This window comes from Anopheles gambiae, chromosome 2 (assembly GCF_943734735.2).
Source record: "Anopheles gambiae chromosome 2, idAnoGambNW_F1_1, whole genome shotgun sequence".
In the NCBI taxonomy this organism is placed as follows: Eukaryota; Metazoa; Arthropoda; class Insecta; order Diptera; family Culicidae; genus Anopheles; species Anopheles gambiae.
In genome coordinates, this window is record NC_064601.1 from 73,510,544 (window position 1) to 73,582,632 (window position 72,089).

The 72,089-nt window shown below is 42.5% G+C and overlaps 2 protein-coding genes and 1 long non-coding RNA gene across 4 annotated transcripts; 1 reads left to right on the forward strand and 2 right to left on the reverse strand.

The window, feature by feature from the left end:
• Nucleotides 1-34,370: 34,370 nt before the first annotated feature.
• On the forward strand, nucleotides 34,371-44,766 carry LOC133391670 (uncharacterized). 2 transcript variants are annotated; one of them, XM_061647293.1, is made up of 6 exons: nucleotides 34,371-38,615; nucleotides 38,719-38,772; nucleotides 43,690-43,848; nucleotides 43,927-44,019; nucleotides 44,092-44,455; nucleotides 44,547-44,766. In XM_061647293.1, the coding sequence occupies exons 3-6, from the start codon at nucleotides 43,704-43,706 to the stop codon at nucleotides 44,641-44,643; spliced, it is 699 nt and encodes a 232-aa protein (XP_061503277.1). In that variant the 5' UTR covers nucleotides 34,371-38,615; nucleotides 38,719-38,772; nucleotides 43,690-43,703; the 3' UTR covers nucleotides 44,644-44,766. The 2 variants fall into 2 exon arrangements, with proteins under 2 accessions (XP_061503277.1, XP_061503278.1); XM_061647294.1 differs by lacking the exon at nucleotides 34,371-38,615 and having other exon boundaries at nucleotides 38,634-38,772.
• A 10,312-nt stretch (nucleotides 44,767-55,078) lies between these two features.
• On the reverse strand, nucleotides 55,079-56,428 carry LOC133391664 (uncharacterized). The gene is made up of 2 exons (XR_009765140.1): nucleotides 55,981-56,428; nucleotides 55,079-55,904 (listed from the first exon to the last, which is right to left on the reverse strand). It is a non-coding gene; the product is annotated as an uncharacterized LOC133391664 (long non-coding RNA).
• A 7,074-nt stretch (nucleotides 56,429-63,502) lies between these two features.
• On the reverse strand, nucleotides 63,503-65,007 carry LOC133390972 (uncharacterized). The gene is made up of 3 exons (XM_061640482.1): nucleotides 64,533-65,007; nucleotides 63,676-64,370; nucleotides 63,503-63,592 (listed from the first exon to the last, which is right to left on the reverse strand). The coding sequence occupies exons 1-3, from the start codon at nucleotides 65,005-65,007 to the stop codon at nucleotides 63,503-63,505; spliced, it is 1,260 nt and encodes a 419-aa protein (XP_061496466.1).
• Between the last annotated feature and the right edge of the window lie 7,082 nt (nucleotides 65,008-72,089).

Genomic DNA, 72,089 nt, shown 5'->3' on the forward strand with positions numbered 1-72,089 from the left:
TGCTGACTTTTACGCAGCTTGGACTTATAAGTCCTGTAGCTGGTCAGCAGCTTCCTCCACTGGTAGCTCGCCTCTTCGACGGTGAGGTCCAAGAGTCCACCAATCTCGGTCCACGCATCCCTTCGCCGAATACCGTTTTTGTAGAACTCCGAACGCTTTTGCCATAAAGCAGGCCGTCGTTCCACCTCGGCAATTAGCCGAAGGCTTTTCTCAACATTCTGGAAGCAAATCAATAATAAAAAAACGATTAATCTCGACTCTATTCATTCACCATCCCCATGACCCCGTTATTACTTTGATGGCCCGGAAGATGCAGCAGTTTTCTTCCATTATCAGTCCTCTAACTCGGGAGAGCTGTAATATAAAATATTTAAATATACATAAACGTTCCTGTAAAAATAAGAAAGTTTTTTTTAATCGCAGCGGCAACAGCAATAGCTTCCATTGTAGCAGTTGGGGTAGAGGTTGCAGCAAAAATGGTGCAGGAAAGCAGGGCCAGCAGGAATAGTTGGTATTCCGAAATATAAGAAAGATTTCCTGTTGGAAGAAGACCAAAACCGCATAACCTACATTCCAGAATTCCAAACGATTATTAGTGTATGCGGACTAATAAGAAACATAACATCCCGTGGTACAGCCAGGTCAGTTCTCAAAGAGCTGCAATGTACAAATAAAACATTTCAGTTCAATGGTTTATTCCTGTAACAATAAAGACTAGCTAGGTACATTAAATTAGTACAATTTTTACAATTTACTATTTTTACAATTTAATTTTTTTACAATTTTTGCAATCTACAATTTTTACAATTTGACTTTTTAACAATCTACAATTTTTATAATTTTTTTTAACAAACTGCAAAGCAGCTGTCGTTTAAAAAAATTGCCGGTAGCTGGAGAAGCAGCAGCGGTGTTGTTTTTTTTCCAAGCCGGAAAATAATCGAAATTTAATAATAATTCAATTGTTGCCCATATTTCTAAATTTCTTTAGTATAACCGCATACACAAATCACAAACACTGAACATATATCATTTAAGGAAAAATAAAGCTACAAAAAAAAACCCAAGCATTGCTTCCACTACAAAAACACCGGTATAAAAAACAGAATGATTATATATTTACCAATTTTATATAGTTCCGGCGATTCGGCACGTTCGGCGATTCGTTCTCCATGGCTGTAATCAAAATTTAATTAGATTTTTGGCTCAAAAATCAACGCTCATCTCATATTTTTTCGTTTCAATACCTACCGCTATATGTAAACAAACGTATTAATCCAAGATTGCGCTAAGATTGCGCATGAATTTTCGAGATTTATATGTCCGAGATATATAAATATTTTTTGACAGATAAATATATCAAATCGGGCCGTTTGACAGATAAATATATGCGCAATCTGAGATTGCGCATCGTCTATTGCTACGGTTACACTCACAAAGCACTCCCGGCACATCCACCACTACACCCATACAGCTAGCTGCGCGGGATGAACCGGTACACCAAACACACAACACTAACGATCCAACGGCTAACACACAACGTAGTTTTGTAGCTGCAGCTAGACAAGCACCTTCGCAGGTATTGCTCCAGACTGCACTATTGAATGTTGTTGATGCACATGGCATTGTGCATCCTGTTCGTGCACTTTTGGACAGTGCGTCGCAGCCTAATTTAATGAGCAGCAGGCTCGCTCACAGGTTAGCATTGCGAAATGACACTGTAAATATAACCCTTAAGGGGGCAGGTCTCTCCACCAGAACGGTGAAAAAATCGGTGCGAGCTACGATCACCTCGAGAACAGAAGATTTCAAGTTAGGTGTTGAATTTTTGATTGTTGACAAGGTGATAGCTGATTTGCCGGCGCATGATATTTGTACTCGCAGCTGGAATATACCGACTGAAATCGTTTTAGCGGATCCACAATTTTACAAATCATCCCCAATCGACATCATTCTTGGCGCTCGTCATTACGCTTCATTCTTTGTGAACGTAAATCAACACAAACTTGCTCCAAAACTTCCGACAATGTTGAATAGCGTATTTGGTTGGGTTATGATTGGGCCCACCCCTCCTCAAGATCCTGCACCGCCGAGCGATTGCACCACTGCATCCACAATCATCTGCATGGCCTCTCTGGAGGATTCTATGGAACGCTTTTGGAAGCTAGAGGAGCTAAGTATGAAAGAAGCGTACTCTCCCGATGAGCGGCGATGCGAATACTTTTATAAAGAAACCACCCAAAGAGACGATTCGGGTCGGTACATTGTGCGTCTACCCAGACAGCCTAATTTTAACGAAAAGCTTGGCCTGTCTAAAGCAACTGTACTTCGGCGTTTTGAGTTGCTGGAAAGGAGGTTGGAACGGAATCCACAGCTCAAATCCGACTACCACAAGTTCATGAAAGAGTATTTGGAGCTTGGCCACATGTCTCAGATAAGAAATGATTCTGACGACGAAAATGCTTACTTCCTGCCGCATCATCCCGTTTTTAAGGCATCCAGTTCCACCACAAAAGTGAGGGTAGTATTCGACGGATCGGCAAAGACAAGCTCAGGCTATTCCTTAAACGATATACTTTGTGTTGGCCCTATTGTCCAAGATGACCTACTGGACATAATTCTGCGATTCCGTACATACAAGGTCGCCTTGGTCAGTGACATAGCAAAAATGGACCGGCAAGTTGCGCTACACCCAGATGATCGCCGATTAGTTCGTCTACTGTTTCGCTTCACGCCACACACACCTGTACACATATACGAACTGAACACAGTTACGTACGGACTTTCTCCGTCCTCGTTCCTTGCTACTAGGACACTACTTCAGCTAGCAGAAGATGAAGGTGCCAATTATCCTGTTGCTTCCAGGGCCCTACAGCACAATTTTTATGTAGATGATTTTATTGGTGGTGCCAACACCATGGAAGAGACTATTGCTCTGCGGCGAGAGTTGTCCGAGTTGCTTGCCAAGGGAGGATTTGAATTGCGCAAGTGGACGTCTAACTTGCTTGGTGTGCTTTCCGGTCTGAGTGCTGACCATATTGGCACGCAATCATCACTACATTTCGTACCCAATGAAACAATCAAGGCGCTTGGCATCTCGTGGAAGTCCGAAACCGATGAGCTATGCTTCGATTTGAATGTCGGCATCGATGACACCTCTTCAACTATGCGATCGATCTTATCCAACATTGCAAAAATGTACGACCCACTCGGACTGATTGCACCGATACTTGTTCGAGCAAAAATGTTGATGCAGGAGCTATGGTTGCTGAAATCCGGCTGGGACGAACCTGTACCGCAACAAATCTACAAAAAATGGAAAGCAATTCAAGGTGATTGGCAAGCTTTAGCTGAATATAAAACTAATCCCTATGTACTTTTACCACATTCAAAGGTAGAATTTCACACTTTCACCGATGCCTCCGAAGCTGCCTACGGAGCATGCACCTACGTACGCTGCGAGACCACGAAGGGAGAAGTGCAAATCAGCCTGCTAGCGTCGAAGTCTCGCGTTGCACCTTTGAAGCGCGTCACACTGCCGAGACTGGAACTTAGTGCAGCTGTCCTGGGAGCGCACCTTCACCATCGCGTCAAGAATGCAATGCAGATTGCTTCTGCCGAATCCATCTTCTGGTCCGATTCAACTGTAACCCTGAAATGGATTGCTTCACCACCCAACACTTGGAAGACGTTTGTAGCGAATCGAGTTGCGGAAGTGCAACATTTTTCGCATCCACGGCAATGGCGGCACGTTCCGGGTACCTGCAACCCTGCTGATCTGGTCTCCCGAGGCATGTCCGCAACACACTTCAAGCAAAGCACGCTTTGGAAATCCGGCCCAGACTGGCTAGCGCATCCTTCATCATCCTGGCCCAGCTCAAACCCGGAACCGGTAGACGATATGGACTTAGAAACACGTCAGGTGAGTGCTACTGTCGTATGTGCACAATCTCATCCATGGTTCGATATCTCATCCTCCTACACTAGAATGGTACGCATTATAGCCTACTGCATACGTTTTGTGTGCAACACGAAGCAGAAAGTACGAACGCAGCAACTAGTGTCGCATGCTAATGCACCAACAGCAATCACAGCCGAGTATGTGGAAGCAGCAAAAATAGCTCTATGTAAACTAGCACAGCAAGATGCCTTCTCTGTGGAAGTTAAGCAACTGATAAAAGGAGAAGCCTTGCCAAAGCAATCGGCCTTACGAAAATTGACTCCTTTCGTGGACAAGGAAGGCATAATTCGAGTGGGAGGTCGTTTAAACCTGTCCCAGCTACCATATCAAGCTAAGCATCCTGCGGTAATACCCAAACACCACACTTTTACTCGGCTATTAGCAGAGCACTTCCACGAGGAACGAAAACATGCCAGCGGAAGGCTGCTACTATCACAAATCAGGGAGCAGTATTGGCCCTTGGACGGACGTCGATTGGTGAAAGGCATCGTGCGGAACTGTTTCCGATGCATTCGTCAAGATCCTGTATTGGTGCAGCAGCCAATCGGGCAACTTCCGTCATCCCGCATCACACCTAGCCGGCCTTTTTCCATCACTGGGGTGGACTACGCCGGCCCGTTCTATTTGAAGCCTGCGCATCGCAAGGCCGCAGCCGCCAAGAGCTATTTTTGTGTATTCGTGTGCTTCTCCACGAAAGCGGTTCACCTGGAACTGGTAGGAGATTTGACAACCGCAGGATTTTTGGCAGCCCTAAGACGCTTCACGTCACGGCGTGGATTACCAGCGCACATCCATTCCGACAATGGAAAAAACTTTGAAAGAGCCGAACGTGAGCTAAGGGAACTTTTTGAGCTATTCGAGGATGAGCAACACCGCAACACTATTACTGCCGATTGTGCCGATAAGGGGATAAACTGGCATTTTTCCCCTCCAAAAGCTCCACACTTCGGCGGATTGTGGGAATCCGCAGTTAAGACCGCGAAGAAACACCTGTACCGACATCTAGGCAACACCCGTTTGTCGTATGAAGGATACTGTACCATACTTCATCAGATAGAAGCTGCAATGAATTCTCGGCCGTTATTACCATTATCCGACGATCCGAATGAGTTAGCCGCCCTCACGCCAGCACACTTCTTAATCGGAACATCGATGTATGCCGTTCCGGAACCGGACTACACACAGTTGAAATCATGCACATTAGACGATCTACAAAAATGGCAATTATTAGTGCAAAGGTTTTGGAAGCATTGGGCAACAGAATACCTTCAAGAGTTGCAAAAAAGTTACACGCGGTCTGGTAACAAAAACAACAACAACATACACGTAGGCCGTATGGTAATTTTGATGGACGAATCTTTACCAACAACGCGTTGGCCTCTAGCGCGTATTACAGAAATCCATCCCGGAGACGACAACATCGTACGCGTAGTAACACTAAAAACAGCTAAGGGAACATTTACGCGTCCAATTACGAAGGTTTGTATCTTACCTCTTAGCACCGATAATGAAGGCAATGCGTAGAATTGTTTATTGACATCCGTCAAGGTGGGGGAGGATGTTGGAGCAACTGCTGGAGTCGAGCAGTTCGGAGCGGATCGGAATAAATCCGTTCATTTTTTGAACTTGTTTACGCTGACATCACTAGCGGTTTAGATTTAATAAATAAAAGGCTTTTTCGTCCTCTTCTTCTCTGGCAAATCGTCGTTATAAGATTGGTAATTATTGGTAGCATAGAAAACAGAAAGAAACGCGCAAGACTTTATCCGAAATTCTCCTCCGAGTTAACAGCCGGTGTTTATTTTATTACCTAGTAACTAGGTTCGGTTCGAAAATTTGTTCAGTATTGAAAATTTGTTCAGTGTTCAGTGAATGTGTAAAAATGTGTTTCAAAAGGGCGGTCCTGTGGTACAGTCGTCAACTCGCTCTACTTAACAACATGCCCGTCATAGGCTCAAGCCACGTATGGACCGTCCTTCCGTAGTCGGACTGACTATCCGGCTGCGTGGTACTAATTATGTATCAAAAACCTGAATAGTCCAGCATGACCGCGCAGGACGTAACGTATAATAAAAGAAGAAGAAGTGTTTTAAAACAAAAATTAGTTTTGAAAAACCATTAAGCAAAACCATAATGCCCAGTCATCAAGTGCACGACCTTTAAACATGCCCGTCACGGGTTCTAGTACCGTATGTACCGAGCCTCCTATAGACAGGACAGGGCTAATTTTGTTGAACACACAAAGTTAAAAAGGCTTAGATAAGTGGCTAAAAGCAGTGGAGCAGGCTAAGAAAAGTGGCTCAGACTGGCAAAACGGATAAGATTTCTACAGGTTTACCATGACAAATGCCACAAGACCGGACGTGAATCGATTCTTGACTATCCGTACGAAACAAGAACTGACTATCCTGCTTCTGATACCATGAAGTCTCAAAAGCCTTTAACAAGCCATTGCGGTTGACACGGTCTAAATGTAAATTAATAATCGTGCGATCATGATCAAATACATTATTTGTTGCATTGGTCAATCGGACAAATGATTGGTCCGTTCCTTTTATTGCAGCTGTTGTAGAGTGGTGACGGCAAAAACACCAAATCAGCAATTCAAATGTCGGATCTCAAAGCAGACAACAAATGTTCGATATCAGTTGACTATAAGTTATCTCCCGAATCAGGATTTTCGGATGACGAAACGGTTCCGGAAGTGTCGCATGGCAAATCTGCGACATCAAGCACTGCCGGAACAAGCGCTGAAAGCGTCGCGGACAATGCTGCAGATTTCGAACACGGGGAAAATTATCCGAACGGCGAGGACAGCGACGATTTTTATCTCGGTGCTTCCGATGAGAATGACTCTTATGAGATCTTTGACAATCTAAGTTTGTTGGATTGTCTTAGATTCTTTGCAATTCAGAGTCAGCTTCCCCGTTCGGTGGTCAATATGTTACTGGTGATCCTACGGAACAAGGTAGATGCCACTTTTCCAAAAGATAGCCGGACTTTGGTGCGAATACCTCCCCGTGCTGCTGGTAGCATTTATAATATCGGGTTTTGTGTTCTTTGGTAATATTACTTATTTATTAACACATAAAAATATAATTTGTAACAAATAACATGACACGTTAAAAAGGTGGTCTATTCTGTGCGGACGGTCAACGATCTCTCTTCGTAGAACGATCAGTCGATCGTGTCCTGCACCGCACACACACCTCTACAACTCCGGATCACTCCGGATCACTCCGGATCAGTCCGGATCAGTCCGGATTAGGCATGTGTAAAATGAACAAGAATCGCACCGTTCGAACAGTTCGGTAAAGTGCACGAACGAACGAGGTTCTTAACAAAAAGAACGACCAGGACTTAAGTCAAAATTTTGGAAGAAACTGACTACACCGAACGCGTTCGAACGTTCCGTTCAGTGTTCGACGGCACACATAAATGTGGTAATAAAACGTGCAAAATCATTGCTTTCTCGCTCTTTCTCGCACCGTGCGAACGGGTCGTCAGAGATCAAAATGTACCCTGTTGGTGTTGAAATCGTACCCATACAACTCAATTCCTCGAACGCCGTCGAAATTGTCCAGCAGTGTTCGATGCGTGTGCTGTTGGTGTGGAAATCGTATCTATACTACTGAATTCATCGAACGCGTTCGAACTGGTGTTCGATCTGTGTTCTGTTGGTGTGTAAATCGTACCTACACAACTGAATTCATCGAACGCGTTCGAACTGGTGTTCGATCTGTGTTCTGTTGGTGTGTAAATCGTACCTACACAACTGAATTCATCGAACGCGTTCGAACTGGTTTTCGATCTGTGTTCTGTTGGTGTATAAATCGTACCTACACAACTGAATTCATCGAACGCGTTCGAACTGGTGTTCGATCTGTGTTCTGATGGTGTATAAATCGTACCTACACAACTGAATTCATCGAACGCGTTCGAACTGGTGTTCGATCTGTGTTCTGTTGGTGTGTAAATCGTACCTACACAACTGAATTCATCGAACGCGTTCGAACTGGTGTTCGATCTGTGTTCTGTTGGCATGGAAATTATACCTATACAATTCAATAGATCGAGCCCGTTCAAACGGATTAGTCATTGTTCGCGAATGAACTGAACTGAATTGATTGCGCTCATCATGTTGATCCATATTTAAGTAGTTTTTTTTTAATAGAATCCTTAAGTGTGTATAAGGCATGGGGTACAATATATGCAGGAGACATTTTTGCTCGTATTAGTTTTTTACATGCTAGTTTTTGGTCGGTTTTGCGATGGATTGTGTTGACCAGACAGCCGAGTGTTTAATGTTTTTAAATGATTGGTTTCAACCGCAGAATGAGTACTTCTTTGGCTACAGTATGCGTCTATGGTGGGTAAATGACAAAGATAACGAGCGTTCTTTGTGAATAAAAACCTCATGAAACAAAGAACGAAAGAATCGTCGTTCGCGTTCGGTTCTTTTTGGTGAGCGAACTAGTTCGTTCGCGTTCGGTGAAAAGAATCGTTTTGCCCATGCCTAGTCCGGATCACTCCGCATCACTCCGGATTAGTCCGGATCACTCCGGATCAGTCTGGATCAGTCCGGATCAGTCCGAATCAGTCTGGATCACTCCGGATCAGTCCGGATCAGTCCGGATCACTCCGGATCAGTCCGGATCAGTCCGGATCACTCCGGATCAATCCGGATCACTCCGGATCACTCCGGATCAGTCTGGATCAGTCTGGATCAGTCCGAATTAGTCCGGATCACTCTGGATCACTTCGGATCACTCTGGATCACTTCGGATCACTCTGGATCACTTCGGATCAGTCCGGATCAGTCCGAATGAGTCCGGATCAGTCCGAATGAGTCTGGATCAGTCCGAATGAGTCTGAATAAGTCCGAATGAAGTCTGGATGAGTCCGAATGAGTTTGGATTAGTCTGGATGAGTCTAGATGGGTCGGGATGAGTCTGGTCAAGGCCGGGCGAGCAGTTTATGTTGGCGATGCAATTACTAATGCCCAAAATGACTGGTCACTATCGTGAAGAAAGTTAGTGATGAATGTGTTCCGTTTCAAATAATGCATCCAAAATGTACGATGCGGTATAAAAATTTTCTTTCTCTTTTAAATATTTCTTTCTTGCAATAATAGTTACCTTTAGAATATTTACCGTCACATTAAAAATTCCTTATACTTCCCGTATGCTTCCCATTATATGAAGTCAACAGCAATAAGGCTTTTTCAATTTTGTTTGATGATTGTTGGTTTATATTTATAGAATTTAAAAAAAAACATACAATTGGAGTTCACAAAGACAAGTTGAATTATAATTTAATACATAACTTCTTATTAATTCGTGATTTGGTTTTATTACAATTTCAATCGCATGTTAACCTATTTCTCCTTTCCTTCTTTCATTTTGTAGTTGTATTGAACGAATACCATTTCCTTTACTTCCTGCTTCCAAGTCGACTTCTTTTTTGAGTCAACATCTGTTTTTGAAAAAACTCTCTCACAGGGAACAGAAGTTGCTGGAATGCTCAAATATTTTTATGCAAGTTTTGCTAATCCAGGGTATATTTCTAATCTACTCTTCCACCAATTGAGAGGATCTTCATTAATTTATAGATTTTTTCTTATAAATATCGATGTAGCTCTGCAGTAGCTGTTACAATAGGATTATTGGTAACACCTCTGGGTTATGGTTGAACATGCTGTTTAAATACACCCCATATATCATCGTCATGTATAATTTCTGTACATTCTTCTACAGTAGATGTGTCATTTTCGCATTGAGTTTTAAATGGAATTAATTTTTCATGTAAACAAGCATACGCCTCCTCGTATTCTATGGAATTTCCTAAGAACCCTTCTTTTTTAAATCTTGGATCAAGTAGTATTGCTAATGATGAAACGTCCTTATAGTTACGAGTGTTGAACCTATCTTCAATCCCTGTCATAATTTATGTTGCTAGCTGTTTGGCGTTTGTATGTTAATTAGATGATAGCGCTCTTAATTGAAAAATCAAAGATTTGACTAGCACACCCAATTTTGATAATGTAGCTGATTTTCCGCCATAATTTCTTTTGTTGTTGAATCCAAATATCAGAGCACTTAAGCAGTTTTTTCTACGATTTCCCAGTGATTTTGATAAAGTTTTGAACTTACCTTAAGTGTGGTTATGTATGATAAAATAGGTATTTTATTTTTATACAAGCGATCTAACATTTCATACGAAGAGTTTTATGACGTAGAGCAATCCTGTTTTAGTTTTTGTTGTGGTAATTTCAAATTTTGCTGCACTTCTGAAAGTTTTTGCGTTGCTTTGTTGCCTCTCTGAAAATGCATGACCACATTTGTTGCATCCAGCAACAAAGCTCTTCCTTTCGCGTAGTAAAAAGTTGAATCTTCAGTTTTCTTAATTCACTTCAACTGTATTAAAAAATTCACTGAACTTGCTTCTCGTGGCGCGATGGTAGAAAGAGGTCGATTTTCGTTTTCGTGTTTGTTTTAAAACTTCGCGCAAACCCGAGTGCGGTCATTCCACTTAACTTGCGCAGGTTCATCCGTTGCACGCGAAGCTCCTTCGGATGAACCATTCCTACTTTCTATATTTCGCCCGTGTTTATTTCGCCTGTGCTACCTGTCCCTCTCTCTCACTTCACCACAACGCAGGTGTCAAACTAGAACCGCTGTTGATAAACTACAACACTTTCAACTATTTCTATTGTTTTTATTATAGTATTGCTGATAGTTTTTTGCACTGCTAAATGTATGGAATATTCACCGTATGGAAGGTGTTCAATGCCATCTTTCTGATGCTATTACATTAGATGCATTGTCTGTTACTATAGTTGCTACTCAATCATGAATTTCTATTGTTTTGGTAACATATTCGATATATTTTGCTTTATTGCTCCCGGTGTGATCTTATTCGAATTCCGAGCAATCTATTAGGAATGCAGATGGTTTGAAGTTATCATTTATAAAATGAGCTGTTATTGCAAGAAAACTGGTTCCATTGATAATAGACCGTGGATCAGCAGTTAGAGTAATAGAACTATCTGATAATAGTTTGGCTTTCACATATTTCAAAGATTTGTTATACATATTTGGTAACGCGGAATTAGATAATGCTTTCCTGGATGGTAGATTAAAATTTGGATTCAATTCTTTTACAAATGCTTTGAAATTGTGATCCTCAACTGTAGAAAAAGGGTAACATTCTTTACATATTAATAATATGAACAGTTAATCTAAATTTTTAACTGTGGTTGGTTACAGAGTGACATTTATAACCGCGAGGCCATGTGGTTTCTTAGCGCTCATTTTCATTTTCATTTTCATTCGCTCATGAGTGCTTTTGAGAAACCTACGTTCTCAACGTTTGTCGAATCGGCACAAAATCGGTTTGAGAATATTTGAGAATATTTCAGAATATTTGAGAAAGTTGACGATATAGCAATCGGCTACCTGAAATATAAGCAATTGTGCTATTTGTTTTTCGATAATCACTTTGGAAAATATAGTCAATGTTTATAATTTAAAAAAATGCGATCAAAAACTTATTTTCTATTTAAAGCTTCAAACAAAGCTTCAGTGGCTTTATCAGTTTCTCAGAGTGAGAAAAATTGATAACGGCGACGAGCTCACGTCTGAGAACAAGTTTTAAGTGCTTGAGAAACTGAAATGAGTGCCTGAGAATGTTTTCTCAGCTTGAGAAAGCCCCGTGGCCCCGCGGTATATCATTCCTGCGATCTAATAGACTTTTTCCATATTTAAGGTTTCGAGCTGTTTGTGTTAAACCAAAGACTTATCTTATAAATCTTTCGAGTCGTTCAATTAGACAATTTTTATTAAAAAATATTTTTAAACAATTCATTTTTATAAATTACTAGCTGGCTCAGTAAACCTGGTTGTACCCAACATAGTATTAGTTGGTAATTAAGTATTATAAGTTGTAAATACAGGTGTCTGAGTAAAAATTGCTTTTTTATGTGTTCATATAATTGACGTTTATTAAACAAATAATATGGTACAACATACAATTTGTTTCATACAACATTACTGGACACTCGTTGTAATTTACGATTTTCCGCTGCACATTGCGATGTTTCACCGCCAAAAAAGGCCAAGGGGGGCGTCTCAACAACGCCACTGGACACCTTCTTCGTCTGATGATTTTTCAATGAAGCATCCAATGTATCGAAAGGCGTGGAGAAGGGTGAATTGTTATTCACCGTTAAAACTTAAGACGGTTTATCGCTGGCTTGTTGTTGTGATATTACCGTATTAAAAAATATTAACGGTGGCGGGTTTTCTTTGAAGCTACGTTGCATTTTGATTTTTCAAAAGTATCAGAAACACATAACGCGTTCGATTGAGCTTCTTGGACACAAATGCTGCTTGCATGTACCAATACTAATTCTATAATATTCACATAGTTGGTGCAGTAAAGCTATCAATACTAATGACTTCTCATCATCAACAACAAGGTTATTTTTATTTTAGTTTAGTTTAGTTTATTAATCGATGGACTATGAAGCCCTCTCGAGTCAAAATTTGTTTACAATACATTACATTAGATAACGAACAGAACATTTATATATTGTTATTGTTGAACGCATTCCGAACACTTAAAAGTGAAGTCAGTTCCGTTATCTTCATTCCAGGCTCATAAATATCGTTAGCTGAATTTAATAGACGGCACATACAAAGAACGGGGTTGCGAGAGCCAAATGTTGTTCGGGTTTCAGCGACTGCCAGCATTGGTCGGCGACGGAGTATTCTGGCAGGAACATAGAGGTGAATCCTTGAAAGCAGCTCGGGACAGTCGATGGTTCCGTTTAAGATTCCCGTGATAAATGCTAGTCTGGTGTGCTCAACACGTTCGGCGAGAGGCGGGATTCCAAGCAGCAGACACCTAGTTCTGTAGTCGAGACGACGCGACCAATCACGAAGGGCGAAGCGCGTTGCCTTCCGTTGAATGGACTCTAGCCGCGCAAGTGCCCGAGTAGATGCTGGCCACCAAACAATGCTAGCATATTCCAGCAGTGGTCTGATAAGTGCGCAGTACAGTGTCTTGAAACACATAGGATCACGAAGCTCGCGCGTCATGTTTATGACCAAGCCAAGCCACATTTGATTGTTGGTTTATATTTATGGAATTTTAATACATAAAATTGGAGTTCACAAAGTCAAGTTGAATTATAATTTAATACATTAATTCTTATTTATTCGTCATCTGGTTTTATTACAGTTTAAATCACATATTAACCTATTTCTTCTTTGCTTCTTTCATAATGTAGTTGAATTGAACGAATACTATCCTTTACTTTACTTTCCTGCCTCCAAGTCGACTTTTGTTTTGAGTCAACATCTGTCCTGTTTTCGAAGAAACTCTCTCGCGCAAGTTTTGATAATCCAAGGTATATTTCTAATCCACTCTTCCGCTAAGTAAATTTTTCAATTAAACATTTTCAAGCAAACAAACATACGCCACCTCGTATTCTATTAAATTTCCTAAGAACCCTTCTTTTTTAAACCTTGGATCCAGTAGTATTGCTAATGATGAAACGTCCTTATAGTTACGAGTGTTGAACCTATCTTCAATCCCTGTCATAATTTATGTTGCTAGCTGTTTGCCGTTTGTATGTGAATGAGACGCACTTTTAATTGAAAAATCAAAGATTTGACTAACACACCCAATTTTGATAATGTAGCTGATTTTCCGCCATAATTTCTTTTGTGGTTGAATCCAAATATCAGAGCACTTCAGCAGTTTTTTCTACGATTTCCCAGTGATTTTGATAAAGTTTTGAACTTATTTTAAATATGGTTATGTATGATAAAATAGGTATTTTATTTTTATAGAAGCGATCTAACATTTCATACGAAGAGCTTCCAAGAATACAAGAAAGAGTGTTGTTAGTAAACGAAATAAAAAGAATAATTAAATTACTTGCATATTTTTTCACTGCACTTCCTCCAGTCCACCTGAGTGATAATCAATGTTCAATGTTGTCTTTCTTCGCTTTTTTCTTTGTGTTCTTTGCAACATCATCGCTTTTGATAAGCCATTGAATGAAACTCGTATGACTTAACATCATGTCTGTTATGGGTTCAATCCCCAAATGGACCGTGTCGCCATACTTATTACTGACTATCCTGCTATGGGGGGATCAATAAGTCACTGAAAGCCAAGCCCACAAGTTGTGGGGCAGGCCTTGACCAACAACGGTTGTTGAGCCAAAGAAGAAGATTGAATGAAAATGATAAAAAAATATAAAAAATGGAAAGTTTACTAACATTGTGTGTACTAACATATCATTAACTATGTACAGGACAAATTGATGAAACACAATTACCATAAAGCGGTGCACTAATGCAGTGTATAAATCTAATACATATAAAGTATTCTTGGATTGATGAGTACGCGTGTTGCAATTTGCGAAGGTCCTCCATGTGTAGGTCCAACAAATAGTATGCCATCTCGTTCTTGAATGTATGTAGAGTTTAGTGCAGCGGTCGGCAAACTTTTGAGACAAAGGGCCAAATATGGTAAATGATGGAGAGCCGCGGGCCAGGAGAATTTAGATTTTCTATTAGTTCTCTAAAATTATTGCGCTATAATGTCCTAGATACATAATTGTTGGTTAAAAATACCAATTAATGGGATTGATGATATTGTTTCTTTACAGCAATTATATCTTCGAAGCGGGGTTCAATATTTGTACATCCTATTATTAAAATTGATTGCAAGTGGTCATCAGTTAATAAAGACCTGTAATGGGATTTGGTATAGCTCATTTTTGAAAATGTTTTTTCACATTTTTATGTGCTGCCAAAGATGAGATATAAGATTTAGCAAACGATATTAAATTACTGTACTGTTCTTGGGGTAACATTTTATAGAAATCAATAAGATTTATATCGTTAATTTTTGTTTCAAGACTTGTTTTGTAAATCAATAAATTCTAATTGGAGTTCTGCTGGAACGTCATTAATATCGGCATTGAAAGGATTTTGAAGGATACAAAGATGTTTTTTTGTCTGAATCAAGATCAGAAAAAAGTTGTTGCAACTGTTCGTTAAGCTCTGTTTATAAGGCAGATGCAAAAGTTTTTGGAAATAATGTGTTGGATGAATGCTGTTGTTTTTTTTCAACAGGTAAAATGATTAAAATTGTTGTTTTCTACTTGTGTTTTAAATAGAGAAAATTTTTTTCTGTAAGATTTTGCAATGGAATAAAGTTTACAAATCTGCATTGTTTCACCTTGAAAATTTAAATTAAATTCGTTGAGATATCCTACAATATCTGTTAGAAATACTAGTTTTCATTGCTATTCTTCATTAAGTAACAAGGGCTGTGAGTATTTTTTTTCTTCCAAAAATGATATAATTTCTGCTTTGAGTTCTATAAATCTCAGAAGAACTTTTCCGTTACTTAACCATCTAATAGATGTATGGTAAGGTATATCTGAGTAAGCTGCATCAATTTCCTGCAAATATGCCCGAAATTGACGGTGGTTTAAGCCACGAGAACGGGGACGGAGCCTGTACATTGAATAGCTATCACGAGCAGGTGACATGACAGATATGACACCGCACTCTGGCAGCTATCGTACAAGTCATCAAACTTGAAAAACGAAGAGAGTTTAACCTTCAAGTTGGCAACCGGATACCCGGTTTTTTTTTTAACATTAAACTGCAATAACTTTTGATTCATTGCGGCATGCTTGTTGCCATCTTACGTGTGTAAATTTGGGTGCCAACTCTACTGTTAAAAGGATCGCGACAATGTTTGTCTATTTTGCTAGAGATGTCTGACGGTGCTCCTACATGTAGCTATACGTTTGTTTGAGAGTCTGATGCCTTGCTAGATTGCTACCAGAGCGCGGTATAAGAATGTATGAAATTTCAATATGTGTCCACATGATCGCGCAAATGCGAGCTATATGTCTCATTTTGTACGGGATTCTACACATCGTGACATATGCGTCAAATTCCATTCAAAATGAGACATATTGCTCACATATGCGCGATCCTGTGGACATAGTTTTATACATACAGTCAGTCCAAAAAGTATTCGTTTAGATGAATATTTTACAGCAAAAGGCGAATTTTGTCCGCAACAGGCATGGGGCGGTAAAAGTAATGAAGAAGTTTGATAAAGAGACCATCAATACACACGTATTGCTAAAAAATAATCATTAAAATCGTGCAATAGCAACCAAAACACATAAAAAGCAAAAAAAAGCCCTTTGATTTTTTTTTATATAAAACAAAGAACAGTTTATTCACACTTATAACAAAAAATTCTTATTCGCTAGCTTAAATCTATAATAATTCTTGTTTAACATATTATGTTTTTCAATTGATTTTTGCCTATGCTATTGGTGAAATTCTCTTTGTAAATAAATATTAAATAATTGATAAATAATGACATAATTTTAGCTCTTTTTTCTTTTTTTATATTATTTATATCTGGTTTAATAAGTTCATGAAAATTTGGTTTTATATGCAACTCGTCCTTCACTATTTGTGTAAACAATATCCATATGTTTTTAATATTTTTACAATCTTTAAATTTATGCTCGAGATCTTCGATATTTCCACATTTCTCACAGTTCGGGTTTGTTTTCATTCCGAATTTAAATTTAATTTCTTCTGTCATAATTTTTTCATTTACCAAAAGATAATAGTAGCTTCGTTGTTTTGAATTCATTTTGTTATTATTAATATTACGCCATATCTTGTTCCAATGCAGTGATGGTGTTTTAGATTGAATATGTGGTAGAGGAAGCGAATCCATAACTTTTTTGTAAATTTCTTTTGCTGAAGGATTATTTTTATATCTATCATTTAAATAGGCTAGTTCAGTTCTTATTGGCACTAAACAAGGATAGAATGATGGAAGATCTTTAATGTTAGGTGGATTTTCTGTTTGATTCAAGAAGCTTTTTGTAAATGGCATGTGTTGTTTTTCAATTAGGTGTCGGTTGATCAATAATGTTTTAAGTTTGAGTTCTGGTATTAGCAAGTTAAGACCTCCCTTGGCTTTGTTTAGAGCAAGTTGTTGCATTTTTACTCTTGGCCCTCCATTTGACCATATGAATATTCCCAGATAGAATGTAAGCCTCCCAAGATGGTATTTGCTTATTGTCATAACTGATCCAATGTACCACAATTTCTATGTTAGGAAAGTATTGGCTAGTATAACCCGTTGCTGAATGTTGGGCTCCCTCATTCTGTGCTGTCTTACTAATTGAGCAAACTTATGTGTTGTCGCTTCCCAATTCAATTTCATCGTCAAACTCCTATGTCCATTGCCAGGGATTTGTTTGTGTTAAGCTTTGCTCCTGACTCAGTTTCGTATTCCTCGAATGCTTTTTTATGTTGAATATTTTATTAAGATCCGTTGTAATAATAGAAATGTCATCTGCATAACAGTTGACTAAATCATTCTGACTGTTGCATATGTTTTCTAATTTGCATAGAAGCGGGTGTATATATAAGGTAAATAAATGCATTGCCATGGGGTCTCCTTGCCTTACCGATCTTTTTATATGAAGTTTTTCTTGGAGGGTTCCATTTATGTACAATCTTGAAGTAGATACTGAGTAAATTTATTTGATGAGCGTTATAAAGTTTTCTTTAAATCCAATTGCCGTCAAGGTTTTATACAAATATGTATGGTCGACTCGATCAAATGCCTTTTCCATGTCAAAAGAGATGAGTTTTCCTGCTATTTCCTTTAATCGAAAGAAGTGCCTGAAAAATATTGTTTTTTCCGTTGCCACATTTCTGAGAAGATGTTAGGATATTGTGTGTGTCAAGGATATTTTTCATTCTGAATTTCAAAATTCGACTAAAAATCTTATAATCTGCGTTGAGCAGTGTTATAGGCCTCCAATTTTCGATTTCGAAGGTATTATTATCTTTTGGTATTAAAACAATTATTCCTTCAACAAATTCGGGTGGAATATCATTATCAAGAGCTTCATTGATTATAAGATTAAGTTCCTTATGAATAATATCAAAAAATGTTTCATAGAACTCATATGGTAAACCATCTAATCCTGGACTACGATTTGTAGTTGCTGTTCGAATGGTATGAAATATTTCTACAATTTCAATTTATTGAGCACACATGCCTCAGGTATTTTTCTGGGAATAATTGGAGTTGAATTTAAACAATTATCGTTGCCTGAAAAGAGTAGCTTGAATTGTTCCTGAATGGCGTCGAGTATCTCTTTTTCGTTTTCTAATGTTCGATTATTTAAACGGAGTTTTTGAATGAAATTACGATTTTTCCTTCGTTTAAATAGATGAAATGTAGACATTGGTTCTCCTGCAATGTAGTTATTGTTTTCTTTGATAAAGTTTTGTGTCAGTTTCCTTTGTAGTGTAAGCATTTCAGCTTTTAAACGATTTATAGTTATTTTTTCATCAGGATTATTTACAAGCTTCGAATATGATTCATTTAATCTAGATTGTAACCTATCATGCGTTTGATTATATTCTTTGTAATGCATTTTAGTTTTCCATAGGAAAAAACTTTTGATTTTTGGTTTTGCATATTTTATCCACCATGTTAACCAGTTTCCATAGTGTTTTTTTTGCCTGGTCCATCTTATCCAGTTTTCTTTGAATTCGTTTTGAATTTCTTGTGTTGTAATATATTTCCTATATGACCATAGCTTTTGCCTTGTTATTATTTGTTGATTATTATTTGGCAGTGCTAATCGTATGACATAAGCACGGTGATCGCTAAACGAAACGCTGTGAATGTCAACCGAGCGGAGATTTTCTTTTAGATTACGTGATACATAGATCCTATCTATACGTGAAGAAGAGTTTGAAGTAATGTAAGTAAATTCTCGTTCGTTTTTTAACAAATTCCAAGTATCTACTAAATTCAAATTATTAATTGCATTACGTAATGCTGGGCTATAATTCGAGGTTCCAAGTGCATCTTTTTTATCAATAATGCAGTTGAAATCTCCTACAATAATTATATTTTCAACGGGATGTCTTAGGTGATATGCTAACGACTGTTGAAAGAAACGTTCTCTTTGTATTCTGTTTTGGCTACCAGATGGTGCGTAGATTTTAATTAGTTTTGTTCTGCCAAAGCACAGGGATATTATTCTCCCGTCTAAACTTTTTTCTACATGGGTAAATGAAATGTCTTGCTTCAAAGCTATTGCAGTCCCTCTTTGTCGTTCATCTATGTTCGTTATTAATTCATAGCCTTGAATTATTTCCAATGACGAATCATTGACCTCTTGCATGCATATTATATCTAAATCTAGCTTTTTTACTGTGGCTATAAGAGCGTCTGCTTTGGTTGTGTTAGATATATTGCAGATATTGATACTTCCTATACGATAGGATTTTTTGAATTCTGTTATGTTTGAATGTGTAGTGGTGTTGGCCATTTCGAAATTATCTTTTACTTTGCGATGTGTCGAATCGTTTTTTTTCAGCTGTGTTAGTAATTATAATTCATCGAGATTGTCTCCTACCTTTTATAATTTTGTCTTCAGCCGATTTCGTATACCTCGTTCGCCATCGTTTCGATTCTACCGTTATAAAGTCAGTCAGTTTTTTATCAGCTTGTCTTTTCACCGAAGGCGATCGTGACCTGTACCCCTTATTGGTCTACAAATTAACCGCTGTCTCTGTGACGGTGCTGTTATCGATCGTCATTGCATCAGTTTGTTTTATTGGTATAAATTTCAGTCCCGATGTCCCCGGTTGAGGTTGTGGTGGTTGTTCCACTGGGATTGTATTCGTCGTAGTTGTTGTATTTAGTGTATTTTGTTTCTGTTGGTTCCCACTCGTCGTTACGTCTGCGTACGATTTTTGCCTATCCATTAGGTTTGTTTTTTGGCTGTTGAGCTTTCTGTTGCTCAAACAGGTCATTCCGTGGTGTACGGGATGATCGCATTTGCGACATGTGTGCTGCTGTCCTCTATGGGTAGCGAGAGTTGTTTCACCGTTGATATGGATATAAGATGGTATTTGTTTCTTTATTACCATCCTAACGTAGCGATATCCGTTCGGAATACCGGCACATGCGAAGGCGTCGCTCCACACACCTTCGGTAACGCAGATAACGTCTCCGTATATCTGCATGTGGTTTTTTATGTGTGTGTTTGTAACTTGCGCTGAAGCGTCGTGAATCTTCACGATCGTTGACCCATCGTCCATTGTAATTGGTATGGGATATTCCACACCTTTACATTGAATAGTGTGTTTGCCATCGTTCTTTTCTACGATGTCCAAGGCAATACTTTGCTCCTTGATGTCTACGTGACATGAAACGGATGACGTCCGGAGGTGAATTCTGTTCACCTGTATCATCGAAATTCCAAGTTTCCCGGTTATGAAGTCAATCACTTCATTAGTTGTTGGCTTGTTTGGGACATGAGAAAAGTCCAACTTAATGCTGGATTGTCCCGTTGCCGACATGGTGCCGGTCTGCCACACGCTAGTATTTTTAACGCACACTTGTCTTTAGTTTCTTTTTATTTTGCTGAGCACTCTGCATCTACGTCTGTACTGCTCGAGCTCTAGAACCGAACTCTGATGGGTGCGCAAAAAGTATTCGTCCATCTAGCTTTTTAAACATTTACGCTGGTACTACGTCAGGCGTGACTAAATTTATTATTATCAATCAGCTAGTTACTTCTATCTGAACTAATGCAATTGTTTAAATTGCACTTCAAGTGGTCAAAGAGTCACTACAGACGGGGAAGTTAAATGATTGGAGAATGATGGCAAAAATCGTATCTTAATCCTATGCATAACCTATCCTACCCATTTTTGAAGGTTACAAAATGTGTGGGAGGCCTCGTTCCTTCATTTGATCAGCGTTTGGTTATTTTCTGATACTAATTATATGACAAACTGCCATGTAAGCAGCCATCATTGACGGTAAATCTAACGAATGAAGCAGTTTTAATGTCCAAAAAATCAAATATTACCAAGGAATCAGTGCATTTTATGATGGCCAATAAGATCAGGAACAGATATGGGTCACATTTAGTTGATGGGTCATACTGCATTTCATTGAAGCTGGTCATGTTATGCCTTGAATGGGTGAGTTGTTACAAACATGTTTTGTTTGAATAATACCACACGCAGAAAGTGGCCAAAACTGGTCAAATCAAATCAAATAATTCAAAAAAAATATTTGAAATTAGGCTGAACTAACATATTAAATCAAGTATAACTCGTCAAGGTCATACGGCCGACGTCTAGTATAGCGAAAACAGTCTACTAAGATGCAGCAACAAAATCTCGTTTAACGGTAACACCATGGTGTCATTATACCAGGGCTGATTGAGGAAAGGGGAGCTATAAACATGATTCAAATTGATAGGACACGAGATGAGGAAATATATTATCGCAGTTTTTAAGTACTTTGGGTACCAGTTCTGAGAAATTGTACTAAAAAGTACCACATGTTTCAAGACCGGTCGTGCTGGAGAACATAAAGAGCATTGTCATTTGCCCGAAACACCATACAAGCTGAAACCAAACTGATGAAAATGATTTAATAGACTCTCAATATAATATAAGTTGCCAATTTTTCAATGGAACTTGGCCATGTGGCACGGAAATGCAATCTTTCTTCTAGAGAATAATTGGAACAAGCTTGTAGGATGTAGGGGTCAAAATACGCCTTTTTAAAGGTTCAAATGAGTTCTTGCGTTGTGCAAGTGGTCACCAATAGTTATAAATGCAATAAGAAACGAGATCAGGACATTTTTTTTAATTCCATAACCTTTGTTTTCATAAGCATATTACGCCAAAAGCCTGATAGACGAATACTTTTTGCGCACCCATCAAAGGACTTTTTTTTAGCTTTTATGTGTTTTGGTTGCTATTGCACGATTTTAATGGTTATTTTTTAGCAGTATATGTGTATTGATAGTCCCTTTATCAAACCTCATGATTATTTTTACCACCCCATGCCTATTGCGACCATAATTCGCCTTTTTCTGCAAAATATTCAGCTAGACGAATACTTTTTGGACTGACTGTAAAGAAGTTTTGTTTTTTTTTGTTTTGGACTTTTTGGTAAACGAAAAAACTTCCCATCTTTAGAAAACAGACAAATCCTTTCGCGGGCCGGATTGATGGCTGCCGCGGGCTGCATTTGACCAAAGGGGCGGACTTTGGAGACTGCTGGTTTAGTGTGTCTGACGTTAGTAAATTGTCTGTGCATTTTGTGTTTCGTGAATTTCAAATAATCACTTTAGAAATGGTAATAATCATAACTTCCCAATTATCTTACCTTTTTGTGAAGTGTTAGCCTTGCCTGTTTGCTAACGTCTTTTGCGGATGTGATACTCAAACAAGTTTTTCTAAGCTACATTATTAATCTTACTATTGTAAGGTCGATTAACACGGTTTAACGCAAAAGTCGATGTTGGGTACAGTGTTAGAAAAACTGAGACTTTGTTATGTTACATATCATGGTCTAAGGGCAATCATCCATTTTAATGATATGTACATTATATGAAATGAAATTGGTTACATCTATTTTTGCTCAAATTATGTCCGTCGATCGATACGTCTAGCTTAAAAGGTTCGTCTCGGGGTTCGATGTTTCTATAAATAAGAATATGAAGGATTTTTTTTGTAGCAATTGAAACATAACTTAAATCATAACATACTTTTTGAAAATATTTGGTCAGGTCTGGCGATAATACTCCGTACCGAAAGTCACCTGTGGTAAGTTCGTCGCGCACTTTGTTGCGGTAAGCTGATGCGTGGAATGCAGAGGAAGAGTGCAGAACGAAGTGTAGTATCGAAGCGAGAACGTACCGTAGGTTAGTTCAATGGCGATTGTGTCGTATGATTCGCTTGCTACGTTAGGATGGTCAAGTTACACTAATGCAACGGACAAGTAAAACAACGGAACTTTACTTTACGCAACGGGTCGGTTTCCAGGCGGCGCTAAAACACTGCGGGAGTATTAACCGATTAAGGTGCAAACTTGCACTTTTGTTGAAGATGGGGTGTTGCTGATCGGTGGTTACCAAATTGGGCAGAGCCTACGGTGGAATCTGCAAATGGGTGAGATACACCAGAACACGAGTGATCTACGTGTCTGTAAATTGTGAACTGAAGTCGCCATCAGTTTAAGCTTTATTTAGAACCAATTATTGTCTATGATGACATACTTTTTCATCCATACATTGTTATATATGTTTATATTTTAAACTAACCTTCTTTCTTCTGATCCTCTGTCGAGCTTCCTGTTATGTTTTTGTGGATAAAGACGATCGAACGTTATTGTTTATTGATGGGTGTTCTTTCTGTGTTACCCTGCGCAATTGGTTTTTCAATTGCGTTATGATTTGCGAAACGTTGCGATGCGCTTCCTCCTTGACGGTTTTATATTTCGTAAGTGTTTATGTTCTTATTGAGGCTGGTGGTTTTCTGCTGGAGTTGACCAAATAGGTGGTTATAAGTTTCGCAAGCTCTCGAAATGATGAATAGATATCACGACATTGATTGGATTGTTATGACTACTGTCATTTCTATATGTGGTGTTTAAGTTTGTTATGACCTACTATTAGCGGTAAATCTGCTACACATCTCCCCGATTTTATGTGCCAGCGATCCACATTGCCAGCAGCACGGGGAGGTGTTCGGCTATTTTTTGGAAGAGTGGCATCGACTTTCTTCCGTAGGATCATCAGTAACATATTGACCACCGAACGGGGGAGATGACTCTTACTTGCAAAGAATCTAAGACTATGCAACAAACTTGTCAAAGATCTCATAACAGTCATTCTCATCGGAATCGCCGTGATCAAAATCGTTGCTGTCCTCGCCGTTCGGATAATTTTCCCCGTGGTCAAAATTGCAGCATCGTCCGCGACGTTTTCAGTGGTTGCTTCGGCAGTGCTTGATGTCGCAGATTGGCCTTGCGGTACTTCCGGAACGGTTTCGTCATCTTAAAAGTCTTGATTTGGAAGATAATTTATTGTCAACAGTATAATTAAATAAAAGACATGTAAAACAACTACAACGTTTCTTTCGAACTTGTTATATGTTGGGTTTTGCTAATTAGAAAACAAAGTACTTGCTGCGTCGAGATGTTTTTTTGTTAAATTTATTTATCCGAATAATGGTACAAATATAGTTTCTACTGTGATGAACGCTGTATTATAGAATATTTGTTTTCTGCTTTAGGATCCGACATTTGAATTGCTGATTTGGTGTTTTTGCCGTCGCCACACTACAACAGCTATCTGCAATAATATGAACGGATCAAATTTTTGTCCGATTGACCAGTGCAACAAATAATGTATTTGATCATGATCGCTTGGTTTTTATTTTACATTTAGACCGTGTCAATCGTACCGGCTTGTGAAAGGCTTTAAGACTTTATGGTATGAGCAGTATGATAGTCAGTTCTTGTTTCGTACGGATAGTCAAGAATCGATTCACGTCCGGGCTTGTGGCATTTGTCATGGTGAACCGTAACCTGTAGAAACCTTATCCGTTTTGACAGTCTGAGCCATTTTTCTTAGCCTGCACCACTGCTCTTAGCCACTTATCTTAGCATTTTTAAACTTTTTTTGACCAACACAATTAGACCTGCCCTGCCTATAGGAGGCTCGGCTCATTCGGTACTAGAACCCCCATGACAGGCATGTTCATAGGTCGTGCACTTGATGACTAGGTGCAACATTAAATGTATAATTTTTTTTGAAACACTTCTTCTTTTCCTTGGTTTCACAACCTGCGCGGTCATGCTGGACTATTTAGGTTTTTGATAGATAATTAGTACCACGTAGCCGGATAGTTATTCCGGCTACGGAAGGACGGTCCATACGTGGCTTGAGCCCATGGCGGAAATGCTGTTAAGTCGAGCGAGTTGACGACTGTACCACAGGACCGCCCATTTGAAACACAGTTTTACACATTCACTGAACACTGAACACATTTTCAACGCTGAACCGAACGGAACCTACCCGCACGACAAAATCGAGCAGTTTTTTAGCTCGGATTTTCGATCGCTTTCCGCCAAAAGCGATCGAGAAAGCGAGCAGAAATGTCAGGGAAAACGCTTGGATTCCGATCGAAGAAATATTTCAATCCTAAAATTTCAGCGCTGAAACATTCGAAATATTTCATTTAGAAATTTGCAGCAATTTTGAATGTGAAATATTTCACAGCCATGGGCAGTGAAATATGTTTGCAGTTTGAGATTGAGAAGTTTTCGATCGCTTTGCGCAGCGGGATGGCTGGATTGTTATACGCGTTTCCGCGGGCGCGAAAACGCAAGTCGTATATTAGCGGCCTTAGATAACATAATTGCTCGTTGCATTACTACAAATGGTATGGAGTAGTGGCGGGGTAGTTCTAGCCAAACTCGCTGCACCCATTTTTCGGATTTGAATCCATTTACCATTCACTTACGCGTTTGAACCAGAACAGCTTCGTGTTGCTATGGCATCGACCCTTTAGATGCGCGTCGTTCCGCATATAACGTTTGTGATATTATCTTTGAGCAAGTTATGTTTTAGCAATACATTTATATTGATTTTTGTTATACGAACTATATAGTTCGATTGTCGTGGTAATGGTTTATTATTATATTCATCCCTGACAATTCAAAAACCTGGATAATTATATGATATGTGGTTTTCGTTTAACTTGTTTAATATATGTAACCTATAAATTGAGTCATCAGTAATGTTCTTGCGTACAGGAGTTATCAAAGTTTATTTTATGTTATAGCCTAAACTAGAGCATGTGCTCTTTCCACCACCTCACTGTATTTAAAACGAATAAATGATAAACTATAAATTAAAATTAGTAAATTATTAGTATATTAGACCTCTGTTAGTTCCGATCTACCTCTATTGGACTCGATTATTAAACCTTTTTTGATTTATTAATACCAGGATATTCATTTTGCATATAGAAGGCTCTGGCCGTACGAAACCTGATCCTTTATACGTTCATCATTTCAATTAAGCTCTCTATCAGCTATTCGGAAAAGCTTTTACTGCTATAATCATTTGCTCAACTGTTTCACATTAAGTAGGTGCTAAATTAATTCTAAGTTTCTTCTTCTTCTTCTTTCTTCTTCTTTGGCTTAACAACCGTTGTCGGTCAAGGCCTGCCTGTACCCACTTGCGGGCTTGGCTTTCAGTGACTAATTGAATCCCCCCCATAGCAGGATAGTCCATCGTACGTATGGCGGCACGGTCTATTTGGGGATTGAACCCATGACGGGCATGTTGTTTATGTCGTACGAGTTGACGACTGAACTACGAGACCGGCTTCTTCTTCTACTTGGCGTAAACGTCCTACGCGGAAATGCCGCGGGATCACCTCAATATTCTTATAGTTTATAATCTTATAAAAAATCTAATTTTAAAGTATTAAAAGCATTTAGTTAAAGTTAATATTAAACATTAACTAATAAACATTAATACTAAATTAAACATACATATACTTAAACCAAACATATATTATACATACGGTATACTGATGGTTCGCATCCTCCATCGTGTCCTCGACGAACGCCATGGCTTCATAGGCAAACCATCTTGGCACGTACACCTCCGATGCGCCTAATAGAAAAAGAAAATATAAATAATATAAATAATATATCTTTTAATCCTTAATTAATCATCAATTTACCTGCCCCACTATGCTTTGACTTTTTCACTTTACTCCTGTACGTCCTATAGGAGTTGAGGAGGTTTTTCCACACTGCTTTAGCTTCAGCAGTTGGAAGCCCTACCTCACTACCTATAGCCGTCCACCCATCATTTTGGACGTTTCGATTTTTATAGCTGTCCAACTTTTTATTCCATAAGGATGGACGCTTACTTACTGCCTCTATCACGGCACGGCTTTGCTCGATATCCTTAAAAAATATATAAATGTATACATATCACTTATACAAAAATAATAAACGTGTGGGTGTTGGACCGGATATGTAAATACAGTATAGTGAGATATCTAGCTACTTTTTTAAATAACTGTTTGTTTTGCGTAGTTCCGGACTGTTTTTTTGTGTTTTCCATTGCTTAAATTATATTAAAACCATTTAAAAATTTAATTTTCTGATTCTTTTTAACATGCACAAAAGTTGTATACATACCGCTCGCTTTTTGTTTTTCGTTTATTTACCATGTGCGATGAAAAGCGCGCGGTAAATTTATCTGTCAAAAGTTTACGCTCAAAGTTTACGCCAAGATTTCACCCTCTCGGACCTGAAATCTTTTTGACATGAAGTTTACGCCCAGTTTACGCGTAAACTTTTTGAGTTTACGCTTCGTGTGACGTCCGTATAACGGGGTTGGCAAATGCCTTAAAAATGCGTTTAGGTGAGCATAAACTTGTAGATTTGTTTTACTACATATAAAAAGTTCTACATGTTTTCACATATTTATGTATTTTGTTTGTAAAATCCTTTATACTTATATGGTGTGTTTTAATTGCATGTTTCTCTTCAATAACGACATGTGAAATCGCATCGCCTAATACCATACTGGAACAACTTTGGATCAAAACATTGCTGCCAGGTGTCTCTGTTTACATCGGCGTTGTTTACATTCCGCCTAGTCATGCGAATGACCCCGCAGTGATGAACGCTTTACATGATAGTGTACGTGAAATTTCAAGCCGCATTAAAGAGAGCGATTTATTATACGTCTTCGGAGACTCCAATAAACCTGATATCAGATGGGAGCTGACTAATACATCAGAAGCCACCGATTGCTCTCCATGTTATTCTGTCATGCATTATGCACCTTTATGCAATTCCGTGGCTAATACCGATTTCGTTGATGGGTTGCATAGTATCGGATTATTTCAGTTGAGTGGTATTGCAAATCAATCTGGGCGTCAATTGGATCTGATCTTCGCAAACCTTGCCGCAACCAATATTTTGTGCGACTCAATCACACCTCTGCATTCTGTGAATGGTACTTCGGCTCTAGAGAACTCCCTCCCTTACGTAACACACTGTAGAATTCCACTTCTCAGTGAGGACTTTCATCATCCTTCATTGGATATGATGATTTTTTATCCCGTACAACTATCCCACACCACCAACAGTCACACTAGCAGTACAGTCAATAGAAATTTCTTCAAAACGAATGTGGAACGTATGAATTCTCTTATTGTGTCGTTTGACCGCAATTTTGACTGCTTCAACTTTGCCACTATCGACGAAGCCACCGATTTCTTTAGCGTTTTTATGCGCTCAGCGATTAACTCCTGCGTTCCTGTTGCTCGATGAAAGTCTGGCCCCGATTGGTCTAATGCATCTTTAAGACGGTTGAAAAAAATAAAATCAAAAGCCTACGCGGATTACAGTAGAACGAGATCATCGCTGCATAGGAGAATTTTTGTCGATGCACTGAACAATTATCGTCGACATAATCGTGTGCTCTACCGCTCCTTCATTCGCCGTACTGAAAGGCAGCTGTTTTCTAAGCCGACACGGTTCTGGAGCTTCTGGAACAAACGGCGCTATATAAGTAGTATCCCTCCGTCAATTAGCTACAATGGCGAAACTAGTATCGATACATCCGATATCTGCAACACTTTCGCCAATCGTTTCGCTGATGCATTCACCCTTCCTGTTCACAATCATAACACACTAGCAGAGGCCACCCGCAATACTGCATCCGATGCTATCGATTTTATTATTCCCACAATTGACGAAGCATTAATTGCGCGCACACTCAACGATATAAAACCATCTACATCATCTGGACCTGACAATATTCTCGCATACATTTTGAAGCACTGCCGTCAATCACTTGCACCCATTCTTGCCAAAATATTTAATGATTCCCTTATGCGTGGCACGTATCCTGCGTCCTGGAAACACGCGCAAATGGTTCCTATCCATAAAAAAGGCAGTCGACTTCATGCTATTAATTATCGTGGCATTGTATCCCTATGCGCTTGTGCAAAGGTGTTTGAGCTCATTCTATACAATCCGCTACTAACAGCAGTTCAAAACTATATGAGCCCTAGTCAGCATGGATTTCTCCTAAGGAGATCTTCCACCACAAATCTTGCTGAATTTGTTGGCTACTGCTTCGACAACATGGATCGTGGTACTCAAGTTGATGCAGTATATATCGACTTCAGGGCTGCGTTCGATAGTATTTCTCATGATATTATACTTTCGAAGCTAAAAAAAACTCGGTTTCCTCGACTGGCACATCACCTGGCTGCGTTCATATTTAACTGGTCGTTCGTACTACATAAGCATAGGATATCATCGTTCTCACTCATTCACCAGCTCCTCCGGTGTGCCTCAAGGGAGTAATTTGGGACCGTTACTCTTCCTCATCTATATAAATGATCTATCTTTCGTTTTACCGCCAGGCCAACACCTAATGTACGCCGACGATGTAAAAATATTCGCTCCAGTTAGAAACGACAGTGACTGTGTACGCCTTCAAACGATCCTTGAGAATCTGGATAGCTGGTGCAGCAGAAACGCCCTCCAAGTGTGTGCTGATAAATGCCAGTGTATATCATTCAGCAGAGCCCGTCACCCCATTACGTTTACATACACTATGCTCAACACGGCTTTGGCTCGCACGACATGTATCCGTGATCTGGGGGTGCTACTCGATCAGAAGATGTCATTTCGCCCTCACATTGATAGCGTTGTTGCGAAGGGAAATCAGCTACTTGGTTTAATTACGCGGACCTGTAGCGAGTTTACCGATCCCATGTGCGTCAAGTCTATCTTCTGTCCCATCGTAAGGTCGTCCCTGGAGTCCTGCTGTCCGATCTGGTGCCCGCTCGGCGTTGGTGACATCAATTGCCTCGAAGCCATCCAACGGAGACTCACCAGGTACGCGGTTCGATTCCTTCCATGGCAATCCCACCACGATCGGCCTACCTACCATCAGCGGTGTCTGCTTCTCGGACTTGAACCACTCTGCTCTCGACGTAAAAACGCCCAATGCCTTTTCATATTTCGGCTCCTTAACGGAGAGATCGACTCCCCGGCATTACTAGCCAGCATCAATTTGTTCGCTCCCTGTCGGATTCTTAGATCCAATTTCCATCTCCGTGTACCGCGTACCCGCAACAACCATAGCCAGGGACACCCCATTATACGTATGTCCCTCGAGTTCAATGAAGTGTTAGTTCGATTTCAGTATGTCTACTTCTACGTTCAAGGAGAAATTGCGTCTACGTCACATTTAATGTTAGCTTATAACTAGAGGTCTATTTATATGTTTTAAATGATCATTGTTATACATATCTTAATTTAATTATAAGGTTGCCGATTAGACACAATGGTCCGTCGGTTGTTTACGAAATAAATAAATAAATAAATAAATAAAATTGTTTGGTATTGTGTATGTTGAACTGGAAGAGAAACGCAAAGTGGAAATACCGAGTGGACTGTTTTACCAAATGAAAAGACGTGTGTTCGCTTGTACGCTTAATGCAGGAATAATCTTTATTCAGAGTTCATTCGTCTGTGTGGTGTGCAAAGTGTGGCCCGATTGGTAATCATTCGGTGTTGCCTGATAGGCACTTGTCGCAACAATCCGAGAAGCTCAACAGTGTATGGGGTTATTCAAGCTGATTTCACTACTTTCGGGTGTACGAAATGAGTTGGCTTGTTACTCACTTGATGGTCACTCGTAGAATAATTTTATTTCTAACATAAAATATAATTCTAATCTAATATCTAATGGTAGCAGTGCAATCGTTTGCTATTGTTAGTGTTAGTGAGTGAGTGAGTGCTAAACGTTACGCGCGATGCGTTATGTATGTGTTTGCTATGCGTAACGCGTCTTAAGAAGCGATTACACGTTGTGTCACCACATGTGTTTTGTGGATATTATTTTAATGCATTAAATCATTTTTGTATGGTCTCAAAAGAAATATTAATGTAGCACCTAACACTACATTGGAACTAAACCTTTCTTTGGATGGAATACCACTGCATAAAAGTGGCAAGAGATACTTTTTGGCCGGTGTTGATGAGTGTGCATGGGATGCCCCACATCAAACCGATGACGGTAGCAATTTTTTGTGGTACCAGCAAACCACATTCAGCAGACGAATATTTTCGAAGATTATGATGTGCGTTGATGTTTGAAGGCATCGTTACCGGACGTAATCAAGCAATGCCGGAAATACGCGTGCGAGCTTTTATTGCAGATTCACCGGTTTTAAAGGTACTTAAAAAAAGTATTAGGGTAAATGTACCTATAGTGGTGGTAGTACCAATAGTAGTGCTATTGCTCTAAAATGCGGTTCATAGGGCAAATTAAAAGTACTTAAGTTATTTAAGTTAGTGTGAAATGTTCTTTAGCCTTTTACAAAGGGTTTAAAAGTTAAATGGGGCCATTCCGTTACTTAGTGACCGAAAAATCCATTATTTTGTGAAATGTGTCAACATTTTTCCAAAATCCTTAGGATTTCATAACGAAACTCATATTTCTGTTTACGTTCTAAATGATCACATACCCACGCAATTACTAGTTTTTCAACATGACTGTTATGGAATGTTATTGTTTTACTAAAATTATTGGCATTTTGACCATATTTATGCATTTTTAAGTGTTTTTTACCATAGTGCCATTATAGGTACACAAAACAGGCATGTTCCTATAGTGGTTATAGTTATAAAATCAATAAATACAGGTCATTTTAGATTTTTTCGAGGAAATTTTTGACATGTCGTACTGTTTTCACTAAAATAAGCAACAGAAATGAGTTTATGTAGGTAATTTACCAAAAACAGGCCAAAATTCGCTTATCTGCCTGAATGAAAAATTGACTTCAAATCAAGCACACTCTTCCGGGTGTAGGTTGATGACAGGTGTGATGCAGTACTTTAGTGAATAGTTTCATCAATCAAATTTATACATTTTTTTATGATCAAATTACGCAACACAATACGACGACTATACCCAAATAGCCAGAATTGCTTAAGCAGCTCATTTTGGCACGCTAAAGATCGCTGTTCTAATTCGCCTTTTGCAGTAGATAAACAGCATCAAAGTTCTATGTGGGTCTTTCAAACAGCGCCTAAGCAGCTTCCTTATGCAACGATGCCAGGGATTATTTTTCTTTGTGTTTTATTTTCAAGCAAGCGTCATCGATGAAATAAACAACAAGATTTGTTTCGTTTAAACACATATGTATATTTTTAAATCCTTTGTATTGATGAATTACACAAAATTTTACACAATTTACTGATAATTCACAATCACTTCACTCAATATTTATTCTTCAATTAACGAATCTAACTTGTGCAGCAGCAATGAGATTATTGCCGGCGTCCGTCTTTGACACTTTGACAAGAGCCGCCTTGTACCGATGTCATGCATTAAAAAGCTATAAAGTTCCACCAAGTTCAGTACTCTTTCTTAACAAGCCTTCAAGTTCCATCATGAACCCTACACATAGTGCTAATCAGCCGCAAAGTTCCAAAGAGTACCATGTGCCTGTTAAAAAGCTCCATAGTTCCGCAAAGTACCGTCTATCTCTTAATCAGCCACAAAGTACGACATCGGAACGATTTTTCGTTAAACAGCCCTAATTCAGCTATAAAGTACGAGCTGGCTATTTGGGTAGGAACCATACCACCATTATAGGTACAACGAAGCAATCACAAAAATATGTATTTTTTTCGTAAATGTGATGTGTTTCATGGTAAAAATGGTTGCGATTGCGAAGATAAAACATATTCCAATTGCTATGTGTTAAAATATTCAGAAATTGTCCTTCCTGACACTTTAAATCCATTAAAACACATCTGTACCTCTACAAATTGCACCACTATTAGTACATTTACCCTATATATACATATTCAATTGAAACTTAAAATAAATTATTCTAATACATTTATTCCGTTGTAGGTGTGACAGCACACGTAGGGAACACGGCTGCATGAAGTGTACTGTGGTTGGTTACCGGCACCCAGTTTCACGTGCAGTTTGTTTCCCGGGGGTGGGTGCTCCGCCTAGAACTAACGAAAATTTTCGAGGTCGTGCCTGTCCAGAACACCATAACAAAACATCACCTCTAGAAAAAACTTCTTAATTTCGACATGGTGTTAAATGTTGTTTTCGTCGACCGTTTGCACCTCAACGATTTAGGTGTTATGCGCAAATTTATACAGGCCTATGTGTTTGGATTGTTTGGAGCTGAGCAGTGGTCGGCCAATGATCTTAACGCTATTTCCCGAGAATTGCAAAACATTGCTTTGCCTTGAAATTCACCGTAAGTTTCGAAAATTAGACGATATAAAATATTGGAAAGACTCTGAAAATAGTTCATTTTTGCACTATATTAGTCTTGTTGTACTACAAGATCGAATAAGCCCTGAAGCATACAACCACTTCATGCTATTTTTCTGTGCAGTGACCATTTTGTCATCAAAATTTTACAAAAGATTGTGGCCTGTGGCAGGTTAAATGCTGAAGCATTTTGTGACTGACTTTGCTAAAATATATGGGGGAGGATACATCAGCAGCAACATACACAATTTGTTGCGTGTGGCTAGCGAAGCTCAGGATAAAGGGCCACTCAACACAATGACGGCATATCCCTTTGAAAATGCATTACAGCTTCTGAAGCTTCTAATTCGAAGTGGATGGAAAACCTGGAGCAGGTGATTAATCGGTTGTCAGAACTATAAATCTTCAATGCTCCAGAGGACAATGAGTCTTTTAATTATAACATCCAAGGAAAAGGCATTAACGTTACTCTTCACTGTAAAGATTTCATTTTAAAGATAGGTAATCGAAATGGTTGGTTTCTCTTCACTCACTACGAAATCATTGAGTATTGTTCAGCAGCAAACGTAGCTTCTTCTCCAGTGATACATGGAAAGAAGCTTACTTTTAAAGAAGAATACTTTACCATCTCATTTTCCAGTGCTCAACTTTTAATCAGTAAGGGTAACATAAGAAACGTAGAGTCCCAAATAACTGAGCATACCCCATCCAACATTTTATATAAACTTGTATCTGTTCCTTTGAAAGACCACGGTGATATGTTATTCGTTCCATTAGTTCATACTCTTGACAACGAAGAATAGATAGACGATAGGCGAAAGGGTTTACCAGTCGAATAAACATATGTCCATTTATTTATAAGCGTCTTTATGTGATGTGTTATCTCTTCAAGTGAACGATTGTTCTAAACACGTGGACAGTTGTCTATTGGAATTTTAAACCCAATAGGTGCAAATAAAAAAAAACACTGTTCTAATTATTTATATAATGTATGATACGCGCGAAAGTTTTAACAACAATGTATTCACACAGATATTTTTCTTTAAAAAAAACTTAAACAATATTGATTCATAACCTGCTTACAAAGATTACAACAGTTAAACAACATCACCATCTTGCAATTGCCAATTTTGCGAAAGCACTGGTTCTCTGGGACTCGGTTTTCGTTGCCCTAGCAACCCTATTCGCCGTTTTGCATTTTTTGTTTTTGATTGAAAACATTTTTGTACCAGAATATTATTAAGTTCGTCCAAGCGTTCAAAAATCTAACTATATGGATGTAATATCTCAATCCTATTTTCGCGCCGGAACGATAGCATCCTGTCCAACTACAATCGGCAAATAAGCTGCGCGAAAAAATAACATCAATTGCCCGATGCAATATGTAATTTGTTCTGGTGTTATTTACTATCGACAAAATAAAATTAAAAATATTTCCTTTGAAAACACCATCACATCCAAGCTGGTTATCGTTCGGTATCGGTAGGCATCTATTTCTGCCATGCTTTGCAAAGAACTGAATTGGAATATTTCATTTTGGCTCGTTCTGGGAAGAACAAAGATTTTTGATTGCACTGCGTGTTCCACATATTGATGCAAATGATCTATTTTTGCCAATGATGAGATTGAGCAACTATGCTTTGATTCCGTCTGCGTTGATACGGAACTTGTAGCCCTGGTCGTGCACATCTGATGTGTTTGTTTTGGCATGCTGTTCTGATTGTTTTCAACAGGAAAGGACGGTGCCAGGGAAAACGACATCTTTATCGGCCTCATATTCTGCCGTGACGTACCAGGCTGCCTTGTTTCAGCAGAGACCGGCGGAACAGCGTTAGGTCGAGGCACCTGTACCGACCTCATATTCTGCCGTGACGTATCACGCTGCCCAGTTTCAGCAGAGACCGGCGGAACAGCGGGGTGCCGAGGCACCTGTATCGGCCTTAGATTCTACCGTGATGTACTCGGTACATCTTCCAGCATATTTGATGACGGCCCGGAATTGAAGTGAGATACTTTCGTTAGCATCATTTTTGGTTCACCGACATCGTTTGTTCTAGGTATAGATACACTCCGATACGGCTTTGCAGCAGTGACTATATGCGCGAATTTTTTATCAAGACTATTTACTGGCAAAGGATAACACAATATTTTCTTTTCGCCCACAATCATCCGAATGGTGTTCTTTCTTTGACCGACTGGCAATTTAACTTTACTTTCTGGTTCTAAGCCAGAAGTAACGGTGATTTCGCTTTGCTAAAAGTAAAAACTCGTACGATTTCACAACATGGTTTCAAGCCCAAAATAGACCGTTTTGCCATACGTAGGACTGACTAACCTGCTATTACGTGTAATCCAAAATTCATTGAAAGTCAACCTCACAAGAGGTGCAGGCAGGCCTTGGCCGACAACGATTGTTGAGGCAAAAGAAGAAAAAGAAGACATATGCCAAAATAACAGACAATTTGGTTCGGTTGGCTTTCGTATATTAATATTCCCCATAAATACATAGATTAAGAGTAATCTATCTACTTACGCCTATTCTCACTTTCTTCTGAATCTTTATCCGGTTGCTATGGATCGCAATCCATGAGAATGGGTCGCAATCAACTACGTCTGAATCGTTTTCAGCTACGTTTGGATCGCTCTCAGCTGCCTATGAATTTACGGTAGCTCGCGCAAATTTCATTGCAGCGCAACGTTTATTCTGTGACCGCGCGATGCATTAAGCTTATGAAAAGAAAATCAAGTAATTAAGGCATTCATTTCAATTTATGGCCGATTTATGGATTACGATGAAACAGCACATTGTTCATCACCATGACACATCTTTGAATGTTTGAATTTTAAAGTTTTGCGTGGAGATTATTAAAAAAAAATCCTTTAATGTATCTCTATTGATGGTTCTGTTGTGTAGCTAATAATGAAGCATCCCGTTTCTTGTCATAGCAGATACAACTGAGAAATTACGCGAACGTAAAGCAGGCACCACTTGGACAGCTCTTAGACCTACCAACGATCGGCCATAATTAACTCTCATTGAAACTTGGAATCCAATTTGATCAATAAAAAAATGGTAACGTCTGCATATTCATTGCGTAGTTGAATGAAACTTTCAGCATATTCTTTTCTTCCGTCCTCAGCGGATGGCAAAACAGCCCGTGCAGCAACGTTATGCATTCTTTTGAATGTATAATGGAAACCTTCAATAGCCCGTGAAACAGTTGAAATTGAAACAGTCACGTTATGATTTTCATTTAGTTTAACGACAAGATGCTTCAATGTTATCTATCCAGTCTTCATCTATCCAACGACGCAAGCTTTCAACGTGCTCTATAATACCTGGGAAACATGAAGAAACAGATCAGGAAATAGAAATCGCTCAGACTGGCTTTGAAGTGGCAAAGAATTACGCGAAAACTCAATGAATTTCGATATAACACCCTAGTCCGCAAACTGGTCCAACATCCGGCACCTGTGTCCAACCGTTTTTGTTTTCTACACCGACGTGATGCAAAAATTCTACTCTAATAATTTTGTAGCGAAAATATTAGAGGAATTGTTAAATGTAAAGAAATTATCTCTCCTATTGTTTTTCTACAGCCAGCCGAAAAAAAGTCAATTGTTTCCATGTGTAGCGACCTTGCCCGCTACGATCCGTTTTCGATAAGGCTACGTGTAGCTGCGGCTAAAGGGGCGGCCGTGAGAATAATTATTGCGGATAGTTGCGAGAGGCGAACCGAAAACCGAGAGAGCGAGCGATCGGACGAAGCGGTACGATGATCGAGCGGTTTTGCGGCGCGATGGCGAAAAAAAGACGCGGCACTTTGGTAACGGTTATCAGGTGGTTTGGTGGTGGTTTTGGCTCGTGCAATAAAGTTTTAGTTGGTTTGGCGTTATATGAAATAAAAATAATTTATTTATTTTTAAGAAGAAAGTAGTTAGTCGTTTCACATGCAAAAGTTACGGGGATATTGATCTCGAGTTCGAACATACTGAACGGTCCGTTATTCCATAGTACTTTAATTAAAAGTTTAAAAAGTACGAGGGTTTAATATGGTATACGAAAAGATCTTCAGTAGTTTGTGTACGAATCGTTTCTTCCCATCTTTCAAAATCAGTCAAATCCTTTCGCGGGCCGGATTTAATGTTAATGTTACACCTCCTACTCCTACTCAATACGTCCCCGTCGTACAGAACGGTAACATGTCTCTCAATTATCCAAGCTTGGGTATACGGGGAAACCCAACCCCTTGGGCGGATGGGTTGCATGGCTAAATTGAAAGGGGGGTAGATGATTGATCTTCATGATTCTACCTTGGAGCGTCTGTTCTTCATGTTAGGAACGGCTTCCCCCCAGCGTATGTCTCTTCCCGAAGGGCTGCGCTGGCTTCTTCCTTCTTGGCTCGCAGCAGGACTCTAAAAAGTCAACAAGCGTAGGCCCTACGACGAGACTGGAGATTAGGGGAGAGGACTTGCAAGCCACCCTCGTAAAAAACACCAAAGCAACGAACAGTCAACACGAAGAAGTACCGTATCGGACCAATCGATTCAGACCCACGCATGAGAAAAAGATTTACGTTTGGAAGCTCGGGACATAGAACTTCAAAACCCTCTCATCGGATTTGAGGACCTGAATTGCGTTCGATGAGGACTGGGCCCGTGGTTTCGAAATAGTAGCACTTCAAGAGGTATGCTGAACAGGCGTGACGGTGTGCCAGTACCGTAGCAACTGCACGATCAGAGCGCTGGAGAGACGCGCGAGCTCGGTACTGCGTTCATGGTCCTGGGTGCGATGCAGCAGAGAGCGATCGGGTGGTGGCCTGTCAACGAACGGATGTGCAGGTTGAGAATTCGTGGCAGATTCTTCAACCTGAGCATTATAAATGATCCCCCAATATATATTTTGATCCCTCCAACTCTGAACACTATAACAAAATAGAATGTAAGTTATCTGCTTCATCAAATGAATGAGCTGTCAACGCACAAAAAGCTGTATTGTTTAAATTGGTCCAACCATCTGTCGTTAATGATATAGCCTGGCTTTACTAATCTGCTGGGATACTTGTTCGAATATTTATTCCAAATTTACAAAATTCGACCTCCTAGTGTAACAAACTTTAAGGTTGGAAGAACCCTCCCCCCTCCTTTATTCTTGTACTATAGCTCCAAAAAAATTAAATCATATTTTATGTAAAGAAAAGTTGTCCCATACAGTAATCAAATACAAAAAGATTCTGATAGTCGGATCCTCAGAACGGTGAAATTACGACCAATGATCAATTCTGACGAAATAACGGCAGACTGCACAACTCCATTTCCAACTTTTTTTTTGTCAACTCTTCCGTATGAAGTAGTAGTAAAGATCTACGAAGAAAACTCCAGGTATGCTAATGATTAATTTTTGAATCACTAGTATATTCGATTTGGTATGAATAAATCTTAATAGATTTTTGTATGCTTTGTGTTTTCATTTCTTCTTTTTAAGCGTTAAATGGAACAAGACAAGCCTTCTTGGCGGCAACATTTATTTACCAGCACTGTAAGTACATACAAATAATGCGATGAAAGCCGAGAAATCTGCCAAGTAACAAAACGAACCAATCATTTGAAACAACTAAAGATTAATATTTTAAAGATTATAACTAACTTTATTTATTAACTTTTATTTCCCGCTATATTAATTTAACCGCCACTTTAAACACACCCGAACTACACGCAAGCCGTCACCGAAGTCCCGCTTCTCTCCGCCATCGCTTCTGTCTCCATTCTCCGATCTCTCTCTCCAATCGATCTGTGCCGATCCCTCTCACTTCATTATCAGCACCCGAGTCGCATTTACACGTTACGCGAATCGTAGCGGCCAAGGTCGCTGCACATTTCAAATGTTGTGAATTTTATTTAAAAATTATGTAACGATGCGTAAACGTATGTTGTACACTATAAAATTACTAGTTAGTATGAAAAGTTTTATGTTTGTAGCAATTATTGTTAAAATAATCCATATTTTTTCTGTTTCCAGTTCATTCATTACATCTTGCTCGATGTACAACAACGCAAGACTATTAAATCTTTTTTCTCCCATAGAATTTCGCAAATAAGGTTTCACTCGTTTTAATGCTGAAAACGATCTTTCGCCAGATGTAGTTGAAACTGGAATTGTTAAAAATATTTGAAGTAACGTTTCCATGTTTGGGAAAGTGCACGACATGTTTTAGCCACTTCATACATAGCTTGTAAATTTACCTTGCAATCTTTTCCATCTGTATATATTTGACAAGGTTTTGCCAAGCCTTCATCATTGTCTTTAATAAAGATAAAAAAAGGTCAAACTCTTGCAAATTACTACTATTGATATCATTTTTATATACTTCTGATACTTTGTTTAGTGATTTTTTTTCTGTTTACCTCTGACAAATTCCAATCATAAAAACATTAAATGGTTCCAGAACTGCCTCGTACTTTTCAGCACTTTGTGAAATATCTGCTTTAACATTATCACATATCACATAGAAAGAATTTACTATAAAGTCTTCCCGAACTGAAATTCATATCTATTTTCTTGCGATTCGTCAAAAAACAATTTTCATTTACGCGAGCGCCTTTCTGTGGTAAAAAAATGAAGATATATCAGATATCTCTTTGGCACTGTCTTCGAATTTTGTAAAATCAACACGAAAATGAACTACAAATTTAATAAGTGTATTCAGTAATGTAACCCCTTTCAATAGTTTACATTCTACCGTCTGAAGGGATTTACTCACAGCATAGATTCTCTGTAGAAGTGTGTTCCAAATAACGCAGCGCTGTTTCATGTTTTGCTATTTATTTTAGAAGTGCTTTTGCTTTGTCTAATGTCGCATATTTTTCCTCTTTGTCAGAATAGATTTCTTACAAATCATCTTTGATATTTTTGAAACCCTCTTACAAGACATCTGCTCTTGCTGACCATTTGGTTATTGAATATCTTTTTAACAGTACGGGTGACTGATGCGGGTGTTTTTTTGAATTGTCGGTTAAAACTTTCCATCGATGGGTTGAAGAGGAGAAAAATGTAGATAACATTTTCAGAAAATTAAAATAGTGTACAGCTGCTGTACAATTTTCGGCTGCAAAATTATTGACTAAATTTAACAATGATAAGCACAAGAGATAAATAAGGCACTTGCAGTAGGTTGTTTAATGCGAGCTTGAAGTCCCGAATATGTACCGGCCATGTTCGAAGCATTATCAAATGATTGTCTTCTACAGTTCGAAATAGTCAACACTACATTATCTAACTTATCCAACATTTCTTGTTCTAGATAAGACGCATTATGTTTGTCAATCGGGATAAAATCTAAAAAACGTACCTTGACTTTACCACAAGATGCAACAAACCGTGTTATGAATGTTAGTTGTCTATGTGAGCTATGCTTGGTGTGAAATGTACTATTGTACTGTAATATTTTACTAACTTTACTTCTTCGACTATTTTCTCTTTTATAGTTTCACTCATTATGTCTAGAAACTCATCGCAAATATGATGCAATAAATAGTTGACTTTTCAACGACCTTGGTTACCATGTTTCTCAAAATGTTCTTTTAAAAAACTGTCATATTCATTCAATTACTCCGGACATGATTAATAATTTCTCTTCCGGTCACTTTGTTCACTTTCGTTGGGTCCTCTAAATGCTATCCCTAATCTACTTAATAATTTTATTGTACTAACTACACGCGTGAGTACTTTTCTCCAATACTCTTCCTCTTTTTTTATGTCTAATTCTAAGTCAGTATCGATTCTATTTAATAGATGGGATCTTTTATAAAGAGTACACATTGAACCTTTGTGCTTCTTAAATGTTTCATGTGTCGTCAAAAGGCTGGTAAAAGATTTCCAGTTATTTAACCTAGCGACAAATGTAGATGAAGAATTGCAGAAAAGTAAACACGGATAGCAATAAACACATTTTGAAGTCTCTGAGAACACAAGCCAAGTTCTCTCTTCAATACCACCGTCATTTTTTTCCTGTAGAAGTGATCTTTAGTGAGACTGCGATAAATGGGCTAAATGTATAAAGCGTTTTTGAACTTGCAATGTCGCCATAGTTTGAAGGTATCTTGTTAACAACCTCATTGATGAAATCATCCGAAAAGGGACGTTTCCGGAATGCAATATCGTTAATATTGGACTAATTTGTGGACGGACAATCATGTGTTTTCAATGGACTATTCTGTGTTTCATTGGTTTCGAAAAGATTTTGATTTTCTTCTAATGTTGAATATTGCTGGGATGTAGACGGAAAAACATCATTATTTTCGTCTGAATTCAACGAAGACTGCGGAAAGAGAAACTTGTTTAGAGCATTTTTTTGCGTGTTAATAAATTCTTCTTCTTTCTTTATTTTCTTGCGCTTTTCTGTGCCGCTTAGATAACGCTCTTGTTTTGCTTTTATTCCTATTAGGAACAGAACACTAATTTGTTTTGCAATGTTTGTTTTAAATACTTCCCGTTTCAAATTCACTTTAATAAAAAATGGTTGTAAAAAAAATGTAAACATAATTTGTTAAACGATGAAACTTAATTAAAATAATAATTTTAAACCCAAATTCGCTAGCACATACACGCCCCTAAACTAATTATCGCGTCTTACTTACCTTGAGGACAAATATATTAATAATATATGATTAAAATGAAAATGTACCACATGCCCTGAGCACCTGTTTAGCGAAAGTACGTGAGAACACTTTTCTTTTCAACACATGTAACAAACTTGTAACACATTTGAGTGACCAAAACACAATGAACCGTGCACAAAAAATCAAAGAACAAACCAAGTCAACATAAAATATTATCGAACACATGCGCCGAGCAGTGTGTTGATAGCGCCAAGACTTGGTGTGTTCGTAAATTAGACGTTTCTCTATCGAAGGACGATGCCGTCGAGCTCATTTTTCATTCGTAGCTATGGTTTTTGTTGAAAAACAAAAGCCTTTTTTTACGTAATTCTATAAAAAAGGGTATTATTTAGTAGTAGTAGTAGTAGTAGTAGTAGTAGGGGAGGGGGGGTGGTTTGGTGTACGAAGCATACACTGCAAATTTTATAAGTTTGTTGCAGTTACATTTTTTACGGAAAGCTATTGAGTAATACATGGTTTTGTCGTTTCACTGAATATCAGTAAAACAAATTACTGAAAATGCAGCTATTTATTCTGTCAAAACGACATGTCTGAGCTTCAAAAGAAAACATAATGCGATGCCCAGTTGCTCGGATGAACAAAATTTTGGTAACCGCTTACAGACAGCCCTATAAATTTTAGGTGCGTATTCGGCTTGCGGGATTAACGTTTTGGTTGAGAAAAATCTTCACAGCACTTTGTTGATTTGGTATGCACTCACGATTACCATGAAATTTCAGCAAGAACAGCAAACTTGTTTCGAAAAAATACAGTTCACATCTGTATAAAACTTTATGAGACAGAGATGAACATGAGCAGAATGGACTACCACCCGCGCATCAATAAAAAACCCCAATTTCAATACTTTTTTTCGCCAATTTTAAATCGATATCAATGACTAAACAATCAGTAATATCAGAAAGGCTTTGTGGTATGTTCAAATTTTGGGTACTGTTGATACTGTTTCGAAGCGGACTTTCGACACTTGATCGTCTTGGCGATCATAAAAACCTTTAGGACATTGGAGTTTAGAGGGCTTACCTTGGGTAGGAGGACATAAGTAAACTCCTGAAATGAGAAGTCGATAGATGATGGATGGGCTTAGTCCTATCCTGACAATCCGAATAAATCTGACCTGCCATTATCGGAGTTGGTTTTATCTATACTCAAAAGAAATTAAAGGTCTGAAAGTTATCGTTTTCGCTAAGCTAGTTACGTTTGTCTTTTATTGACAAGAACGGTGGTTCTAAACGATATGTTCTTTCCTAGCTCATGTTTCATAATACGGACGATTTGATTTAAAATCGTCATCGTGAGCATAACATGAAAACAATATTTTGCTTTTACGTTGGTGTTTACCTTTACAATGAATACTGAAGTACCGTCTTGCTTCGAATTACGGCCACTTCATTTTCAAAAGGTCAGAGCGATAACTTCTTGCACGCGGGAAAAAAACAATATTTTCATTCGAAAGTACCCGCAGTGCAAAGCGATCGAAAAATTCACTGGATTTGACATATTTCGCTCTATCGTTCTCTTTTCCTCCTATGGCTGAGGCTTCGAGCAGGGTATCGAGCTACCCCTTCCTCAAGCCTCTTCGTTTCCCTTGGCCCATGGCTGTGAAATATTTCGCTGCGTGGACGTTCAAAACAACCGTCAGCCGTAGCGCTGTCACTTTTCAACGAAGGCTATCTCTTTCTAACATTAAAATGTTTTCAATGGCAGTTGCAGCTTTTGCAAAAAAAACATAAACAAATTGTTCTAGAGTGCTCAGCTGTCCAGTTGCAAATTTCCGCAGATTTTGGTGTGAAAATGGCTTCGAAACGGGACTTTGATACCTACCGCTATCAACACCACGCCAACACGCAACACGCCAGTGCCCGCAACCGTAAGCGCCGTTTGCAGCAGTTGGAGTGGGAACGTTGGCTAGCAGAACAGCCGGAACCATCCAATCCCGGTATGTGAAATCTGGGAGCAGTGTGGAAGGTCAGTGTTTAAAAATGGACACTGTGCCATTTTCTTAATTATGTTTCAGCTAACCGAGCGAGTGCCCTGCAAGGGAATGACGCTGGACCGGGCCCTTCACTTCAAGGATATGAAGCCGGAACGGAACCGATGGAAGTGGCCGGTAAGTCAAGACCGTTATATTTTGACCGTTACGCGTTTCGCTCATTAGTTTGGTGTTCAATTTTTTTGGCAGACAATCCCCAACCGCAGAGTGACAGCGATGACGACAGTGTGGTTGCTGTAAGCATCTGTGGGGACAGTGTTCCCGATGACATCGATCCCGGCATCGAGACATCGGCGCCAGATAGTCCGTTCGGATTATTGTCCTATGAGGACGGGTTGAGGCTGTGGGCACTGAAAACCGGCCAAACACACAGTGCCTTAAACCTCTTGCTGGGGCATTTGAGGCAGCACGATCCAGGCAGGAAATTGCCACGGGATGCACGGACGTTCCTGAACACGCCCGTGGCAAGATCCACACAGTCCGCGATTACCCCTATCTCTGGTGGAGAGATATGGTACCAGGGCATAGAAACATGCCTTCGGACTTATTTTCGGTAAGTAGGCTAAGCCAACTATATTGATGCATAAGACAATGTGCATTATGCTCACCCATGTGTATGTGTGTATGTTTTCTTTCCATTGCAGATACACGCAGCCTGCCGTAGAGCGCTTTACAAAAGCAGTCGGACACAATTCTGGCCCATCCTCATGGGCATCCACAACCTGCCTAATGCCCCGGTGATGACGGTTGCGATCTTTTGCGGCGAGTCAAAACCGTTATACGCCGAGGAATATTTAGGACAGTTTGTGGATGAAATGAACGAGCTGCAGCCTGATGGGATATGGATCGACAAACGGCATTACACTGTGCACCTGTGAAGTATCATAGCAGATTCTCTGGCGCGTGCGAGTTGTGATCGTAGTTAGTAATGTTGTGCAATTCAAATTATATATATTTATTTATTATATTCTTTTAGGTGTTAAATCGCACAACGCATACCGCGCCTGTATGAAGTGCACCATCATCACGGAAAGGGACGGCAATCGCGTATACTTTCCGTATGGGGCGCCTTGTGAATCGCGCTTACATGGTCTGTTTTGTGCAGACAAATCTCCGGACCATAAGATTCACATGACACCCCTTGTAAGGCTCCACAAATGTGACATCATATGTGACATTGTGGTTGCCGAGGCCGTGCACCTTTTTTACAAGGGTGTCATGTGCGTATTGCTGTTGTTGTGGACGGAAGGGTTCGGTGACCTGGGCTGTAAAAAGACGCGACGGCAGCAACGTGGATTGTCGGCACACCTGCGTTCATTAAAACTGCCCTCAAATTTCCAACGGAAACTGCGCGACCTGCAATACGTCAAACTTTGAAAAGCTTCCGAGTTTAAGATGTTATTGCATGTCGCCGGTTTTGTGGTACTGAAGGGCAGAATTAATAATGCGGCGTATCAACACTTCATGTTGCTGTTCCTCGCCGTTACCTTACTATCCACCTCCTACCATCGTGCGAAATGGGAACTGGCCAATACACTGTTGCATGGAACCCGCTGCGCAAAGCGACGCAAGAAATCATGGAGTTCTGAGAATTTTATCATGCCATCTTTTTCCCTCCAACGGCAAATTTGTCAAGCAGCTCGTCGAGTTACCCATCCCTGGCTCCGCCTCATACCCCTCGCCTGAGCGCGCTGCCGAAGGTTTGGATGTGTTGGTGCGTCAGACGGTCAATCGCTGTCAGCCATCGTCCGTGCTTTTTCCCTCCATAGCGCTATCTCTTTCTCGCGTGTGGTCAATGCTCGCAAGCTGTTGTGGCGCCTAAAAATGCCGTTAACAAACATTGCGGCGATGAAGTTGCATTTTTACAAATCAAACCAAAAAATCGCAATAAGTTCAATTGCTGCAATGTAAAAATGACTAAGGAATCGCTAGCTAACGCTGGAGGGTTTGCTGTGCAACGCGCTGAACCCTAATTCGCATTGACACGTTCAGCCCGGCGCTGATTTTCATCAACTTTCCTTTCCACCAGCACCTAGAACGCAGGCTGGAAAGTTCACTGGCAGTTCCTGTGGCCTGCCATTGATCTGAACGTGTTAAGCATTAAACATAACTTTGTTACACTAAGCTTTTGGTTTCGTATGTTGTAGATTACACAGATATGTTGTGCCGTCTGCGCAAGGGTATGAGCGTGCGTGTGTGTGCAAAACTGTCGCCATATGTGTTTTTTCCGAAATGTTATGATCCAGCGGTCAAAGAAAGGAAGGTGTTCATGAAAGGCGGAAAGACGAATTGAGGCCCCTGTTAATGGTAACTGATGACAGGGAGGAGGGGATAGTGGCACACAGCTGTTGGGAGATGGAACAGTTTACTTAAATTGCTGGCGGGAAGGGGGGTGGCCATGGGACCCCTACGATCATCGGTCACAGGCCCTGAAATTGTAGTCGCCATGGGGGGAGGGGAGGTGCAAATGGTTCTCCAGCCACAGAGCCCTAAAGACCATCTTTCCGGGGGCCTTTGTCGCTAATAAACTGTCCACTTTTAGACATACGGCATACTACAGACTAGAGATCTTCGGTGACCGCCTAGTCCGCCTACCGTTAGATCCACCGCTGGTTCATGACGGTGTTTTTTTTTACTGTGGAGGTGCATCCTTCCCCCTGCCTGCAGCGTATGCATCGAGCAGGAGACAGTGTGGCAGAATGCAAGTTACACGCTGGATAGGAGCGGTCGCGCGGCAACGCCATCATTCCGCACATCTGCATGCCCGTCGTGGGTTCTAACCGCGTATGAAACATCCGCCGTAGCAAGGGGTTAGTCACCGGCTCCGACTACGTGGTACTCAAGTCTTGAAAAGGCCGGCATGATCGCGTTGGCTAGTACGCCAATAATAATAATAAAAATAAAAAGAACTTAGCATAGCAGTGCACACCCGGATAAGAGTTTGTCTTGACTTTGTTGCTGCCGGGTCTACTGTTGTGGCGCGACAAATGCACGGAATGCACTCGACTAAAACATGAACCTACCGATCCGAACCCATTCCAAGGCATTGCCGGTCAATCGGCGTCATGATAACTACTCCAAACCAACAAGCCACCAGATTCTGGACGGACAGGTGCAGCACCATACGCGCACCGTAATAAACAAATCCAGAATCCTCTTTTGTATGGATTCAATTCAAAATGTTGTTTCCACTTGCGTCCGCTAGCTAAATTAGAAATAAATGTGCAACATATAACACGCACGTTTGCTTAGATCGTGTATCTTTTCAATACCCCCAACAGCAGAGCCGATCGCAAAGATGCCAATGCCAATTGTTGTGTTGTCTCTCAGGTAGCGAGATCGAAAATGCATGGACTTTGTAGCCGCAGCGGATGAAAATGTACGCATCAGAATAAAATAGTTTTGGGGTTTCCAAACGCACGCACACATACAAACACGCGCGCAAACTCACACACACACACACACACACACACACACACACACACACACACACACACACACACACACACACACACACACACACACACACACACACACACACACACACACACACACACACACACACACACACACACACACACACACTCTCACACACACACACACACACACACACATACGCGCGCGCGCGCGCTCGCGATAAGGCACCTACGAACGCACGCACGCGAGACCGCACCTACGAAAGCGCGCATGCAAGCACGCACCCCCCATCAAACCCCCCTCCCCTTCCGCTATCATCAGCTATCATATAGCGCATCATCATCCAAAGCGCCGGGCGGGGTGGGGGATCGCGGCATGATATAGTGAACGATCACTTTCCCCGCGCTGTGTGTGTGCGTGTGTGTGTCGTGACCCGAAAACTCGAGACAGATTTCGACACATTAAAAAAAAATTATAGCCACTATACATTGTGCTACATGATGCTTAGAAGGTCGTTGAAGCATCAAACATGTTCAAATTAAAAAATATTAGATTAGTGTTAGACGTTCTCCTACGCTTGTTTTAAATAGGCTTCTTCACCCTCGATTGGCAGGGGCATCGAATGGTCTCATCAGCAGCGGCACGAAATAAAATAAACCATCAATACACCGATAACACTTTGAATCCCAATCCAGCTTCTCCCACAGCGTCTCAAGGTCACACACAAATTAATAAATGCTAACACCCACCAATAACAATACACAACCGCAATGCACATATCAGTATCAACGCATACACCACAAACACCCAACTAGCTGGCGGCGGAAGGCACGGGCAGAAGCGCAAGTGAGGCAAGGCAGGGTGAGGGAGGGAGAAGAAGCGGACGAGAAAATGGGCGCCAATATTTTTAAATTTTTTTTTGACCGTTTTTTTTTGCTCCGCCGCCATAAATAGTTCGTCCATTTCGCCAGCAGATGGCGCAAAACTTGCTCGACCCAGCGCGGGAATCGCTGAAGTCCAGCGCGGGAGACCAGGCCAAATCTGCGCTGGCCAGCGGTTATCCGACAGATAACCAGCAGTGGGCAGAATACGAGCCAGCAACGATCATCACCGAGACGATGCGCTTACTTTGCGTGGTTCGTGGGTTGGACAGTGAGTGTCGCGTCTTGAGGCACCGTTGTTAGCGGCGATCAGAAGCAGCACACTCGCGGCATCTGTGAAGGATGTCTTCAGCAGGACACACACTTTGCAGATGACATGCTCATCGCGCTTTACTAATATTCATCTCGTTGCGCAAATGGTGTTAGGTGAAACGCTGTGCGATGCTGTGATGCTGCGTCGTTTATCGATTATGATAATGATAATGTTTCCTTGCGCTACGTTGTTCAACGGAATTTGTTTTTTTGTATCGTTTTGTCATTGTCGTTAGTTATGTCCCTGTAATGTTATCGATCGTAGCGGGGCCGTCCAGGACCGTTTTGCGGGAGGTTAGTTTTAGGGGTACATTCTGAATGCTTATGAAATGAAAGTCGTAGAGGAGTTTTACAGCAAGCGTAACATCCTATCCTAACAGCCCGAACGAATCTGGTCTGCCTTGATCGGATATGGTTTTATTTATATTCAAAAAAAAAGTTATTAATTCCGTACATTTGGTTGTGGTTTGTGTTTTTGTTCTGCTTAAAGCCAATTGTTTAGCTTCTGCTTGGTGTTCGACATAACTCGGGTTTTGCTACTGTAGGCCATTCTATTTTCCGCGGTGTGTTTCTATGTGTTTTGGTTTACAATGTGTGCGGTATAGTGTGAGGTGTTTTTGTGTGGAGTGTCACAAAACTGTCTCTTTTTGGTGTTGTGGGTTCTAACGCATATGGTGTTCCTGCCTTCGGCTCCCGGTGTGGCTATCTTTGCTTACGCTGGCTATTGGTGATAAGGTGCTATGCGTTGTGAGTTCACCTACTTTTGCATAAGTGTGTCTCAATCGTCTCATCTGCGAAATGTACAAAAGATGCTAGGGATAAAGGGATAAGTGGATGGTACATGCAACGAACGGCATAATTGCATGCAACCCAACCATGTAAAGAGAAAGACACGGAAATTTCTTCGCGTGAAAGTACGGTTCCATTCACTCTCGAGAGTTGCACCCAAAAATGGTCGCATGCAAGAATGCCCTTAAGGGTCACCGAGACTTAACAGTCATCATCACACAACTTACCTGGTGCACCATCGTCTTATTTGCACGGCAGCCTCCTTGCGGGCGATTCACATGAGATATCTGCTTTGCTGGAAGAATAGTAAAGTACTTTGCATTCAAATTAGTAAGTTTTCATTGGTTCGATTTTGTTTTTTTTTAATCAGGGAGGAAACCATGCATAGGGACCCGCATCCAGTTGGACGGCTGCACAGCAGGGACCACCCCCTGGGGACTGTCGGATGCCTTCCGACTAAAACCTCCCCGAGCCTTCACCATTTTTTTGTGCAGAAAAATGGTATAGACGAATCAGCAGATATCGTCTCGGCGCCGCGCTGTGACGTCGTGGTTAGAGACGTCTGGCGTATGAGCCTTACGACTTTGTACCAAATAGTGTAAGGGCTAATGAGACCCTTACACTACCGAGCACAAGTCCGCTTCTCCTGACACTGTATTTATTGACGGATGCACCCTATTAGATCCTCCCAACCTTTGCCAAGTTACATGAAAATCAGTGACTACTTTGCTCGCGTTGCCGTCAGCGCATTAAGGCTTTGGCCTGCTGCAGATGGTATGTGCAGGACTGCTCACGGTAGCCCAAAGGAAATCAAAGTAGTCTACTGATTCAAATGCAACTGGGCAACGGCAGCAAGAGTTTCATTAAGGGGAAAAGGACGAAAGCAAAGCTGGTAAAAAGGGAAGCAACAGCGCTTCAAGCAAAAGTAAGTGCTGCACAGAGTGCAGCAAATACGTTGTCCTTATGCTTCCGGCGAAAAGCATACTCCGCCAGGTATAAATTTAAGCGGGAAGACCTATTGGTACCCTTTTAAGGAAGTGCTTAAGCCACCTCCATAAATTTTCCACCGTTTGCGTGTGGACAGTGTCATCATCTGGATTTATGAAATGCGTAGTGTGGTTCTCGGTGGCATGCAAATAACCCACTTGGTCCAGTTGATTGTAACCGCGCCAACAGTCGGTTAAAATCCTGGTCCCCGCAGCAACGTTGGACCGTATAAGGTTGCCCAATATTGGTGCGGTCCTCTTGGCTACGCGACAGAGGAATATATCTTTCGTCTCGCGGTAAATACCTCCAACCAACCATTCTTCGTTGGAGGGATTAATTCTGCCGCGATTGTATTTCCTCTTGACCAGCTTTGTTTCGTCTATCTCGACAGTTTTACCGGGACAACCAATCATCGATCCGGTGTACTGATCGAGATACATCAACTCGGAGCGGATTTTACGGTAAAACGACATCACAGTTTTACGGTTTACATCCGCTTCGATTGCGGCTCTGTCGACACCTATCTCCATGCTCCAAAAATATATGAGCATCATTATCTTCTGTAGGGAAAGTTTCGACCCAGCGAAAAACGATCCATTTCGCACACTTAATGAGGCGTTTCGACAGAGCCGCTTCCCACATACCCATCTACATCCGTCAATACATACCCCTACCCGAAGATTCGTCCGGAGGTTCATCGGGTCACCGCATCGCCGGCATTCCTGGCTCGGTTTCAGCAGCTTCCACCGCAGTAGCCACTCCACAGCATCCTGCGGATCCTCTAGATCCTGCATGATGTTAATAAGCCGAATATGCTCCCTGCAAATATATTAATAAAATGTGTGTGTGTGTGTGTGTGTGAACAATAGCGTATGCGTAATGAAATTTTTGTTATTAATGGTTAAGTCAGCTAAGTTAGTCAAACTACTCAAATCGAGTTGTTCAGCTTGAGGTTAAATTCAAATATTGCTCGATTCGAAAGGTTTGAATAGCCGTTGGGAATTGGGTACAACCGTCGCATTTGGCCGCGAATGGTTATGCTTAGAATTAGTTGCATTAATATTGCGCTACCGGTGCTGCATGTTAAGACGAATGCGCCACATTATTTTCCGATGCGATAAAATGCCAAAATTGCAGAAATGAACACCAGAGATGAAAAGTGGCTGCACTTGTTTGTGCGTGTTCGGTATGCTTATGAAGATCGTGAAAATGTGTTGTGCTTGCTGTTCGATTGTGTTGCGATCTATTGCACCAGCAATCGAGGCATGGAATACCTGAGCATGAATCGAAAACGAGAAAATGAATGTTTGCCTCGCGCACGATAGCCCCAATTTAAGAACAATCGTACAATCGAACAAATTACAATAACAAAAACACACCGATCTCATGTGCGTGTGTGTGCACATAACCCCACATGAATGTCAAGAGCTAATCGATCATAAAAAATATACCGCCAAAAGCGTTTTATCACAGCTCTATGCGTATCTGCGACAATTGTGCAAATTTTTTACATTACCTTGGAAACAGCATGTAAGTATCATTGGTTTTTATTTTTCCCAATCCTACTACCATACGCTAACAAAGAAACAAAGGCGTTACGCATGAAAAATATTAATTAATTAACCATCTAAAAAATAAGGTAAGCATCCAAAGAGGCCGCCCCAACACGGCCATGAAGTCAATGTTTGAGATGCTGGCATGCCATGCGAAAGAAATCACTTCGAGTATGAGCCTGACATATTTTTATTTTCCGCTAACAAAACACTAACATGAAATAAAAACCAAAAGACATGCAACCATAATGTTTAACACATCAACTAACTTAGCTGACTTAACCATTAATAACAAAAATTTCATTACGCATACGCTATTGTTCACACACACACACACACACACATTTTATTAATATATTTGCAGGGAGCATATTCGGCTTATTAACATCATGCAGGATCTAGAGGATCCGCAGGATGCTGTGGAGTGGCTACTGCGGTGGAAGCTGCTGAAACCGAGCCAGGAATGCCGGCGATGCGGTGACCCGATGAACCTCCGGACGAATCTTCGGGTAGGGGTATGTATTGACGGATGTAGATGGGTATGTGGGAAGCGGCTCTGTCGAAACGCCTCATTAAGTGTGCGAAATGGATCGTTTTTCGCTGGGTCGAAACTTTCCCTACAGAAGATAATGATGCTCATATATTTTTGGAGCATGGAGATAGGTGTCGACAGAGCCGCAATCGAAGCGGATGTAAACCGTAAAACTGTGATGTCGTTTTACCGTAAAATCCGCTCCGAGTTGATGTATCTCGATCAGTACACCGGATCGATGATTGGTTGTCCCGGTAAAACTGTCGAGATAGACGAAACAAAGCTGGTCAAGAGGAAATACAATCGCGGCAGAATTAATCCCTCCAACGAAGAATGGTTGGTTGGAGGTATTTACCGCGAGACGAAAGATATATTCCTCTGTCGCGTAGCCAAGAGGACCGCACCAATATTGGGCAACCTTATACGGTCCAACGTTGCTGCGGGGACCAGGATTTTAACCGACTGTTGGCGCGGTTACAATCAACTGGACCAAGTGGGTTATTTGCATGCCACCGAGAACCACACTACGCATTTCATAAATCCAGATGATGACACTGTCCACACGCAAACGGTGGAAAATTTATGGAGGTGGCTTAAGCACTTCCTTAAAAGGGTACCAATAGGTCTTCCCGCTTAAATTTATACCTGGCGGAGTATGCTTTTCGCCGGAAGCATAAGGACAACGTATTTGCTGCACTCTGTGCAGCACTTACTTTTGCTTGAAGCGCTGTTGCTTCCCTTTTTACCAGCTTTGCTTTCGTCCTTTTCCCCTTAATGAAACTCTTGCTGCCGTTGCCCAGTTGCATTTGAATCAGTAGACTACTTTGATTTCCTTTGGGCTACCGTGAGCAGTCCTGCACATACCATCTGCAGCAGGCCAAAGCCTTAATGCGCTGACGGCAACGCGAGCAAAGTAGTCACTGATTTTCATGTAACTTGGCAAAGGTTGGGAGGATCTAATAGGGTGCATCCGTCAATAAATACAGTGTCAGGAGAAGCGGACTTGTGCTCGGTAGTGTAAGGGTCTCATTAGCCCTTACACTATTTGGTACAAAGTCGTAAGGCTCATACGCCAGACGTCTCTAACCACGACGTCACAGCGCGGCGCCGAGACGATATCTGCTGATTCGTCTATACCATTTTTCTGCACAAAAAAATGGTGAAGGCTCGGGGAGGTTTTAGTCGGAAGGCATCCGACAGTCCCCAGGGGGTGGTCCCTGCTGTGCAGCCGTCCAACTGGATGCGGGTCCCTATGCATGGTTTCCTCCCTGATTAAAAAAAAACAAAATCGAACCAATGAAAACTTACTAATTTGAATGCAAAGTACTTTACTATTCTTCCAGCAAAGCAGATATCTCATGTGAATCGCCCGCAAGGAGGCTGCCGTGCAAATAAGACGATGGTGCACCAGGTAAGTTGTGTGATGATGACTGTTAAGTCTCGGTGACCCTTAAGGGCATTCTTGCATGCGACCATTTTTGGGTGCAACTCTCGAGAGTGAATGGAACCGTACTTTCACGCGAAGAAATTTCCGTGTCTTTCTCTTTACATGGTTGGGTTGCATGCAAGTATGCCGTTCGTTGCATGTACCATCCACTTATCCCTTTATCCCTAGCATCTTTTGTACATTTCGCAGATGAGACGATTGAGACACACTTATGCAAAAGTAGGTGAACTCACAACGCATAGCACCTTATCACCAATAGCCAGCGTAAGCAAAGATAGCCACACCGGGAGCCGAAGGCAGGAACACCATATGCGTTAGAACCCACAACACCAAAAAGAGACAGTTTTGTGACACTCCACACAAAAACACCTCACACTATACCGCACACATTGTAAACCAAAACACATAGAAACACACCGCGGAAAATAGAATGGCCTACAGTAGCAAAACCCGAGTTATGTCGAACACCAAGCAGAAGCTAAACAATTGGCTTTAAGCAGAACAAAAACACAAACCACAACCAAATGTACGGAATTAACAACTTTTTTTTTGAATATAAATAAAACCATATCCGATCAAGGCAGACCAGATTCGTTCGGGCTGTTAGGATAGGATGTTACGCTTGCTGTAAAACTCCTCTACGACTTTCATTTCATAAGCATTCAGAATGTACCCCTAAAACTAACCTCCCGCAAAACGGTCCTGGACGGCCCCGCTACGATCGATAACATTACAGGGACATAACTAACGACAATGACAAAACGATACAAAAAAACAAATTCCGTTGAACAACGTAGCGCAAGGAAACATTATCATTATCATAATCGATAAACGACGCAGCATCACAGCATCGCACAGCGTTTCACCTAACACCATTTGCGCAACGAGATGAATATTAGTAAAGCACGACGAGCATGTCATCTGCAAAGTGTGTGTCCTGCTGAAGACATCCTTCACAGATGCCGCGAGTGTGCTGCTTCTGATCGCCGCTAACAACGGTGCCTCAAGACGCGACACTCACTGTCCAACCCACGAACCACGCAAAGTAAGCGCATCGTCTCGGTGATGATCGTTGCTGGCTCGTATTCTGCCCACTGCTGGTTATCTGTCCGTGAAAAGGCGCCATCGTTTCACCACATTAGCACCATTCAGCAGCTATTACAGATTACCGTTAACGTCATAATAACGCACTTCCGATGAATAGAAACTTGTGAAACAAGATACCAAGGATCCAAGATAAAAATGAAACATTGACCCGTTATTAATGAGACATTCAGAGAGAGCACACAGCTTGTTTTTAATATTTAAAACGAATTGAAACATTGTAGTACAAATTGTATTGTACAATCACAAATCAAACGCAAGAAAAGCACGCCGCATCAATGGGTTCAAGGTACAGGTTTTAAACATCATGTTTCACACACTCGAACGTTACAGCACTTCCGGTTCTCTGGACGTTTTGTTCACTGTCCTGCCTGCTACCTTATCTGTTGCCGGTCGTTCTCGGTAGCAATAGCTGGTGCGCGAAAAGCCGTTCCAGAGTCAGTCGAATTATCCGTCTTCAATTCCTCCTTGACCGGTGTTGCGATGTATAAAGCTTGCACCTCCACCTTGGCCGTGTTATGCTTGCTACCGAACGCTGCGTTTTACCCTTTGAGGCCGTCTTGGCACCTTCCTTCGCTTCCTTCTTGTCGCCTTCGCGGTGTTCGGCACGAGTTTCATCCGATAGTACGGCCGTAGTAACCTTTTCCCGCACTTTGCGATTTTTTCCTCCAGCACCGGGGAGGGGGGGTACATGCGTAAAGCGATGGACTTGGGGCCGCATTGACGTCGTTGGCTTCTTCAGGCCACAGTTGATTGAGCACGATGATTCAGGTCGTTGTGAACGCCAACAAACGGACAGTCCAAGTGCGAAAACCAGTACCAGCACTGCCTACGACGGCCTGCAGGTTCCAGTTTCCGGTACGGGATTGCGGGTTAGTCATCGCTCTGCGTCCAGCGGTGTCGATGTTACCCGATCCGTCGATGCGGATCCAGGATTGCACCGAAATCGGCATCGGATTCTCGTACTGGTTGATGATGTACTGGGTGTAAAGTTGCAGACAAAATAAGTTAACTTCGGGCAGGCCTGATCGACGAAATCACTCGTGGACACTCTACCGGCGCGTGGAACAGAACTCGTTACGCATGACGGTACCGGCGCCGAACATCATCAATATCGTTATTGGCCATCGCGCCAAGCAGGATGCAGGTAGCGTCATCTTTGCCCGTTCCATTATACACCATACCGCCAGTTTGCGTGAAAATTATCCATTCCCCACGACGGCGGTGGGTGACGCGATGCAGTAGCCATGTGTGTCTGCGAAAACGTTAAACTGCGTTAAACAAACGACTGTCAAGAGCGTATGCGATGCAAATTAACAGTCGTTTAATTATAGTGCTCGATTTTTTTCCCCGTGTTTGCCTATATGCGATATCGAGCAGTCGTTAACTTTTTTGACGGTCGTTTATTTTAACAAGAATGAACAACAAATGAACTCGGTTAAACCAAAACGAACTTTAAACGACTGTTAAAATGTGTTCATTGATTCGCGATGCCGGCTCATGGCTGTGAAATATGTTTGCAGTTTGAGTTTGAGAAGTTTTCGATAGCTTTGCGCAGCGGGAAGGTCGCCATTTCCGTCACGTGTCGGCAAGTTCTAGCCTCGCCGATAATCGTTCGGATTTGCTGGAGAATATAGGTCGCGTTTGCGGATCTGGCAAGCGTCAGTCGTAGCAACGCCTTGTCTGTGCGCCGGCCCATGATGATGAAGTCCTTTAAATCCTTATGTGCCCCATTAGCGTCAACGGCTTGACGGATTTTCAAGTAGACGCTCTCCCAAGTCTGGTTCTGACTAGGGGAGATCTCTATCAGTTCGGGCTTAGGACGCTTACGCTTCTGCTGCTGCTGTTGTGACAAGCCAGCGACCACATGTCGCTGTGGCTGTCGTTGCTGCTGCTGCTGCTGTAGCTGCTGCCTCATTTGCGGCGGCTGATACCGCTCAGTCTGCTGTTGTTGCTGCTGCTGTTGGTTAGACTGCTGCTGCTGCTGTGCAATTTGACGGCGGCGCACTACCGTCGTCCATGATTCTTGCTGCTCCTGCTGCTGTTGCTGCTGCTGTTGCTGCTGCTGCTGTTGCTGCTGCTGCTGCTGCTGCTGCTGCTGCTGCAGCTCTTGCTGCTGTGGTCTTTGGCGACCACGACGGTTGCGAGAGCTTTGGGCTCCCTGGACTACATCATTGGGGCTGCTGCTGCTTGCTGCTGCAGCTCGATGACCGAACGGGCGCCCGTCCTGTACATTTTGAGCTCCCGTTCAAGTGCCGTATTTTTCGCCAAGCTTTCCTGGAGCTCCTTATGGCAGAGGCGAAGCTCCTTTGAAAGCTGAACAACCTGCTTGGCCAGGAGCTTCAAGCTCTCGTTCACCTCTGAGCGAGAAGGTTCAGTAGAAAGACACTTACCAGCCTTTGGTGTTGAGGTGGCCGATACCGTCATCTTCGTACGCTGTTGAGTCTGACTGGGCAACTTGTCAAGCACCACCAATGGCACCTTCCCCATTGGTGGAACTGCTAATCTCGACGGGCCTGAAGGGATCGTGCAGTTCAGTTCTTCTTCGTCGTCGTCACTCGAATAGACGACGCCTGCAGTGGGTGGTGGTTCCACCGGTGTTGGAGAGCCACGCACTTTTAGTGCGTCGACTCGGTTGAGGGACACCGATCGAGCCCTCGGGCGAAGTACTCGTACCGAGCTCCCTGGGGGATGGGCATCATCGCCCAGCCCCGACATGTTGGTTTCAACGTTACGCGCACCTACCTGAGGGTTTCATTTCATTTCATTTCATTTCATTTCATCTATTAATTTCAATATATCTGCCTCTGGGGTTGAACATATAATTGCTGAAAACCTAGTTAGCCTTATTGGTACTAAACAAACTGTAACTTAACTAAACTAAGGGGAAATAGAAAAGGATGTAACAGAATGCAAATCCATAGTGAAAGGAAAATAAGCAGCGGATAAGAAGAAAATATTTAAAACAAAAAATAAATTAAGAATAACATAGACATAATTAGAACGAATAACAAAGAGCCGGAACATAAAATTAGAAATTAAAATCGCGGTAATGTTCATTGAATTGACGCAAACAAATTAGCCACGGGTCGTTAATGCCAAACGCTGTATTGCGGAAAAGTATTGCAAGAGCAGTCCGATTTCTTAAACACCTGGAAGGAACATACCAACTACTGGGCAGACGATGATTGTTACGAAGGGAAGAGATATAGCTCCAGAACTGTATTGGGTGAAAAGTAAATCGGTATTGCAAGAAAGCTATGTAGGACTTATAACGGGCCCGATTATAAATGCGATACGCCGTTGCTGCATATTTGAACAGTCGTTTAGTGTGTGGATTACGGTATTCCCGATAGTCGCGTAAGTAGCGCTGCTTATCACGTTTCATGGATTTAAGGATTGAATTGGACCAGGGAGGAAAAGAAGGGGCTTTACGTAAAGGAGAGCACAATGGGAAAGCTGAAGACACTAGCTGTGTGAAAATAGAGACCGCTTCGTTCAGCGAAGGTGCCGAGTGCACACGTGACCAATCGGTATCTATCAGCAAATTATAAAGTTTTTGAAAATCACACTTTCTAAACTTATATGAGCGATTGAGGTTCCCTGTATTACTCCTAACATGAGACGACAATTGATTAACGGATGTGTGATTAATAGAAGTACACAATTCTAATGCTGGGTGTTGCTGATCTTCAGGTAATAGAGGAGAAACGGCTAATGAAGGATCACTGACGTGAGACGCGTAGTTATCATGAGGAGAGTAGTAGAAAATTAGGTCTAATTGCACATTCCGATAATTTAAAATGTCACTGAGCTGACGCAAGTTATAAAAACGAATAATGGGGCCCTTTCTGTTTGAAGCTCGTAGGCTGAAATTTCAGCCTGTCAGCTGTTTGCATTGTATAGCAGTTTTCGAGCAGCTATCTAAGTGAGTATAATATACAGGTGGGCTTATCCCAAGGTGTATGAATTTAGAAAGCTGATTTTTATCGCTTCTGCTTCTTAATGAAGATTGTAAGAGTGTTTTGAGTATTCGTCAAGCCTCCAGAAAGCTTGTTTGAACAAAAGTTTTCACCCATCCTGTCAAAAATTTATATTCAAATTTGGTTTTAAAAAACATACTACGAGACCACCTGGACTACACACACTTTGATTCTGGATTCTATCATCAGATCTCTTTAATGCACCTTGGGAAATGTAAACTCCACCTTGTTTTGCCATTTTTCGAACAGGTACTCGAATCTAATTCTAGCTTTGAGGCTAGAATAATCTAGACTGAAAACAGCAGGCTAGTTTTTTGTGTGGTTTTGTATGGAATGTTTACATGATTTCTGCCTCCAACTGTCAAACTCCATACAAAAAACTAACTAGAATCGTGAAGGCCCCCAATGTCGAAAAACGCATCAACGGATGTAGGGGAAACTTGTGCACGATGTGTTGTGTCGTGTATCCATGAAATATCCGCTCGATTAAAGTCTCCAAAAAGCAGCATACGATCATGTTTTTTCATCCTCGTTACTATACTATCGATCGTTGCATCAAGTGCACTGAGCGTATTTTGATTTTTGGGAAGAGAAGGGGGTATGTAGATTGCACCGATGAAGATAGAGTAGGAAGGAAGCTTGATTTGTAACCAGCACTGTTCGAGGCAAGCGCTCGGCGGTATAACCTCACAGGTGTTTAGATGACGAGATACTGCGATGAGAGTGCCTCCGCCCCGAGAGAGAGAACTGTTGAATGCCGTACGATCGCCGCGGGTTACTGTATACTCAGAGCCGAATAGAAGCGATGATGGAATGTTCTCATCCAACCAGGTTTCGGCGAGTATGATGATGTTGTAGTCAAACTCCAATATAGATAACCGCAATTCATTAACTTTGGTACGCACACCACGAATGTTTTGATAGTAAATATTGAATGTTGTTGAATGTTGCGTATGACCGAGAAAGGGAGCAATAGTAGATAGGGCCATAACAGTCGATGTAGACGGAAAGGCAGGCATTGCACATACTGCTGCTACTGTTGATATTGATGTTGTTGAATTAGTTGTAGTAGCTGTTGTTGTAGTTGCTGCTATCTCAAATATAACAACAGCAAACAAAATAAGATTGGTAGATGCGTATGAAAGATACAAAATAGAAATGATAAAGACAACAAAAATCTGGTACGAGGAACAATGTCAAAACAAAGGAGAAAAATTCCAGGCATTTCCAAAAAAATTTGAAATGATACCGTGGGAAAAAGATATTGACATAAACCCGTAAGAAGTGAGAACAATAAACAAATTGTTAACAGGACACGACCTGTCACCATTTTGGCTGGCCAAAATGAAATTAGTAGAATCAGGATTGTGCCAAATATGCCAAACACAAAATACAGGGCGGCATATGGTTTTTAACTGCAAAAAATACGAAACAAATAGAGGAGACATAACATTTGATAGATTAAAAGAAAGATGGAAACAAAAATCAGGATATGAAATTAAAAAAGATACCAAATTCATGAAGGAAAATCAAATAGAAATTTAAAAAATACAAAAAAATAGCATAGAAAGACAAAAATGAAGTCAAGAAAAAAAACAACATAACAAAAAAAAAACAACCAAATGACAACTGTCAGGTTAAAATATAGAGTGGGTAAAACCTTGAATACATTTGAAACGTCAAATGTAGGGGAATACATCCTCACTCACCGAAGAAGAAGAAGAAGAAGAAGAAGAAGTAGTTGCTGTTGTTACTATTGTTGTTGTTGTTGGTATTGTTGCTGGCGTTGATGTACGTATTGTTATAGACGTTGCAGCAAAATGTTCGTCTATGGTGGGTTGTTGGTTTGGCTGCGTAGTTTGTAATGTAGTGACGGGGATACTGGTGATGATGGGGACGAAAGATGCGGGGGCGATGAGGTGAGTATTGGTGATTGTGCGTCGATTAGTGGCGGTGACTGTGGAGCCGGTGGTTGCTGTTGATGTTGGTGCAATGCGTGTGGTTGGTATGTAAACTGAAACCCCCGTTGCGAACGGTAATCGGTAAATTCACGAAACGCAACTTCAGCTGGCCAAGTATTTTGAGACAGAGCCACATTCTTCAAAGTTGATGGAATGCCGACTTTGAAGAAAACGAATGTTAGACGGCTCAGATCCGCATCATATTTGGTTAACCGGCGAACATGTATATCGTTTGTATTGAGCTTGGATTTAACCAAATTTGCCATATCGTCGGGAGTCACATCAGGACTGAAGTTGGTAAAAAATAGCCAAAAACGAGGCTCAGGATTAGCCACGGTTTTTATCTTAATACCATTGTCATCAGTGTTAGTGCCTCGCAGTAGTGGTCTGTTGCGATTTTCGAGTATTTCCCGTTGAATGTGTGAGTGTTTTCCGAGATGAGTGCCTTCGTATAACTGTGTGCGTGTTGACTCTAAGGCACGGATATTAGTCGGGGCAACAACCCTTTTCTCCATAATAGGTAACTCTTTCAATAGCTCGACTTTCATTAGTGCCAGGGGTGATTGTTGATGTTAGTTCCTTGATGATAAGTGAAGTTGATGCCTTTTCGCGATTTTTGCAAACCCATTTTAACTGGGAAAATCTTTGTAAGTCACGTATGGATTCACTTGAGAGGCCAGTGCAGGACGGATGAAAGTGTTGTGCGCAGGCACCATCACATACAAACGGGACACTAATAGTGAGCTCCAGGCAGATTCCACAATTCATCTTGCTCACTTTATATATGTGCAGTTGGATGTGAGTGTAGTGATAAGTGCGTGCGCGTATCGAGTTGATAGTAGTGAAGGCGATAGATGCAATGTACGTGTGCAGACAGGTGTGTGTGTGGAAGCACCTCAGGCTATGATGGCGAACACTCGATCTTCAACACCAGCACGGTACGCCAAAATTAAATTCACTAAATAAACCTGCAATCGGGTGACAATCACTCAATGCAACATCTAACCAGGACGATGGACAAGTTCAGTGATCAGAGTTTGCGTGATAAACGTGTCACAGGCGAGTAATTCACGGGCAAATAAGCTGTTTGAAACGGAGAGCTAGACGAATCGAATCGCACTCGTGAATAGATGTGTGTGAAGTGATTTTGAGTTTGATGGCAGCCCGACGCACTCTGCCTAACGCCCGCACTCTCGCCAACTAGGCGCCAGTAACCGACACCCGGTTTTAAGTTGGTCAGAAAAACCGATGGAAAACGGTTTTTGTTTTAATTTTTGCAATTTTTTTTTCAAAATCTGAAATATTTCAAAAGTAAAATATTTCACCCTACCCTGAATTATTTCAAGACCGCTTTCACAGGCAACACTTTCCCGTCGAGGTAGCGAAGTTATACCACTTTGAGATTCCTCTGTTGAGCTTACCGTTAACCATTGGTTTCCGCACACAAAGGTTAGCAAATAGAACAGATTTCATTGTTTTATGTGCATTTTTGTGTGTCGATTTGTTTTATCGAAAAAAATGAGATATATTAACCAAAGGTTTGATGATTTGTTTATGCACGAAATTTAAAATCATGTGAGTAAGAGTTCTAATCTCACGTAAATTGTCCATGCGGCTCGTAGATAATGAGGAATTAATGTGAAAATTGAAAGAAAGAATGCTTTTTAATTTTTATCATCAAAAATGTCAAAAACACAATGAATTATAGAATGAATTCACGGAATAACACAAAATAACACACTTTAATCCATGTTTTAATGTTAAATAAGAACTCGCGAAGTCCAAAATATATTATAAAAGAATGTTTAATCAAAAAAATGGGGTAGATAAATTATATGAACAAATTTAATAAATGTAAACAAAGTTTGAATCCTGGGGACCTTACGTCAAGTGACGAATTGTCAAAATGCACTAGAGTCCACCACCTGATATTTTTAAATCCACCTTCGCCATCCGTGGTCCGATCTTTACGTTCGACCCTTCGTTGGAAAGGTCTCAGACCCCTCCACCTGTTTCGCTGGGTTGACAGGCCGTCTGACAGCCTGTTTGGCTGCTGTCACACGAATTGGCTATCTGTCACTTTTGACACTTTGGATTTGGTTCGGCGGTCGTCAGATTGAACCAGGACCTAGGTGCGCACTGGCTCTTACCACGAGGGGTCTCAACTGTCACTTTTTCCTCTCAGCTGTCACTTTGACAGTAGCTGTCACTTTCACTACAACTGTCAGTTTGGTACTGACAGACACTTTTGCGCTACCCTGTGTCACGGGAAGATTTTTTAGAGTCGATTTACGACGATTTTGCACTATTTTTACGTCCGGTTTTCGGAGCCCAAACACAACGTGTCAGTACAGTGCGACCTCCCGTTTGACACTCGCGGGTTAACTGGCTTTTTTTTAAAATGAAATTCTTTATTATGCAGAATCCCTCACCCGCCCCTACAATGCATACCCGCGAGGGTTTTCCCTGAAGGGGGTTCTTAGCCATATTTGGCCAGTCTACATCCGTGCTTGTGCACCTTCCAATTTTATTTAAATTCAATTCAAATTCAGATTGAAATTCTGTAACTCCTATCATACTCCAATTGGAGTCTGCCGTATCAGCATTCGCAGCTTCAATTTTAGCGCTGCGAGTCTAGCGGGAGGCAACTTCCGCCTCGACCGCCGCCGATTGTTCAGCAGCGCTAAGGCCACCGTCTGTGCCTACTGCTGCAGCCTCCTCCACCTGTTGCGATGCCTCACGAGACGGTCCGTCAGCGTGATCCGCGATTGCTTGGCCGTCATCTTCATCGCTTCTTACCCGTATACCTGCGTATACGACTCGTCGTTTCCAGCGTTGCTCAGCTGCGACCAGTCACAGGGCGGATGCTCAGGGAAGAGGTCGGACACAATTCGTTCGAGGATGTCCCGGTCCGGCTCCGACGGCATCCGACTACCCCGGAGCCGAGACATGACGACACGGTATCCTGCCCCGAACGCATTCTCTTCTGCAATTTCGATTAGCTCCTGGAACATGTTCCGCTTGCTAGCTCGAATTGCTCGACTGAGCTCCGCCCTTGCTGTCCTGTGCTCAGCTGCTGCTATGCTGCGCTCCTCCAAATCAGCCGTCTGCAGCATCCGGTCACGGGCAACCTCGCAGTTGTTCCTCAGGCGAGCCAGGAGGGGAGACCACCAGAATGTGTTCCGATGCGGGTCTTGGTGCAGTCGGGTAACCCGCTGCATCGTCTCATCGCAGGCCTTTAACATGGCTGCGATCATACCCTCCTGGCTCGTTGCACGTTGGACAAAGTCCGCAGCGAACAGCACCTCGAGGAATGAGGTAGCAGAAAACTGCGAGGTCTTCCATCTACGGCCAGCGTGACGCACACGCCTCTGGCTTGAGGAAGCACCCTGCCGCGACGACGGTTGCCGCTGTTGCTGCTGCTGCTGTTGCGATGACTGCTGCTGCTGCGAAGAGGACTGTTGCGCTGGCTGCTGTTGGTCCTGCAGTTGCTCGGGCGATGCTGGTGTTCCTCCCACGGTTTAGAGGACATAGCGGTGGTCTGATGCGGTGTAGCGTGTGCTCACAACCCACGTATCAGGGTGAGCAATCGACGGGCTCGCGAACGTCAAGTCAACTATGCTCGGGAGAGCCACCCCGTTGCCATCGAACGTGAATTCCCGACCTTGGTTGATCACGCTCAGGCCAAGCTGCTCTACCATTCCGTGCAGCTCTTCCCCACGGTCGCAGGTTTTCGGACTGCCCCACTCCACATGCCTGGCGTTGAAATCGCCGGCGACGACGACTTGAGGGTGGGAGAAGGCTTCGAGTTCTATGGCTTCCGAGAAGCGCTCGAACTCGGAGAGGTTGAGGCTTGGTAGGGCATAGCAGCTTATGAAGGTCACTCCGCCAATTTGCGCTGCTACCAGCCCCCGAGCTTCGCTGCACCACACGCGCTGAATTGGTAGCTCACCGACAGCAACCACCGCTACCGTCTTGCAGCTGCTGAATGCCCACCGGCCGTTGTTTTCTGGCGGGCGCAGAATATCAGAGAGGATGAGCACGTCTGCTTTCTCCTCTCTGGTAGCTTGCAGCACTAGGTTCTGGGCATCACGGCCATGGCCCAGGTTCGCCTGCAAGACTTTCAGGGCCGGGAACATCGCTGAGCCGAACAAGCACATTCGCTGTGGCCTATGTGGTGAGCGCCACCACACAGTGCACACTTCGCCTCATTTTGGCAGGATCGTGCTTTGTGTCCGTCTAGTCTACAACGGATGCACAAATTCTGCCGATCTGCGATGGAACGGCAGTTCGAAGCAATGTGGCCCATCTCCAGACAGCGGAAACAACGCTGTCGCTCTGGAGGGGTTGGTGGAGCTGCACGTACCTTACTAACGCAGTCGCACAGGAACAGTTTGACTCCTTCCAGCTGACGAGCCGACTTCGCTGGTAGCCGGATGCGTGCTCGCTTCGATCCATCCGGGAGTTCTCAAATACTGGCGGAGACTACTCCAGCACTTGCGCCAATCTTCTCATCGAGGGCGGCAATGATGTCATCCTCCGCAGCGAGGGGATCGTCCACGAGCAGCTCACCCATTTCGGTGACAAGCCGACTTACGCCTGCATCACCGATGATCTTGCGGACGCCATCCAGCATAAGTGGAGCATTTGTCGTCTTACTTAGCTCCATGCGTAGCAGCCTAGCATGGGTTCGGCGACCCTGCTTGATATGCCCTTTCATGTCACAGTAGGCAGGGTCGAGACGGATGGCTTTGCGCACCTTATCATAGATGCCATCCCAGGTTTCGCCTTCACTGGGTGACACCTCTATGACATCGGGCCTCGGCTTTCGCTTACGATGTTGCTGCTGCTCCTGCTGCTGCTGCATACGCTCGTGTTGCTGCTGCTGCGATCCGGCGACCGCCTGTCGCTGTGGCTGACGCTGCTGCTGCTGCGGTTGCGGCTGCTGCTGGGAGCGTGGCTTGCCCGTGGCCTTGCCACGATACCTGCGACGTACCACCTCGCTGAATGTTAACTCCGGCACGACGTCTCCGTGGACGGCTGTCGATGCCTCGCTGCGCGGCGGCATGACTGTGCGCGACGTCGACGCGCGGGGCTGCTCCTGCTCGTGCTGGTTCCGCTGCTGCTGTTGTTGTTGCTGCTGCTGCTGCGCAGAGGATCGGCGCGGCAACGGAGTTGGAGGTTGACGCGGACTAGCTGACGGTTGTCCGCCGCCAACCTTTGCCGCCAGAAGAGAGTTGAGCACATCTCGGTCCCGCTGATGTACGGCGGCGAGCTTCTCTATCTGCGCCTCCAGCTTCTCTTCTCTGCGCTTTGCCTCCTCCTTCTCCTCCTGCAGCAGTTGGCACATGCCGGTTATCTGCTCCAGCAGGCGAGCATTTTGCTCCTTCATCTCGAAATTCTGTGCTTCTAGCCGTTGGATCGTTGCCTTGAGCAACCCGAAAAATTTGGGAGGGTGCGTCGCTCACGTGGGGAATTATTCCGCACCAGTCCCGATTTTTCCCGGCACGTTTACGCGGTCAAACGGCTCCACCCACAATTTAGACCTATTTTCGAGATTATTTTTTCCCGGCCGAGGGGGGGGGGAGGGTGGGAACGGGGAAAATAATTTTCCCGGACTGCGGGGGTCCAACTCTACCACCCTGCCAAAAACCAGAATTTTCGGGCGACATCGACCTTATCGGACGCCTATCGGGCACCCTACTCTGTTCTGGCCCCTGGGGGGAACGGGAGAGGGGGGTGGGGAGGGGGGAAAATAATTTTCCCGTAATCAGGGACACGTCCTCTACCACCCCTGCAAATTGCAAAATTTTCCACCGCTATCGGTATTTCGGCCAACCGTCACTCGGCCGAAAATTTGAATTTTGCCCCTTTGGGTAGCGGCTGTCACCACGGGTTTGCCACTTGGGTAGCAGATGTCACCTGTCACCCAGTTTGTTCAACACTTTATTTCACTTTTTTAACTAGTTTTTTCACCGATTTTCGTTCTGTTTTTTCACAATTCACGTTAAGCGTCATTGCACGCACCTCCCAAAACACATCCGGCAAGATTCCGGTCAATATTCGCAATGTTTTTAGCGTTCAAAGTTCCCCATACAAATTGTATGGCGATATCAACACCGACAAACCGACGTGAAACTGGCGTTACAAAAGTGTCCCACACGAAAGTACTGTCATTTACCAGTGAGGCGACTGTTATGTTTAGACACTATTGTACTTTATTTAAACATACAAAATAAATAATAAAACACAATTAACAATACACTTTAACACTTTAAAATAACAAGTGCGGTGGCCGCGCACCAGCCGCACCGAGCGCCCCTGCCGAGAGCTCCTGCTCGATCGGCTCGCAAACACACTCTGCTTGTGCGCTCGGCACACACTAAGCCTTGCGCTGCTTAGTGTGTGCGACAGTGTGCGTGTACACTGTCGTCCTCCTGGACGTTGACCGGTGGCAGCGCAACTGCCACGGCAAGTCCAGGGGTCGGCACGGCTGCCCACAACATCTCCCCCTTTTAATACCGAAGGGCTCGAACCGACACGGGGGTATTCCACTAAGGGAATACCGGCGTGGTGAACCCTTCCGGCCGATGCTGCCAAGATGTGGGGACCCCGATGTTGGTGCGCTGAGCAGCGCTTGCTGCTGCTCTCGGGCCACACCGCGATGGCGATAACGCGGCGGTGATGCTGCTGCTGTGCCGCTCCCTGGGACGGCGGCGATGGTGTGACGGCGATGATGATGATGATGATGACGATGATGACGATGATGACGATGCCGTGATGATGATGACGATGATGATGATGCCGCGATGATGATGACGATAATGATGATGATCCTTGCCCCAGGGCAGCAGCGATGTATTTTTTTCGATGATGGGCGGCAGAGATGAAAATACTCGGGCGGCATGGTTCCTCGCCCTCCTACGATGCGTTGGCTCATCGCCCTTCTTTTTGCTGTGGCTGCAGTCGGGGCGCAATTGGCGACGCCCGTTCGACTGCAGCCGGGACGGCATGCAACCTCGTCCCATCTGGACATTGTGGCTGTAGCCGAGGCGCAATTGGCAACGCCTGTTCGACTACAGCCAGGGTGAAAACGTTCGCACTGATGTGGGCTGCTGTGTTGCAGCCGATGCAACTTGTGCGTTGCCGATCCTGTTGTGCTGCCGAGGCGGAATTTCACGTCGCCGTGGAATTGCTACCTCGCCGATGATGTGCTAAGCTCGAGCCGGGGCGGTATTGCTCGTCGCCGATGGATCCTTGTTGTGCTGCCGAGGCGGAATGTTACGTCGCCGTTACGAGAGGCAGGGCTCGAGCCGCGGCGGAATTGCTGCCTCGCCGATGATGTGCTGAGCTCGAGCCGGGCGGTATTGCTCGTCGCCGATGAATCCTTGCACTGCTGCTGCTGCAGCTGGGCGGAATGCATCCTCGCCCGATGAAGCTTTGATTTCTGTCAAAGTAAGCTCTGTTCACTGCTGCTTCGATGTAAACAACTTTTCTAAATACAAATTTCGAAGGAAGTGTGAGGCAAGATTTTGTGAGAATTATTGGACAAAACACCCAGGAAAATCATTTTATAAGTTCCAAATCCAAATCAATGCTAAAGATGTGAGAAGTATATAAAACAATACGCATTGGAATTTGCGAAGAAAAACAAAAAGGGGATTTAGCAGTTTCTTCTCTATGTCAGTGTAGTAAGCGAATCTTTATAGAGATGGCGCTAGTGTTTAACGTATTTTCATTTGAAATAAGGAGACTTTTGAAGCTCATTTTGTTCGAAGTGTCACGTCGGTTTGTCGGTGATATCAACACGCACTTTAAACGACTTAAAACTTCACAAAATGTCTGGAAACCACTTCCAATCGATTCAGGACCATAAAATCTTCTAAAATCGAGTGTTTCCGGCGCCTGAAACACAAATTTTTGAGCACTTTTTTAACACCCTGAAATCTGGTGCTACCGGGGGGGGGGGGGGGGGGGGCAAATGTACACACAAAAACACGGTTTTTCAAGTTCGCAAAACATCACCGAAGTTTGTCCGGATACACGATTCTGAGGTTTTCAGAGCGATTCGCGGTCGTTTTACACACTTTTTCACGGAGTGTTCACGGAGCGTGTTTACACATGTGCTCATACTTCGGCTACCCAAGCAACACACGCGGGTTAACTGGCTTGTGGCCGCCAAGCGTTCATAGCGACGTGGCTTTTTGATCCTTCAGTGTCGGCTCTTTCTATCATTGTGAAGCAAAATTCACCAAGCGTAGGATTGTTCACCCTTTCAAGGGAACGTGAGCTGGGTTTAGACCGTCGTGAGACAGGTTAGTTTTACCCTACTGGTGTGTGCTTATAGTCGCTATCTTAACGGAATTCCTGTGCAGTACGAGAGGAACCACAGGTACGGACCACTGGCTCAATACTAGTCCGACCGGACTTTGGTATGACGCTACGTCCGCTGGATTATGCCTGAACGCCTCTAATGTCGTAGCCAATCCGAGCTGATAGCGCTTCTCAAACCCATTAGGTGTTCGGAAGCTAGCGGGCCTAACAACCCTCTGAGATCCGTTGGAGTCTGCCTTTGCAGCCCGGCGTCTCATCCCGCTATACCTAGGCCGCAATGAGTGGAGTTCGCTGCACGTGTTAGTACCGTAACTGGGAACGCCGTTGGCTTGAGCTCTGCCCAATGTGGATATACCTAGTTTCGACACCTATCAACCGCCCGCAAACGACGGGATTTCAGGCTGGGAGCTGCGAGTTGTAGAGATGCGTTCGCATCGATCCTCTCAGGCGACCCATGCTTGGTGGTTTGTCCGTGTGCCCCTTTCCTTGATGTGCGCAAGCGTGTCTCGGTCTGGAGACTTCGACACAGAGGATACTCTTGTGAGAGCAAGAGTGTACTTAGTTGAGTGTAGAAGGGTTCGCGTGCCCCTTTCTGGATGGCGTAATTAACCATCTTGGTCTGGAGACCGTTCCTTTACACATGTGGGATTTGTTTCCTGCTCCTTCCTAGTCAGATGAGTGACTTCACTTGGTCTGGAGATCGGGCTCGACCCATGTGAGCTTGTTGGCGTGCCTCCTTCTTGAATCGCCCGTCTCGATACGAGGACCGTGTCGAACACACCAGTACAGTAATACGGACTACCCATACTCTAGCGTTGAAGATAAACTACCTTCATCGTCAAGGGAGTTGGTTGGTTATCCTCGTTGCATGATGTGTTGACCTCGTCCGGTCGACGTGTCATGTGCTTGGATGATTTGCATTCTTCATTGGCATGGCTTGGATACTTGGTACGGTGTTCTTCCTGCGGTTCAAGGGATATACTCGCACTGTTGTAATTGTTGTTTATTTATGGTCTAGTCATTTGATTACTTACTAACTTACTTATCCGGCGCTACAACCGCTTTGCGGTCTTGGCCTGCCTCAGGAGTGCCCGAAACCGCTCACGGTCTCGCGCCTTCGTCTGCCAGTCCGTTATCCCGGCCTTAATGGCGGACGCCTCCAAGCCATCTTGCCACATCAATTTGGGCCTACCACGCCTCCTCGGTCCTTTTGGACGGCCTAAAAAAATTGTATGGCCTGGGTCGTCCGTTTCCATGCGTACAACATGGCCAGCCCACCGGAGCCTGGTGAGCTTGATACGCTGTACGACAGTGAGGTCGCCGTACATCTCGTATAGCTCGTCATTATGGCGATTCCTCCATTGTCCTTCCACACATTCGGGGCGAAGTATCCTTCTGAGCATCTTCCTCTCGAACGCGGCTAAGAGGGCTTCGTCAGATTTGGACAGTGTCTTTGTCTCAGAGGCGTATGTGAGTACTGGTACTATATAGGTACTATATAGTCCCAGCTTCGTCCGTCGCGACAGGTTCTTTGAGGTGAACTGATTTTTCAGGCTGTAGAATGACCGGTTGGCAACCAGCATCCTTGCGCGCAACTCAGCTTCTATGCTATTGTCGTTGCTGACCTTTGACTCAAGATAGGTGAATTGTGGGACGACTTCAAAAGTGCGTTCACCTATCGCTTTATGCCTGCGCTAAGGTCTTCGAGCTCCTGGTGTACGAACCTCTCCTCGCAGCTGCCTCGAACTACATTAGCGCAGCTCAACATGGATTTGTCCCTCAGCGTTCAACCACCACCAACCTGGTTAAGTTCGTTAGCCTCTGCCACAGGACCATCGATGCAGGCTCGCAGATCGACGCAGTCTACACGGACATCAAGGCTGCCTTCGATAGCGTTCCGCACGCCTTGCTGCTCGCAAAGCTCGAAACGCTTGGTCGGCCTGTGCAGCTACTGGCCTGGATGCGTTCCTATCTTGCTGGTCGCACATACTGCGTGAAGATGGGACCCCATACGTCGCGCCGTATCGATGCTTCTTCGGGGGTGCCGCAGGGGAGTCCCCTTGGACTGCTGCTGTTTGTCATTTTCCTGAATGACGTAACACGGTTGCTCTCCTGACGGCCACCTACTGTATGCAGACGACGCGAAGCTGTTCCTGCCTATCCGTGACCGGTCAGACCAACTCCGCCTTCAAGCCACTCTAAGTGCCTTCCAGTCATGGTGCTCTTTGAATGGTCTTGAATTATGCGTCGAGAAGTGTGTTGTCGTTACGTTTGCGAGAAAGCGGTGCCCCTTAGTGTATGACTATGCGTTAAATGGATCTACCATTGGGCGCAAAAGCTGTGTCACGGATCTAGGAGTGCTCCTTGACGAAAAGTTGAGCTTCCACGACCAGCTAGAGCACGTTGTCACTAAGGGTAACCAATTGATCGGCTTACTAAAACAAATAGCACGAGACATCACTGACCCGGTCTGCATGAAGACGCTATACTGCGCTTTGGTGAGGCCAGTGCTAGAATACGCTTCGGTAGTATGGTGGCCATCTACTGCTCGCCCCTGGCTCGTTTAAAGTCGATCCAGCGCAAATTCACGCGGTTCGCTTTTGAGAGAGAGAGAGCCTAGAGTATGAGCGACGCTGTGTGTTGCTAGGCATCGAGACATTGAAGCAACGGAACTTTAATGCTCAGAGGCTGTTTGTCGCGGGACTTCTTGACAATCGGATCGACTCGCCCGCGCTTCTTTCGAGGCTCAACATGTATGTCCCGCCGAGATCGCTCCGAGCTAGATCGCTACTTGACGTGGAGGAACGCCGCACTCGCTTTGGCTCCTCTGATCCGTTTATTAGTATGTGCCGTGAGTTTAATGTTATTAGTGATCGTCATCAACCTG

Bases quoted from the DNA above. Each gene is read 5' to 3' on its own strand.
- LOC133391670 (XM_061647293.1), top strand. From the start codon at position 43,704: ATGGCTTCGAAACGGGACTTTGATACCTACCGCTATCAACACCACGCC. The intron at 43,849-43,926 runs GTATGTGAAATC...ATTATGTTTCAG, and splicing joins GCCGGAACCATCCAATCCCG to CTAACCGAGCGAGTGCCCTG. The intron at 44,020-44,091 runs GTAAGTCAAGAC...TTTTTTTGGCAG, and splicing joins GGAACCGATGGAAGTGGCCG to ACAATCCCCAACCGCAGAGT.
- LOC133390972 (XM_061640482.1), bottom strand. From the start codon at position 65,007: ATGTTCCCGGCCCTGAAAGTCTTGCAGGCGAACCTGGGCCATGGCCGT. The intron at 64,371-64,532 runs GTCGGGAATTCA...GAGGAACACCAG, and splicing joins CCTGAGCGTGATCAACCAAG to CATCGCCCGAGCAACTGCAG. The intron at 63,593-63,675 runs GTATACGGGTAA...GCATCGCAACAG, and splicing joins ACGACGAGTCGTATACGCAG to GTGGAGGAGGCTGCAGCAGT.